General features: G+C 50.2%; 5 protein-coding genes across 5 annotated transcripts in view; 1 reads left to right on the forward strand and 4 right to left on the reverse strand.

Moving 5' to 3' along the window:
* LOC141981248 (ly6/PLAUR domain-containing protein 2-like) overlaps nt 1-1,873 on the forward strand; it is a 10,122-nt gene extending 8,249 nt beyond the window's left edge. Inside the window, exons 2-3 of the mRNA XM_074942928.1 lie at nt 165-284; nt 1,652-1,873. Coding sequence (XP_074799029.1) covers nt 165-284; nt 1,652-1,863 — 332 coding nt within the window. The 3' untranslated portion in view covers nt 1,864-1,873. The remainder of the gene's footprint in view (nt 1-164; nt 285-1,651) is intronic.
* An 11,692-nt stretch (nt 1,874-13,565) lies between these two features.
* Nucleotides 13,566-16,125, reverse strand: LOC141981249 (uncharacterized). The gene is made up of 2 exons (XM_074942929.1): nt 14,871-16,125; nt 13,566-14,167 (listed from the first exon to the last, which is right to left on the reverse strand). The coding sequence occupies exons 1-2, from the start codon at nt 15,271-15,273 to the stop codon at nt 13,617-13,619; spliced, it is 954 nt and encodes a 317-aa protein (XP_074799030.1). The 5' UTR covers nt 15,274-16,125; the 3' UTR covers nt 13,566-13,616.
* A 123-nt stretch (nt 16,126-16,248) lies between these two features.
* On the reverse strand, nt 16,249-29,372 carry THEM6 (thioesterase superfamily member 6). Its single transcript, XM_074943749.1, has 2 exons — nt 28,800-29,372; nt 16,249-24,115 (listed from the first exon to the last, which is right to left on the reverse strand). The coding sequence occupies exons 1-2, from the start codon at nt 29,301-29,303 to the stop codon at nt 24,002-24,004; spliced, it is 618 nt and encodes a 205-aa protein (XP_074799850.1). The 5' UTR covers nt 29,304-29,372; the 3' UTR covers nt 16,249-24,001.
* Nucleotides 29,373-34,048: 4,676 nt separating this feature from the next.
* LOC141981251 (ly6/PLAUR domain-containing protein 2-like) lies at nt 34,049-40,802 on the reverse strand. Its single transcript, XM_074942930.1, has 4 exons — nt 40,703-40,802; nt 40,162-40,338; nt 35,393-35,512; nt 34,049-34,532 (listed from the first exon to the last, which is right to left on the reverse strand). Exons 2-4 carry the CDS (start codon nt 40,211-40,213, stop codon nt 34,327-34,329), a joined length of 378 nt encoding a protein of 125 aa, XP_074799031.1. The 5' UTR covers nt 40,214-40,338; nt 40,703-40,802; the 3' UTR covers nt 34,049-34,326.
* Nucleotides 40,803-57,176: 16,374 nt separating this feature from the next.
* PSCA (prostate stem cell antigen) lies at nt 57,177-66,851 on the reverse strand. Its single transcript, XM_074942931.1, has 3 exons — nt 66,719-66,851; nt 62,107-62,214; nt 57,177-57,884 (listed from the first exon to the last, which is right to left on the reverse strand). Exons 1-3 carry the CDS (start codon nt 66,768-66,770, stop codon nt 57,670-57,672), a joined length of 375 nt encoding a protein of 124 aa, XP_074799032.1. The 5' UTR covers nt 66,771-66,851; the 3' UTR covers nt 57,177-57,669.
* Nucleotides 66,852-69,382: the final 2,531 nt, after the last annotated feature.

Consider the following 69,382-nt stretch of genomic DNA (forward strand, 5'->3'; position numbering starts at 1 on the left):
TCAGACAAGATGTATAGGGAACTGCCGTGTGCTCCGGCAGCGCATTCTGATAACTACCTTAGGGGAGTGGTGCCGTGGCGGTTTCCCTAACAGGGGTGATATGGAAGGGCAGACAGCACCTCTTGATCCCCATGAAGGCAACCCTGGTTTGTTCCTCTTTGCAGCCCACACCTTGCAATGTTACACATGCCAGGAGCCGATGAGCTCCCCTCTGTGCATGACCATCAGCAACTGCTCCACGGATGACATCATGTGCAAGACAGTAATGTACTCCCGAGAGGAAGGTAAGGAAGAGACACCCGGAGGGAGAAGCCTGCACTCAAATTTAGGGAAGGGAGGAACGTCCATCCAGCCCCAACCCCAGGGTTAGAACTGCAGGGGATCAGAGTTCCCCTGTGATTCCTAGCGATGGACCCAGGCTGCAACACGGGTACTTGGGACTCACGTTGGGCGAGTCACTTAGGTCCAGATCCAAAAAGGGACTTAGGTGTCGCTATGCTCAGCATCACGGCGAGTAACTTTTAGGGCCCTGGCAAAGCACAGGAACAGCCCTGGGATCCACGAAGCCTGAGTTAGGGACCTAGGCTCCTGTACAATGAAGGGGGAGAGACGGGGGCCTTAGACTGCAATTCACAAAAGCTGGCACGCTAGGCAGGGACACACCTCTAGCCAATGGGAGAGGCAGATGAAAGGGGGGGTTGCTAAGTCCCGCCCCTTGTGGCAATAGGTGCAGGGAGGCACCTCTCTCTGCTAGTGATTTGCAAACGGGAACCAACCGCAGCTCAGGCATGTAACGAGTTTCTTGCAGGAATGGGTTAGGTGCCTGCTGTGTGCCACACAAAGCAGCAGGAGGTTAGAAGGTTCAATGCCCCTCCCTGCCACCAGGGGAGAAAGGTCTCCCACCTCTCAGATGATGCTCTAACCCCTGAGCTCTGGGGCATCCCGATGGGGGCAGCGTCAGTCTCTCCTGTTGTGGATAAATAACAAAAGAGTGATGGGAGCTACCGGACTGGGGTCTACGTCTCCCACCTCCCTGGTGGGTGCCTGAATCACTGGGCTCCTAGGAGCCTAAACTGGATCCCTTGACTTCAGAGCGTTCTCTGCACCTCTCAGGACGAGGCCTGCATTGGCCAATAGCTGAGCTTTGCCAAGTAAAGAGGCGCTTTTCCAGAGAGAGGAGATGGGGCACTGTCTCTTCACGTGAATCCTCTGGACAGGGGTACCAGCTGAAACTAGGATGAGCAGCGATTAGAGATGGGATGTCATGTCTGCAGGGAGACAGATGACACACAATGCACCCAGATTTAGGTAAAGCCAGGGGCATGTGCCTGCCCTGCTTAGCTTCCAAGCAGAACTGCCTGTATGTTCACCAAGCCAGAGGGAGACACGCAGGAAGGACACAGAGATGGGTCAGCACCCAAAGAGACAGAGATAGACCCCAAGGAATGTATGTACGGGATTCTCTACATAGGAGATCAGCAAAAGGTTTGGTGGTTTAGTTCCCAGCTGGTTCAATCCCTGAAGCTTTTTGGAATTGGAGCTGGAATCCAGTGGGACAGATGTTCAGTGCTCCCTGCAGGGCTGGAGACACCCCACGCCCAAATCCTCCTTTTAATACCCTTTTCTTCTCTCTTGCTTTGAAATGTTGTAGTTTACCCCTTCGTGGGCGACTCAACGGTCGTCAAGTCATGCGCTCAGAAATGCATCCCATCCGACGTGGATGAGATCGGGAGTTCTCGCCCCACCTTCTGCTGTAACTCTGACTTGTGCAACCAGGATGGGGCGGTCAGCATACAAATCAGCTACGTGGCGATGGGGATTTCAGCCAGTTTCCTCTGCGTCCTCCTCAGGACTGGGCTGTGAGGAGCCAGGCAGGTGAAGCCTTTACTCCCAAAGAACCACCCAACAAGAACCAAGCCCCTCTTGGCTGCGCTTGCCATCTGCATTCCCAGTGGGTGGTCTTGGACACTTTTAGGAAGATGCTTCTTCGCTTTCTTAGACACAGTGGCCTCTTGGAAAGATGTTATCTCTGCATTCCTGTCCCTGCTGATAAAGGGACCTGGCTCAGGAATGCCCAGTTGGACAATCTCTCTACCGGCTCCTTGCTAAATTAAATTAAATGCTAATCTGTACTGGAATGTCTTTGTTGTGTCAATTAGTTGTGGAAAATTCCACGGCACACCCAGTTACTCAAGACCTAATGATTTGAATTAAGTGCATAAATTAAGTGCATGACCGTTGTGACCAACACCCCTAGCAAATGGCTATTTCACAAGACCCTGTTCTACAGACATCATTGCTAAATGACCAGTTTGGGGTGAAATTCAGTGAGACAGTGCAACCCCTAGACACCATAACTTTGGTGCTGGACCTTTACACAGAGTAAATTCCATTCTCAGTGCATGATGAGTAAGGGATCTTTGACCTAGCTCTGAAGCACAAGGCAGGAGTCTGGACTTGATGTGCCAATGATCCGATCAAAGTATGTAAAATTCTTCTATTCTTTGGTGTCCCAGCTTAAGAGGAATAATAATGAGCAGGAATTAATTGCTTAATCAACCGTAATAATTAAAGTTATTTATAGTTCAACTTTTCTCTGCTGAAATCTACTCGAGGATTCTTTTTTTGAACTTCAGTTCTGGCTTGAAATGCTATTTGGGCAACAAGTGAAGTGAGTTTAGGCTCAGTTCTAATCTGCGCACTCTGCAGGGCATGCGTTAAGTCTTTGGGGGACGTAAGCAATGTGGTTACATGCTTTGCTGAATCAGGGCTTTATTTCAGAATCTGGTTTGGGAATCCCTGCCATTGTTGTCTGTCTTTCTTTATCTCCCTCTCTGCTCTCTCCCAGTTCCTTAGCTCTGACCTCTTCCGTCCTTTCACGTCATCTCAACAGCGCTGGTGGGATGAGAGCCTTCTCCCCTGCAGCTGATGCCTTCTCCAATAGCTTCCTACCATCTCTCCACCTCCTCCACTCTCCATGTTAATGTCAAGGTCCCTTTCCCTGGCCTCTCCTCCCTCCCCCATTTATTGGGAACAGTTATTTAATTCCTTAGTACCTGGCGAGGAAAGAACAGGCATGAATGACGGGCTTCAAAATAAAGCTGCCTGGCAATGGATTGCATTAACTCATGAAACAGTGGCAGTGCCCTGAAGAGACACTCGTGGGTTGGTTGGTGCACTCCCCTTTCACTCCAGAGATATTCCCTCCAGTTAAGGGAATTGTTGTCATCTTTCCAGTGCAGTGAGTGTGCTCAAGGGCTAGGGGCCACTTGAGTTCTATTGAAGTCTATGGGGGACTCGAGTGGTGGTTAGATATTGTTCGGGCCTCTCTGCATGGGGTGAATTTCCCCCCTGATGAATGCTGCCCTGGGAAGGATGGCACCTATAAATTGTACAGCGCCTAGCACAGTGGGGTCCAGATCTATAATGAGAGCCCCTAGAGGAATAACAATAGTAAATTAATATTATCATCCCCGGGGAGGGGGCTGCACTCCCAGAAAAGATTCAGTAAATAATAGGAGAATTGGGCAGAAGGGATGGAAACAGGCCAGACTGACTGTGAGAATGGACAGATCCAGCCAGGAAATGAGAAGAAGCTCCAGAGATTGAGAAACACCATGCAGAGGGGGGCACTCATTGCTCAGTTGTCATGTGTCTCCCTCGTGAGTCCTAGTGTAAGGTACAAGGAGCTCCCAGGGCATGCTTCCAATTTGTCTAACTTCAATGTTGCTGTCCTTTCAGGTTTCTAGTGCAGCAGAACTTCCATGTGTGGATCATGTGTAAGACATGGGTAGGGGAGAGACAGCAGTATCAAGAGACAGCCTTGGTAGGGTAACCTGAGAGGCAGAAGTCTGGGACTTTTCAGCTTGGAAAAGAGATGACGAAAAGGGGTCATAATAGAGGTCTATAAAACCTTGACTGGTGTGGAGAAAGTGACTAAGGACGTGTTATTTACTCTTTCACCTAGCACAAGAACCAGGGGTCGCCCAATGAAATTAATAGTCAGCAGGTTTAAAACAAAGCAAAGGAAGTACTTCACACAACACAGTCAATCTGTGGAACTCATTGCCAGGGGATGTTGTGAACGCCAAAAGTATAAGTGGGTTCAAAAAAGAACTAGATAAATTAATGGAGAATAGGTCCAGCAATGGCTATTAGCCAGGATGGTCAGGGATGCAGCCCCATGCTCTGGGTGTCTCTAGCCTCTGTTTGCCAGAAGCTGGGAATGGGCGACAGGGGATGGATCATTAGATGATTCCCTGTTCTGTTCATTCCCTCTGAAGCCCCTGGCATTGGCCACTGTCAGAAGACAGGATACTGGGCTAGATGGACCATTGGTCTGACCCAGTGTGGCCGTTCTTATGTTCACAAGAGTTTGAAACAGCAGCAGGATTTATGTCCTCTGAGTCAGGTGTTGCTGTGCAAAAGATCACTTGTGAGAAGAGCCGGTTGGGAATTTCTTGACAAACTTTTTTCACTCCCCAAATGCCGATTTGTTGAAATTGAAACTGTTCACAAAATGGGAACAAAATTTCCAACAATTTTGGAAAAAAAGTTTTGAAATTGTAAAAACATCCTCTTTTGACATTACAGAACTAGAAATTCTGGGCTCGTTGAGTCAAAGCAAATTTTTGTTTAGCTATTTTAATAAATTTAGACTCAAAGAAAAAAATGGTTGCAATCAATATGAAATGTTTTGAAATTATCAACACAAAACATTTTGATTGACTCAAAACAAAAACTTTTTCAGATTTTTGATACATGAAATTTTTTGAGATTTTTGACATTCCTTCCTGATGTAGGACAGGAAGTTTTTTTGATACCTTGAAAAATTTCACATGGTGGGAAAATCATTTCCTGTCCACTTCTACTTATAAGCTTATGAAACATGATAATTTTAGGCAGCATTTCTGAAACTATTAAAAGCTGAGCTCCCTTCAGGAAAATAAAACCAAATTTGTCCCGCTGAAAAAAGGTCAACATTTCTTAATTTTTCTTAACATTTCTACATCTTCTCTGCTCCTTCATCCCCAAGTTTGGGAAATACTGGTGTAGATCTTCATAATCTCATCCTTCCTCTCCTTTCTTACCCGCTTTGATGAGCAGTGAAAGAATTAATAAAATTGGGAGTTAAAATAGCATCTCTGGCATTTAATCGCACCCATCGAAAGCAATGGGGTAGTTCACACCTCGGAGCTCTTGTTTTAGGCACTCTGCAAACTCAGGCAGATGTTGTTGCGTCAGTTAAACTTGTGTCACATTTTGAAGGTTTTTTTCACAGTCATAAGAGCTAGAGGCTAATTTTTTTACTAAAATGAAAACTGACTCTGGAAAACAATAGAGAGGTCTCTCCATACTGCACCCTTGGCAAGAGCTTCAATTTGTTCCCCACACTTTGGGAAATATCAATTTAAAATGAGATATACCAAATAGACCTCCTTTTCTGAGGTGTGCAGGTGAAATGCTCAGTTAAGGGGTCAGGTCTGCAAAACTGTACAGAAAAAAAAAAGAATTATGTTCAGAAATGCACCTGCAGCAGCCAGTGCAAGTGGCAGTTCTCTGCATGTGCTCTTTTGCACACTTAACTTCCCACTTGCACGCCACAGCTCATGCAACACGTTTACATGCAAATCTCGTCCTATTACTTTGCAGCATTAATATATCTCCCGGCTAAGTCCATTTTGTGATCTCAATGCTGTTGATAAAGGTGGGGTTATCATCCACCGTTTTAGAGATGGGCAAACTGAGGCATACAGCAACTTGCCCAAGGTCACTAACAGTCAGGAATAGAACCCAGGCCTCTTGAAGCTGAACCCCACCCCGGCTCTAACCACTACACCCTGCTGCCTCTCCGTAACAGGTATAGGAGCAATTCTATACAGCAGCGCTGTATTCTGTCTGGTGCTTGCTGTTTCTGTACTTTGACATGTCTCCAGAACACCCACCGCTTGTCGTATCTGAGGCTGTTTGACTGCTGTCTTTCACTGGAGTATATGAGCACCTTCTGGGTAAAATCAGTAGCAATGGGGACATTCCTAATGGACTTATTGGAGCCTCTGGGGTCTGGTTCTTGGTTTAGATTTTATTATTTTCCCCCCTTTTATAAAACCCCAAACCTGTTGGACACGTGTCGTCACCCACAGGCCCAGACATGGCTCGGACATCACGGCAGAGGATGCTCTGAGAGTCTGCATGGGTGTGTCCTTATTGCACTCTGCACTGAGCATATTCTACATGCCAGCATGCCCCTCCTCGTGCAAATCGAGCCCTTCAAATGACAGAGGTGACACTGTTACTGCCTCAGGTGCCCCTTCTCCCTCAAGCTAGAATTCCCTGGGCAATCCCCATTGCCAGACCACAGGGAGATTACAGCCCGGCAGAGAATGGAGCAAGGGGCAACAAAGATTGTATCAAGCCGGAAGATCACAGCGAAGGGGTAATGTCTTTGTGGTTGCACAACTGGAGACTCAGAAGGGATCTCATGGAAATTTTCAAAGCTAAAACTGGAACCAATAGTGCAGGCAGGGTTGTAATACAAACGCAAGGGATCCAGGAGCTAAGGGGGAATTCAGGCAAAGGGGAGCAGAAATGATGCAGGAAGGGATTGATAGAGCTTGGATTTTTCAGTCTGCAAAGCAAATTTGGGGCTGACTGCTTTGGGGACTTGGCTGAGACAGGGCTAAACTTGGCTTTCATTAAAGCAAAAGTTCTTAGCTCTTTTCCTTGCAAAATACAACCCAAAGGGCAGGTGCTCAGGTACCAAGGGGATGGATGCAGTGGAAGAACCTGAAGAGAATAGATGGCAAAGGTCGAAAGTTAGTCAGTGAGTTTGCCTCTAAATCCCAGGTTATCCGCAAGAGCCAGCGTTAACGAGACTCACTGAGAGCTCGGGGTGTTTCGCTCAAGACACAATGGCTCCCAGTTGTGATTATTCAGGCTAAGATTTGGTCATGGTTATTTTTAGTAAAAGTCACGGACAGATCATGGGCAATAAACAAAAATTCATAGGAGCCCGTGACCTGTCTGTGACTTTACTAAAAACAACCAGGAGGCAGGGCTAGGTGAGGGGGGAGGAATGACAGCTGAAGTCCTGTGTGTGGGGGAGACTGACAGGCCAAGCCCCCCCCCCACAGTGGGGGGCACACAGCCCCCGCTCTGGAGCTGGATACAGCTGCGGGGCAGGGGCACACAGTCCCGGCTCCAACCCCAGCCACAGGCGCACAGCCCCGGCTGCAGCGGGATGGGGATGCATGGCCCTGGGAAGCCATGAGGGGGGAACATGACGCTCGCTGCAGCCCCGGCCGCGGGACAGGTGCATGTGGCCCCAGCTCCAGCCGCCACTGCAAGCTGCGTGGCAGGGGCGCCCAGTCCTGGTTCCAGCCCCGGCTGCAGGGCGGGGGCGCCCAGTCCTGGTTCCAGCCCCGGCTGCAGGGCGGGGGTGCCCAGTCCTGGTTCCAGCCCCGGCTACAGGGCAGGGGTGCCCAGTCCTGGTTCCAGCCCCAGCTGCAGGGCGGGGGTGCCCAGTCCTGGTTCCAGCCCCAGCTGCAGGGCGGGGGTGCCCAGTCCTGGTTCCAGCCCCAGCTGCAGGGTGGGGGTGCCCAGTCCTGGTTCCAGCCCCGGCTGCAGGGCGGGGGCGCCCAGTCCTGGTTCCAGCCCCAGCTGCAGGGCGGGGGCACCCAGTCCTGGTTCCAGCCCCGGCTGCAGGGCGGGGGTGCCCAGTCCTGGTTCCAGCCCCAGCTGCAGGGCGGGGGTGCCCAGTCCTGGTTCCAGCCCCGGCTGCAGGGCGGGGGCGCCCAGTCCTGGTTCCAGCCCCGGCTACAGGGCAGGGGCGCCCAGTCCTGGTTCCAGCCCCGGCTACAGGGCAGGGGCGCCCAGTCCTGGTTCCAGCCCCAGCTGCAGGGCAGGGGCCCCCAGTCCTGGTTCCAGCCCCGGCTACAGGGCAGGGGCCCCCAGTCCTGGTTCCAGCCCCGGCTGCAGGGCAGGGGCGCCCAGTCCTGGTTCCAGCCCCGGCTGCAGGGCGGGGGCACCCAGTCCTGGTTCCAGCACCGGCTACAGGGCAGGGGCCCCCAGTCCTGGTTCCAGCCCCGGCTGCAGGGCGGGGGTGCCCAGTCCTGGTTCCAGCCCCGGCTACAGGGCGGGGGCACCCAGTCCTGGTTCCAGCACCGGCTACAGGGCAGGGGCGCCCAGTCCTGGTTCCAGCCCCGGCTGCAGGGCGGGGGCGCCCAGTCCTGGTTCCAGCCCCGGCTGCAGGGCGGGGGCGCCCAGTCCTGGTTCCAGCCCCAGCTGCAGGGCGGGGGTGCCCAGTCCTGGTTCCAGCCCCGGCTGCAGGGCGGGGGCGCCCAGTCCTGGTTCCAGCCCCGGCTACAGGGCGGGGGCGCCCAGTCCTGGTTCCAGCCCCGGCTGCAGGGCGGGGGCGCCCAGTCCTGGTTCCAGCCCCAGCTGCAGGGCGGGGGTGCCCAGTCCTGGTTCCAGCCCCGGCTGCAGGGCGGGGGCGCCCAGTCCTGGTTCCAGCCCCAGCTTCAGCCACTGGCAGCTGAAGCCGAAGAAGTCACGGAGGTCCAGTAAAGTCACGGAATCCATGACTGCTGTGACCAAATCATAGCCTTAATGATTATTCACACTGAGTCAAGGTAAAGGCATCAGGCCTGCTCACAATCACTGCCCCATTAATGCCCCCCCTAGGGTTGCCAATTTTGGTCAGCTGTATTCCTGGAGGTTTCATCACCTGACATAATCTTTAATTGAAGATTAATCTTTAATTCCTGGAGACTCCAGGACAATCCTAGAAGGTTGGCAACCCTATCCCCAGCTCTATTTTTCACATCGTAATACTTAGCTCTCCTCAGCCACAGATCTCAAGGACCTTCCTAAGGCAGAGTAATTGCTGATCTCCCCAAGATACAGTTGGAGAAACTGAGGTACACGCACTAGCCTAAGGTCACACAGCTGGTCAGTAGCAGAGGCAGGTCTAGAACCCAAGTCTCCTCAGGCTTCAGCCATGTTGTCGTCTTTCGTAGATGCTTGCAACCAGGTTAAATGCTACACCACAACAAATTCTATAGGCTCACAAGAACAAGGTGAAGGGGTGTGTGTGTGTGCTTGCGCGCAGGGGTATTTCAGTACTTTCTTTTATGACACCTTAGCTAAATACACGTTCACGTTACTTAAAGACAGCTTCTCCACACCTGCCCTCACTATTTTTCAAAGCACAGCGGTATCTCTTCCTGGGATGGATGATTGGCATCACGTTAATTTGTCTTTACCCTGCAGTGGTTGTTACACAAGACAGACACACCCTGGAACATTGTAAATTGACTGTAAATTATAGAATTTAAAAAGCAAATACTTCAGGAGCTGGATTATCATTTTATAAGGTCATTTCACTGCGTTCATTTAAGAACATCACCACAGTCACAGGCATCAATAGGATGAGTTTCTGAGGCTATGGTGGTGTTGGGTTTTGTAAGACAGGATAAGAACCCAAAGCTTTAAATCTAGGAGATGAAGTTATAATGATGCCATCAAAAAAGTCCACAGGGAAATCCATTATCTCAGAATCAAAGGAGCTAGAGGTAGGTAGATACGGTATATCTAGTTTCTTATATCACAACCATCACTGTAGTATCTGAGAATATAACGGGATGTCTCCATCCTGGGGAACAATTCTGAAAACGACTTGGGGGCTCCTGGTGGATAATCAATGGAACATGAGCTCTGAGTGCAATGTTGTGGCCAAAAGGGCCACTGCAATCCTTGGGAAATATTGAGTAGGAGTAAGAGTTTATTTTACCTCTGTGTTTTGCACTGGTGAGACCACTGCTGGACTCCTGTGTCCAGTTCTGGTGTCCACAGTTCAAGAAGGATGTTGATAAACTGGAGATGGTTTAGAGCAGTGGTTCTCAACCAGGAGCGCGTATACCCCTGGGGGCACTCAGAGGTCTTCCATGGCGTGCATCAACTCATCAAGATATTTGCCTAGTTTTACAACAGGCGAAGTCAGTAAAAATTAAAATTTCATACAGACAATGACTTGTTTATACTGGTCTATGTACTATACACTGAAATGTAAGTACAATATTTACATTCCAACTGATTTATAATTATATGGTAAAAAGGAGAAAGGAAGCAATTGTTCAGTACTGGTGGGCTGTGACAATTCTGTATTTTTATGTCTGGTTTTGTAAGCAAGTAGTTTTTACGTGAGATGAAACTTGGGGGTACGCATGACAAGTCAGACTCCTGAAAGGGGGACAGTAGTCTGGAAAGGTTGAAAGCCACTGGTTTAGAGGGAAGAGCCACGAAAATGATTAAAGGATGAGAAAACCTGCCTTACAGTGATAGACCCAAGGAGCTCAATCTAGTTAGGTTAACACAGAGAAGGTTAAAGGGCACAAATTTGAATAGAGGGGATAATAAACCATTGGAACAACCTCCCCAAAGTGGTGGTGGATTCTCCATGACTGGCCATTTTTAAATCAAGATTGGATATTTTTTTTCCAAAAGATCTGCTTTAGTTCAAACAGGAATTAATTCAGAGAAGTCCTATGGTCTGTGTTACACAGGAGGTCAGACTAGATCAGTGGTTCTCAAACTTACTTGATCGCACCCCACGTTTTTTGTATCTGTAGTAATTTATACCCACCACCACACAAGTGCCTATACTGATATGAATACCACTCTGCCTTCAGAGCTGGGCAGCCAGAGAGCGCTGGGTGGCTGCTTCTCATGCCCCCCAGAATACATTCCGCACCCCCCTCAGTTTGAGAACCTCTGGACTAAATCATCACAGCGGTCCCTTGCAGTTTTATAGTCTAAGATTTCTGGTTTAGCCAATCTGTTTTGTCATCCCCTGTTTGATGGACAGAGAGATTAGCTCTGTCTAGAGTTCCCTACTGCACCCATCACTGAGGTATCTGAAAGCCTACCTAGGGTTTATCCTATCTAGCACTCATCATCTAGGTTAGATCTGTCTCTCCCACCCCCTCTGCCAGCGCCGCACTGTTCATTACAATCCATTTCAGGGGATTTAGTCAGTCTACAGTCATTTTTAAAGCTTCAAGTTAAGGGGCTTTTCCCCTCTCCCTTATGGCTGGATCTAAAAAGCTTTGAAGCTCATAGAAATCTCCCAATGACTTCAATGGGCATTGGATCAGGACTATCAGAGACAGCACAGCACAGTTCTCCAGCACAGTTCTTTACATTCTCAGACACCATGGTGATGGGCAAACTTATACGAACCACACTGGACTGATTTAATTCCAGTGTTTCTGTCGATATACCCTTTACTGCAGTAAAATAAGCATTAGATAAGTTCAGGGAAGACAGGTCCATCAATGGCTACTAGCTAAGATGGTCAGGGATGCAACCCCAGGCTCTGAGTGTCCCTAAACCTCCAACTGCCAGAAGCTGGGATGGGATGTCAGGGAATAGATCACTTGAAATTGCCCTGTTCTGTTCATTCCCTTTAAAGCACCTGGCACCAGACAGCATCAGGAGACAGGATGCTGGGCTAGGTAAACCATTGGTATGTCCGTTCTTTCGTTCTTATATTCACTAAATAATTCCAATCCCTCCTTGGTGTTTGCACACTCAAAGACCAGAGGCAATTATAGAATAGCCATTTAGCTGTCACTGCTTTGACAAGCTAGACATAACTAGCTCTTATCTTTCTAATCATTCCATCATAAATGTTTTACTTGCGGGAACTCCCTCCAGTTTGTCAATATCTTTTTGTTATCATTGGTGTTATGGTAGTGCCCAGAGAGCCTGTGACAGGCTGACAGTATCCTGTAATATCCTGAACAAACCTTATGGAATTACAATAAACTTTACTGAATTAAGTTAGACCTTAGTGAATTAGGGTTTACTCCTTTAGAGTTCACTATTACAAATGCAAATATTGGAGTATTGAGATTGCATGGAATTTCTTGAGCAGAATGACAAGAGTCATGCAATCTCTGGAGGTATGAGGCAGTTCAAAGGTCTTTTTGGAACAATACCTGTGAAGTGGATTTCCTTAGGAAATACCTTGAGATGAGGGGAATGCAAATTCTTCCCCTCCAGAGGCAACTCTTTGAAGATATGCCTGGGGGAAAGCGGCCCATTGTGTTCTAATTACCTGCTTCTGGGGACTCCAGATCAAAGACTCCTGATCTGTATAGAAAGGAAACTGAACATACTATGAGCATGCTTATTCTGAACTGAAGCTTTGATGAACTTGTATCCACAAGGATGCCCCTAGGGAGGGTATTAACACACTGCACTGGCCACCACCATAAGACAGGACACTAGGCTAGACGGACCATTGGTCTGACCCAGTATGGCCATTCTTGTGTTCTGTTACACTGGAGCCCATATGAGAGGAGGGATGAACTCTGGATGAGGAAAGCCACATTCATGGGACTGTGTGATGAGCTCGGCCCAGCCCTGAGGCACAAGGACACGAGAATGAGAGCTGCCTTGCCGCTGGAGAAGCACGTGGCAATTGCACCATGGAAGCTGGCTACTCCAGAGAGCTACCGATCAGTTGCTAACCAGTAAAGAGTGGGAAAGTCGACCACTGGACTCGTGTTGATGGAAGCGTGCAGGGCCATTAATTGCATCCTGCTCCGAAAGACCGTGACTCTGAGCAACGTGCGTGAGATTGTGGGTGGCTTTGCACAAATGGGCTTCCCTAACTGCAGATGGGCGATAGATGGCATGCATATTCCAATTCTGGCACCAGACCACCTAGCCACCGAGGACATTAATTTGAAAGGGTATTTCTCTATGGTTCTCCAGGCATGTGTGGATCACCGTGGGTGTTTCAGACATTAAGGCAGGCTGGTCTGGAAAGGTGCATGACGCATGCATCTTTCGGGACACTGGCCTGTTCAGGAAGCTGCAAGCCGGGACTTTCTTCCCGGACCAGAAGATCACCGTAGGGGAAGTCAAAATGCCCATTGTGATCTTGGGAGACCCCACCTACCCCTTAATGCCGTGGCTCATGAAGCCATACACAGGGCACCTTGATAGCAGCAAGGAGCGGTTCGACAACAGGCTGAGCAAGTGCAGAATGACTGTTGAGTGTGCTTTTGTCCGTTTAAAGGCCCGCTGGCACTGCCTATATGGGAGGCTGGACCTGGCCAATGACAATATTCCTATGCTTATAGCTGTGTGCTGTACACTCCATAATATTTGTGAAGGGAAGGGTGAAAGCTTCATGCAGGGCTGGACCCCAGACGCCCAGCACCTAGAGGCTGAATTTGAAGAGCCAGAGACCAGGGCTATTAGAGGGGTGCAGCATGGGGCCATAAGGATCAGGGATGCCTTGAGGCAACAATATGAAGCTGAAAGCCACTAACATGTGTTGCTATGCTCAGGAGTGCAGTGCTTGTCATGCTAGGAGGTGATTGTGATTGGTGCAGAGGATGCACTGTGAAGGTTTGAGACAACTGCCTGTTGCTTTGCAGGGCTCTGTTTGCTTTCAATTAATGGAATAAAGATTTCTTTCAACCCAAAACAATTCTTTTATTAAAAAACAACAACAGGAGGAGACAGACAAACAAAAAATCACATCAGCACGGCGGGGGATGGGGGAAGGGAGGGTCCCAGGAGGAGGTGGGGTCCCGGGACCGTTAAAGATTTGTGTATGTCCAGGAATCATATGCAACCTTGTCCTTTGGAGTACAATGCAGCAGGTACGGTACTTCAGCAGGGCTAAACTGCAGAGGGACGGGTGTTGAGTGCAGTGGGTACTGGGAGTCCGCAGGGCTGGATTGTGTCGGGGCAGGAGTGGAATGCTGCAGGTACACACTAGAGTGTGTTGGCGCTGTGTGTGTGTGGGGGGGGAGGGGGGCGCATGGGAAAGTGTTTTGCGACAGCAGCTGCAGGGGAGGGCGGGCGCGGAGCTGCTCGGTTTGCAGTGCTAGTAACTCCTGGAGCGTGTCCGCTTGGCGCTCCATAACGTTTAAGAGCCACTCCATGGCTTCATTCTGGCGCACCGCGTTCTCCTTTCGGTCCCTCTTCTCGCTGTCCCGCCACTCCTTCAATTCTTGTTTTTTGGCGGCAAAGTGCATCACGACATCACGCAGAAAGTCCTCTTTAGTTCTTCGTGGCCACTTTCTAATTCTGTGCAGCCGTTCAGCTGCCGATAACAAAGAGGGAGGCTGGGCTCCCAAGGTCATCTCTGTGGAGCCAAAATGCAACATTTTACAGAAGCAGTATTGTGTCCAACACACGGACCACTGACTCAGTGGTTTAAAACACAGCCACTATTCACACACCTGTCACTAACTGGCTGACCTCAGGCAAGCACACATGAGCCACAAGACCCACAAAATGGTGAGTAACCACAGGGGCAGGGGAAATCAGTGTTCCAGGACCATACTGGACACTGGGCATGTGGCTCTTGGGGAGAGCCAGTACTGTAGGGGGGGCTTGATAAGCATTACTGTCCCCACATTTTCCACAGGATATGTTCATTATGGAAGATATCTCACTGCTGAGGGTGAGCAGGGAATCAAGGGTGGATCTTCTCCAAGACTGCGGCTTCTGCCCTGGCCCTTTTGTGGCTCGCCTGTGTGCAGCATTGGTCCTGCCGCCTCCCCGTGATGGCAGAGTGGCACGGGAAAGTTACCCTTAATGGGGCAAGAAACAAAGCAGCTCTTCCAAAGAATCTGCGGCAGCGGATTGCCCAGTATCTCCATGAAAGTTTCCTGGAGATCTCTGAGGCAGATTCTCGTGAAGTGAGGGAGTCAATCAACACCCTGTTCTGTCGCTCAGACTAGGCATGTGGTGGTACATGCATCATACAGACACAAGCCTGCTTTCTGCAACCTTCCTGCCCCCAACAACTCGTTTCAGGGATTCCCAAAATCAAAGCCACTTACCAGGGGTCTCCTCTCCTGTTTGCGCTTCGCCAAGCTCCGACAGCTGTGCCTGGCTAGCCTCCTCCTGGGTAGAGAAGAGCTCCTGGCTGCATGCATCTCTGACCTCCGAGTCGTCCTCTGCCTCTGGGTCCCCCTCCCCCTCCACAGCCTCGTCCAAGATTTCCTCCTCCTGGCTCAGTCCGCTCTCGACTGGCAAGCGAACCACTGAAGTATCCACAGTGGCCTTCACAGTGGAGGTGGGGTCGCCACCGAGTATCGTGTCCAGCTCTTTGCAGAACTGACAGCTCGTGGGCGTAGCACCGGAGCGGCGGTTTGCCTCCCGCGCCTTGTGGTAGGCGCTCCACAGCTCCTTCACTTTGACCCTGCACTGCAGTGTGTCCCGGTCATGGCCCCTTTCTGTCATGCTCTGTGAAATCTGTCCGTAGGTATCATAATTCCTACGGCTGGAGCGTAGCTGGGACTGCACAGCCTCCTCTCCCCAAATGCCGATGAGGTCCAGCAGCTCGGCATTGCTCCAAGCGGGGGATCGCCTGGTGCGTGGAGCACGCCTGGCCACCTGGAAAGATGCGCTGAGACCTCTGCATGCGTCACCGAGCAGACAGGAAGGGGACTTTCAAAATTCCCAAGAATTTAAGGGGTGGGGCTCACGGTTGGTCACCTGAAGGCAGGGCAGTAGAGTTCAAACTGATGACCAGAGAGGCGAGAACAGGCATTGTGGGACACCTTCCGGAGGCCAATTGCAGCGCTGTCATCGACCAGGGTGTCTACACTGGCACCGCAGCGCTGTAGCCCTGGTGCAGAAAGCCCTATACCTCTTATAGGGGTGGTTTTTTTAGAGGGCTGTAACGGTGCAGTTTCTGGGCTAGTGGTGTGGCAGTGTGTACACCTTGCTAGAGCAGACAAGGCCTCCGTCTCTGAAGAGAAAGCAAGCAGGTGTCCAGGGTAATTTCTGTGCTGAGAATCACACTATGAAGGCTAAGCAGAAGTGGCTGAGCGATGCCCTGGGCAGCTCAGCTTCCAAGGAAGAAGTTGCATGTTGGTAGGGTGACCAGAGGGCAAGTGTGAAAAATTGGGACAAGGGCTAGGGGGCAATAGGTGCCTATATAAGAAAAAGGCCCCAAAATCGGGACTGTCCCTATAAAATAGGGACATCTGGTCACCTACATGTTGGGAAGGCTTCCCTCAAGTGGAGCCATTATGACGTACCATCCTATTGTCAAAAAGAAAAGGAGTACTTGTGGCACCTTAGAGACTAACCAATTTATTTGAGCATAAGCTTTCGTGAGCTACAGCTCACTTCACTGAATGCATCCAATGAAGTGAGCTGTAGCTCACGAAAGCTCATGCTCAAATAAATTGGTTAGTCTCTAAGGTGCCACAAGTACTCCTTTTCTTTTTGCGAATACAGACTAACAAGGCTGCTACTCTGAAACCCATCCTATTGTCCTGCCTGCACCCAGGGAGGTATCTTTGCTCTGATCTTCTTGACGCTCAGGTTTTTATTTGCACAGCCAAAAGGTAATCTAGGTCAACCCTAGAGATTTTTGCTTTTTGTTTCTTAGCTCCAGCCCTTGTAAGAGTCTAAACAGCGGAGATGAAAAATCTTCATGTCAAATATCTTTATTTCCTTCGTCCAGCATTCAAACCGATGGGACGAGGCCTTCTGCACCTACTTCTCCATGGGTAGCTGGGGCAATTGACAAAACTTTTATCCTACAATGGCCCACTTAATTTTGATAGCCCTGATGGAAGGACAGGGGCTTCCCGTCTGAGTTCACAAGTTCAGAGCAGGCATTTTTATAACTATAAAACAAACCTATATTTTACCATGTAGCATAGAATACTGACATTACAAGTGAGATTAAAGCATGCAGCAATTTACAAGCATTTCATAGTCTAAACACTAAACACATCCGTACAAAGTCCATCACCTATCCTGAACGATACGAACATCAGGTGAGCTGGTCTGGTTTCCAGCTATGAATGTGTCAGTGCTCAGCTGATGCCTAAAGACTTGGCAAGAGTGGGCACCTGGTTTACCAGCATCCCATGGTATACCTCAACCAGTGCATCAAATGCCCCGGTAACAATTATATGGGTGAAATCAGACAATCACCACACTCTCAAATGAACTCACACACTGGTTTTATGTCTCATTAAACAATTTGTAGTACAGCACTGCCTGCTACCCTTAATTGCCCTTTTCAAACCCCTTATGCATAACAATCTAACCTATAACAATCCCCAGAAGAAGAGGCTTGTGTAAGCTCGAAAGCTGGTCTCTCTCACCAACAGAATGTGGTCCAATAAAAGGTATCACCTTACCTACCTTGTCTCTCTCTTTAGACAATTCACTGTTATTTCTCTTATACAATTGGTCACAAAAGTCACATGATAGCTATATTAATACAGCAGCCGGAAGGACTGCCTGGTTATTAATGCAGGTAGGAGAACTGCATTCTATCCTTAGTTCAGACCCTAAAGTGCTTGGTGGGGTCATGTCACCTCCCTCTGCCTCTGCTTCTCTATCTGTAAAATGAGGAAAACATCACTGATGTACTTTGTCAGCATGGGTCATCAGGCTAACTTAGTTGGTGTCTGTAAAGCGCTTTGAAATCTTAAGGTGAAAGTTGTTAGAGGGATGCAAAGTGTTATTTTTACAAATCATATCTAGGATAATAAGTAATTATTTGCACCTCCATAGTGACTTTCATCCAGGCAGCTGAAATGGCTTCACTGCCATTCATGAATTTAGCTTCACCACCCACCTGGGAAGCAGGGAAGTGCTATAATCCTCATTTTACAGAGGGGAAACTGAGGCACAGAGCAGTGTTAAATAACTTGCTCAAGATCATACATAAAATCTGCAGCATAGCTGGGCATTGAACCCAGCTCTCCCGACTCCAAGTCAAGGGGGCTGAAGCACCAGACCATCCTTCCTGTAACTGTAACATTGCACATGTATGGTTAATAAATAAAAAAAAAAGTGTGTTTCTAACTTAGCATTGAAAGTAGAGGGGTAAATGTACACAACATTTTGGAGCCAGGCTGGCTCCACAGACGTGAGCTAGCGGGGCTCTCACCAGAGGTCTAAGAATAGCTGTATAGACAGTGCTCTGCAGTTGCGTCTCAGGCTGGAAAGTTCATGCTCTGAAGCCTAGGGAGGGGGTGGGTTTCAGAGCCTGAGCTGCACCTTCAACACACTGTCTACGCAGCTATTGGCGAGAGCCCCACTAGTCTGCCGACCTGAGCTGGAGGCTTGCTCCTGCTAGATCCAAAAAGCCATGTAGACGTGCCTGAAAAGATTAGAAAAATACAAACACCTAGCAATCAACGTTGCCAAAGTCTGGAGCTGATGATCTCCCAGGGGCCTAAATCACCCAACCAGCTGGCTTTTCAATAATCCATTACTCAGTTATACTGAGTTACCATTACCGTGGTAACTGAGTACAATGTTACCTTTCAGGTTGCTTATTAGAGACAGGCCATGAATTGCAATCAAGGAGGTTCCCTCTGGCTGCTAACACAGCCCTTTAGAGGCAGTGGGAAGGAGTTTACACATATCCCTTCACCTAAGAGGTTAGAACAAACAAGTCCGTCTCTGCGCCAAAGCTACCCCCATTGTTATGGGGAGATGCAGACAGAACCCAGCATCTTGTCATGCAGTTCTAATACAAGCAAACCCCCACACAATTACAATCTGCAGTTCAGCCAATTATAGACAAACAATTGTGTGCACCCAGTTACTGAACTATATTTCCCAGGATTCTTTTCACTTAAGGTGAAGTGGGTCATTTCCCCTCCCCAGATATAAAAGCCAAGTCTGGGGCTGTGTCAATACAGGGAGCTGGAAACTTCTGGGTTTGAAGATCATAGGGGAAGGAGCTCTTTGTTGCCATCCACTGGTGAAATGCAGGAAAAGACAGAATGAGCCAGCCTTTATTTGCATGGCTGACATCCACTATGCCTGGTGAACATTTTGGTTAAAATTCATTTAAGTTTAGGAGGTAGGAGTAATGATAATGCTATAAATAAAATAATACTGTTATTATCCTTATTATGGGACTAATGGGCAACAGAACGGTACTTAATATGCCCTCTGTGAAGGTTCACCATAAACAAAACCTCAATCACATACTGCTGGGGAGTGGGACTGGCCATGAGCCAAACAGAGAAGGGGTAGATATATCTTGTAAGGAGGAGTGAATCTCTGCTAGCAAGGACTGTGCTCGAGGGGCTTACCACATACCGATCCTAGGTGCCCTTACTTCATCCAATACTCTGCTTCCTACTAGCTACTAGGGCTCACCATACACCCCACCCAACTGGCTCCTTCCCCATCTGCTTGGGGTGTGAGGGATAGGCTCCTGCCTCCCCCAAACCTGGCTCACTGCTTAGGGCACCCTGACTGAAAGATCAGGGACTCATTCTCCCTAGTGAAAAATATTACACATGTTGGTGCACAAAACTTGACAACTCTAGGGCCAGGTGTGGGAGAGGGAAAGAATGGCCTAAGCCATTTTAGCAGCATGTAAAGCAGCAGTGGACACAATGGGTGGTGTAGAATAGCCCTCATATACTTGAGAGATGCATGATATTCTAGTGCTTCTGTGAATAGTGGAGAGAAATGAATATTGTGTCTAGCACGTGGGAAGTCTTTATTTTTTGCTTGCATAAACTAAGCAACAATAATTTCCATAATACGATGCTGGGATTGTCGTGTCATGCTGAAGCTTAGAATGTCTGTTGAGTCAGTGTGAAGCGGCAAGAACAGCTATAAGCATGTGAGACAAAATCAGACCTGACAGGATAAGAGTGGAGGAAGACAGGTATATCAGTGCTAGTATGGTGAAGGCCCTTTTTACTATGAACTGAAAAGAGGTTACCTCACCTTAATTAAAGACACCTGACTCCAGTTAAGGGGTTGCCAGTGACATTTCAAAACCCCTCTTCTGCTGAGAGAGCAAGAGGAGGTAGAAGAAATAAGTTGCAGCAGTGAGAAAAGGTTTCTCCAAGGTAGAGGGATGTTCCCCTCCCTCTTGGGGAAACACTGAGTTTACTTCTGTTTGGGGAACAGCTGGGGACCAGAACCCAGCACCAACGTTCTGGTGGGCACAAGGAAATATATTTATTGTGCATTGTGGGTTTTCTTCAGTAAGAGATCAACTCAGAATTGCCTTGTCAATGTTGAAAATAAACAAAGATAAGAACTAAAAACCTCCAGAGTAGGACTGGTTTACTCCTGCCCCCCCGTGGTCCCAAAAGCAGGAGGAAGGCAGAAGCTGATGTGGCAGAAAAGATGCTTTGCCACACACGATGGAGAGCTCTTTTTGTTCCCAGTATCATCAGGCTCAGTTATCACTGGCATTCACAGGCCGTTCCCATATGTGTTGCTGCAGGGAGGCACGCGACTTTCTGAATGACACCAGTGCGACACAAGGGACTTTCAGAGAGTGATTAATAATAAGGGATTGGTGGTAAGTCCACTGTGTAGGACAACTTCGTACATGACAACAGGTCACAGAGTGAGGCTGGGTGGATTAAAAGGACAGTTGGTTAAACATCCAGCATTGCCAAGTCTTGATACTTTATCGCAAGCCTTGCAGCATCGGGTCTCAGGCGGAAAGGCCCAGCTCTCTGGCTCAGCTCAGGACATGTGAATCTCAGATTTCATTTAAAAAAAAAAAAAAAAAAAAAGGTTTCTCACCCATATGATTGTAAAGGAAAGCCCGAAAAAGGGAACCAAGGGCATCCTTAAAATTCAGAACCCCCAAGGTCATTTTAAAGAACCTAAAAGGTATTTTCTTGTAAATTTCATGATTTTTATGCACCCTCCTCACTCTTTGGGACCTGACTCATGATGCTGAATACTTCAGGCTGGCAGAGCCGTCAGCGAGCTATGAAGTTGTTAGCTGCGCTGCTTACAGGCCCTGGTGCAGTGCTTGGTTTCAGGGACAGGCTCATGGCAGAGTGGGGACAGGCAGAGGTACATTCTCAAATTGGACCCCATCGGAGGTAGGGAGCTGGCATTCTGTGCTTTGTCCCTCTCACACAATTCAATGGGGACGCTCATGTGCCTCGAGCTCAGCATGTGCTTAAGTGTTTTGAAGAACCGGGGCCAGAGTTCCCCACAACTTGCAGGATCAAGCCCAAAGGTGAGCTCTCGCCTACCCGTGTACGTTCCAAGATGGGCATCTGCCACCGCAGTGTGACACCTCCACAGTCACAACAGCAGCAGCTCCCCTCTCTTACTTCCCTGCTGGCAAGGGACTGGCTTAGGGTTTTGGTTTTTTGTATTTAAAAGGTGACACCATCAGGTGCAACTGCAGGAAAGACTCGGTGAGATTCTGTCTGCTGCGGCCACCAGTTGCCTTGGCTGGATTGGTTGTTTCACTGCCTGGTGGAGGTCCTCCAACTCTAGGGAGCGGGTGGGATCTCCATCACTGGAAGTTATCAAGAGCAGCTCAGACAAACACCTGCCAGGGATGGGTTAGTTATTACTTAGTCCTGCTTTGTGTGCAGAGGACTGGACTAGATGACCTACTGAGGTCCCTTTCAGTCCTAAACTTCTATGATTCTCTCTCTCTCTCTCTTTCCACCATCTGACAGCGTCTGGTTAATGTTTATACCCCAAAGCCTTGTTCTAGCCAAGTACTTAAGCATATGCTTAATTTTAAGGACACTGAGTAGCCTCCACCTACTTAAAGTTAAGCATATGCCTGACAGCTTTGCTAGATTGCGGTGCAAATGGATCCTTGTTTTTTAAAGGAACGTTGCTCTCGGGATTTCATCTCATTTAGAATCCTTTGATGTCTTCAAGTAAATGAAAGATAGTGTGGCTAAGCAGTTCCAGTAAGAAGTAGTTGCGAGCCAAGAAAACCATTAGAAGAGGCAAATATATATTCAAAGGCAATTCACAGCTATCTCACTGTCTGGGTTCAGACCACCGCAGGAAGCGGTGGTATTTAGATTACAGAACACATGCACAAATTCACAGGTTAGCCACACTTCAAAACATGTTCCCTCAATACAGTTCTGGTGTAAAGTGCTCATTAGAGGAAAACGTTAGCGTAATATACAGCAATCTTCCATTTACAAAGTACATAACAAGAACTGTTCCAAATATAAATAGAATCAAATATCCAACAATCAGAAAGGAAATTGCCCTGTTTGCTTACATGGGCAAAGGGGACCTGAATTCCCTGAGTCCTGCTCTAAAGCAGGTTGCAACACCTGGGTCATGTCTACGCTGGGGCCATTTGTGTTTTTCCTGCTGCTCCAACGGTTTGCACCAATGGAGGGAGATTGTAGCACTGAATGGGCTCCCATGTTTTTACCCCAGCATCCTCTCACCCTGCTCTGAATCCTGTTTACAACTACATTACCAGTGGAGTGTTACAGTCCCGATTTTCCCAAGTGCAGATACTCAAAGGCTTCACCTCGACTAGGATTTCAAGGTGTGTTGTTAGCTAAGACATTATGACATGTTCTAATAGTCTAGTGTAGATATTACCATGTGCCGTATACACCGCTTTGTCTACACTATGACCTTTTAGAAGGCATTAGGAAAGCTCTTAGCTAACACCTTGAACCAGCACTCCTAGGACTTTGTGTAGATCAGGATTTCAAGAAGAGGCACAACCCATTTGCAGCTACTGAGATTTTGCAGCTACAGAGGTAAGAAAAGCAGGGCCAGGGGGTACTTTAGCACATGCGCTGCGCTTTTCCTCTTCAAAGCAGTTCAGAAACATCAGTGAATTACGGTTTCAGAGTAACAGCCGTGTTAGTCTGTATTCGCAAAAAGAAAAGGAGTACTTGTGGTAATAGCCCATTCCAGCAGGAGAGTGAGTTTGTGTGGGGGAGGGCGGAGGGTGAGAAAACCTGGATTTGTGCTGGAAATGGCCCAACTTGATGATCACTTTAGATAAGCTATTACCAGCAGGAGAGTGGGGTGGGAGGGGGTATCGTTTCATGGTCTCTGTGTATATAATGTCTTCTGCAGTTTCCACAGTATGCATCCGATGAAGTGAGCTGTAGCTCACGAAAGCTCATGCTCAAATAAATTGGTTAGTCTCGAAGGTGCCACAAGTACTCCTTTTCTTTCAGTGAATTACGGTAGTTCTCACACCCATCCCTGGGAGGTAGGTAGGTAGCATCTCCATTTCACAGCTGAGTAATTCAGGACACAGAGAGATTGTGTGACCTCGGTCACACAGTAATTCAGTGGTACAGCCATGATGGGAATGCAGGAGGCTCCTAGTCCTAACCTACTGCTCCCAAATACGCTCGGAATAACCCTGGTGATCACATTCATTCTGTCTAAAGACGGAGACAACATATGTATGTTGTGAAGCCTTATTTACTTGCAAACACCATGTTAGCCTCCCCCCCACGGCACTGATGTATTTCCCTTCAGACAAATCCTAGGATAGGATTGTTAATAAACGAATGCGGATGGGGTCAGGGTTTTCTAAATAGTGCTATTGGGCATAAGCCTGGCATACCATGGGGTACCTTTATCTTTTGCAATACACCAGCAGGTTTTTCATTCACGGAGCCTGTTACTGAGCAGGTCCTGGGCTCCCTCTGCTGGCAGTGTTAGTGACTGAAGGCGTGTGGAGGCAGGGCTACTGCAAAGGACTGTGGGTACAGTGGAGGCATCAGCACATCAGCCAGTGGGGGTGGCTGTTTCAAATTCCTGCGGGGGAGGATGTTAGATGTGCTGACGCCCCAGATCCCCTGCAGGTTAGGCTGCACCAAAGTTTTGTTTTCCTGACGTTACCAGCCTCTGGAAATAACTTTTTTGAGTGAAAACTCCCTTCTAAAGACCAAAAGGTGCCACTCCGCACTGTCCTGGGGCTCTAGGTGCTACCCAGCCACCACCGAGCTCAGTGTACCAACTGAGATCAGAGAGGGCTTTCACCAACTTAATGGGGTTTCTGGGGGTCCTTTCCTAGCCAGCCGTTTGTCTAGGAAGCTGATGGCAATCTGGATCAGTCTCTTATCCGCAGCGGCATAAGCAGGGAAGCTGATAAGAAAGAGCACCTGCAGTGAGTACAGGACTTGGGTCTGTTTGGAGCACAAGGCTATTGCAGTCTGGAGAAGGACCGGTGGGGGAAAACAACATCTGGTTACTCATCCTTGGTATTGATTCCCAGGCCGCTTTCAGCTCTTAGCTTTTGGCTGCTGGCTTCGTTGTAGCTGATCCAATGCTGCACCTCCTCTGGAAGTTCTGGGGAGTCCACCTGGAGGAAAGAGAGGCAGGATAGATTGGTTCAGGGTCCAGATTTTACAGATTCCCTGCCAGCGTCACATACAAAATAACTCAGTTGATCTCCAAATCACCCTCAGTTCAGCAACATGCACTACTTCCCTTTCTGTCCATTATGTTTCCCCCAAGATTTTGGATATCATAGAATGGTAGGACTGGAAGGCACCGCGAGAGGTCATCCAGTCCAGTCCCCTGCACTCATGGCAGGACTAAGTATCAAGGACTAAGTATATCAAGACCACTCGGATTAAACCATGGAGCGCACCGTAAGACTGAAATAAGTTCTTTAAAAAAAGAACGCTCCAGGGCTGAAAATCTTACCGATTTTCTACTTGCTGCTTGTGTTTCTTAACTTTCCAACTCCCAAGCGAGGTCTGCTTTCCTCTCCTTACCAGTGATCGCAGCACTAGTTACAACATACAGATGTGCTCTCTGTGTTACACAGCTCCACGGGCTGTGAGCTTCTCCGGAATCCCTTCTTAGCCTGCATCGACTGCTGGGCCTCAAGAAACACAGCTGCAGCTACCACATGGCCTTTTGCCACACCTATTGCAATAGTCCATTCTGGGCACAGTGCCAAAGACAGGAGTGAGTTCAGTAGGCACCTAAGTAGAAGGGGCCTGGTTTGCAGAGATGCTGAGCTCAGACAGCTCCCACTGATGTCCGGGGGGAGCTGCAAAAACCCAGCACCGCGGAGTCAGCTCACTTCTGTTCGAGGGGCTGAATTCAGATTCTAGGGTCTGAGTTGGGGCACCCACGCTTGGCAATTTTGTCCTGTTGTTTCTGTCGGCGCCCCACAGAGCTATCAACATCACCTTCAGCTGGTGGATACTGATGTAGCTCCCCTGACTTCAATGCAGCTAAGCTCATTTACACCAGCTGCAGATCTGGCCCGTCATTATAAAGCAATGTTTCTCTCGCTAGCAGAGTGATACTAACCTTATGCCATTTTTCTATTAACCCATTACTAATAAATCCCATTCATCTACCATTAAAAGCACAAAAAAGGCAATAACTGAAACATTTCTCGTATAGAAAAGTCCTTTGCAATTGAACAGGGATTAGACCAATACAATTCTACAGAAACTGAATGAGCTTATACAGAAATTCACGTAAAAAACAACAGGATTTTATGGAGAACTGTAGCCTATTAACATTGTGAAACTGGCTTACAGAATTTTATAGGGATTCATATCCTTGCTATAGAATTCTATAGACTGATTTAAATTTTTAAGGAAAGATTAGCATTCTCTAAACCAGTGTTTCTCAAATTTTTGTATTGGTGACCCCCTTCACACAGCAAACCTAGGAGTGCGATCCCCCTTTTAAATTAAAAACACTTTTTTTGGGTATTTAACACTATTATAAATGCTGGAGGCAAAGCAGGGTTTGGGAGTGGAAGCTGACAGCTCGTGACCCCCCATGGAATAACCTTGTGACCCCCCTCAGGGGGTCACGATCCCCCGTTTGAGAACCCCTGCTGTAAACCTCTACAATTTTCTGTAAGGGTGAAATTTAATTTTTCTTTAACAGGAATGTTGTCAGATTGAAAAAACGAAACAGAACAAAAAGTCCTGCACCCCCAAGCTTTCCCCCTCTCTGCTATGGTTGCCAAGCCTGTATTTGGTAAGCTTCTGCTTCAGCATTGCGCGCTGCCCAAGGGCAGGGGGTGGGGTTAGCACGACAGCTCCTCACAGAGGGCAACAAGGCGAAAACTGGGGGCACCCCCTCCAAGGAAGTGGAGAGTGTAAAGAAACTGGTGCAGAAAATCAGGCAATTTCCCCCACAGATACAGAATAACTTCTCCCATTGCCTTTCTAAAACTGTTCAGTCTTTCCGGAGCGATGGAAACCCGTGGTGGTGCTTGGAATGACAGCCTGAAACAGGCCCAGGCCATCGGGAGCGGAGAAGCGTCCAGGGAATGTTTAAGGTCTTCACTAGGGAGCTAGACAATTTCAGACACCACCCAATCAGCCTGTGGAACTCATTGCCACAATATATCATTAGCAAGATTTCAAAGAGAGCTAACCGATGAGAAAATGCAGCATTATAACAGTAAATGTTTTTTAAATCCTAGCAGTTCTTTGGCAGGGATATAAGCCAACCTCTACCTACTGGTGATTAGAAGAAGGCTTTCCTGGGGATAGGTTATTTCGTAACTCCCTGCTGCAAGGAAGGCTTGCACCTTCCTCTGAAGCACCGGTCCTGAGCTTTGTCAGAGACTAGACAGGAACTGCCACACTGGATCAGAGCACTGGTCCTGCATTGTCCTGGAAGAAGAGATGTTCTTGCTCTTGGTGCTCAAAGGCCAAAGTACCTGCTGATCTTGTGTCAAAATCCTTACTCACAGAAGTACTGCCAAGGGAACAGATTTGGTTCACAGCTACAACATAGAAAACTAGAATAAGTGGCCTGGGAGCCTTCCTCACACTGTGTAACTGCGCGGATGCAAACCCCTAATGTTGACGCTGGCTTTTGCAAATCACAATTTACATTGTGTAACGTGTCTATGCTAGGAGTCCACACCCAAGAAAGGCCTGGTTCTCTATTGCCATGCGCCCTGATTTGTCATTTACTACCGTGCAAAGCAAGTGCAAAAAGGCTACTAATCGGTCACACTGGAAGGCGCATTGTGTATCCAACCTGTACACATGCAAGAAACTAAGCTAGTCTCAAGGTAACAGGCTTCACACCAGTCTGACTGGAGAGCAGCTGGACACACCTGCTCATCTGAATAACAGCTTGGCAGGATGGGGCCTTTAAACTGCATGCCTCTGAGGCATGGCCCTGGGTCTCTAAAGCACCATGAGCACCTACCAGACTATAATCAATCTCAGATAACAAATGATCATTGCTCAGAATAATAAAACCCAAGGAAGGAGGTTCCAACTGATAATGCAGCAGTGCTAGCGGGGACTGGCAGGCAACATCCTGCAGAAGCAAAATGCACAAGGGCTACAAACCATGGGCATTATTTCTACAGGGGAGGATTATTTTTAACAGGTTTTTCTGAATGAACAGGCCAGGCCATGAGTGGATTGCAGACTCGTTGCAGCTGGGGCTGCTCTTTTGTCTGGTTGTGCAGCGCCTCACGCAAGGGGTCCTGGTAGACAACTAGGAGTCTTAGGTGCCACTGCACTGCAAATAATAAATAAGGTAAGCCCCTTGGGGTTTGGGGAGCATGGCCCGTTTAAAACCTTGTCCTGAGGCAGGGGAAGGGCTGGCTGTTCCAGGGATGTCGAGAGCAAGAGGACAGGGTGTGTGTGATTGTAGCTCCAAACATGAGGGCTACAGCAAACAGTCCCTCACGTAGTGAAGCAGCCGAAAACCAGCCTGAAGCCTGGGAGGGACAGAGCAGCAGGAGCCAGGAGGAGTCCCTCACCAGGGAGGAATCACCTGAGAAGACCAAACTGGAGCCGGACCCAGTATCACTGTTGCCCAGAGCTGTCTGGGGCTTGTGACCTTGCATTGGGAATAAGGAGAGAGGCTGTGGCTGGCTAAGTGGGGCAGTGGGGGCTCTGTGTGGGCGTGCAGAGAGAGGCCGAAGGGGGCGCCAGAGGGGTTTGTTGTGGGAAGTCCATGGGCATCGAAAAGGGCAAGGAGCACCAAGACTCAGCGCCAGAGTGGAACCCTGCCCAGGACTCCAGAACTGTGTGTAGACGCATTGCTCAGTGTCTGCCCTGTCAGACTGTGGTACCGCTGGGCCTGGAGGGCCATGTGCAGGCTGCACCCTGGCTGTTTCTCTCCAGCCGTCCCTCTGTAACTAAATATTTCCCTTTCCCATACTCAGTGCTCTATTCCGGGGTGGGGGGGGTGGGGCAGGGTGTTCGCTGCGGGGGGGAATGTGTGGAACAGGTGCCCCTGGGGCAGAAGGGGCTTTTCCCTGGCGTCCCTGTGCCCACCTTTTCTTAGAATAGAATCATAGAAGATTAGGGTTAGAAGGGACCTCAGGAGGTCATCTAGTCCAAACCCCGGCTCAAAGCAGGACCAACCCCAACTAAATCATCCCAGCCAGGACTTTGTCAAGCCGGGCCTTAAAAACCTCTAAGGATGGAGATTCCATCACCTCCCTAGGTAACCCATTCCAGTGCTTCACCGCCCTCCTAGTGAAATAGTGTTTCCTAATATCCAACCTAGATCTCCCCCACTGCAACTTGAGACCATTGCTTCTTGTTCCGTCATCTGCCACCACTGAGAACAGCCGAGCTCCATCCTCTTTGGAACCCCCCTTCAGGTAGTTGAAGGCTGCTATCAAATCCCCCCTCATTCTTCTCTTCTGCAGACTAAATAAGCCCAGTTCCCTCAGCTTCTCCTCGTAAGTCATGTGCCCCAGCCCCCTGATCATTTTCGTTGCCCTCCGCTGGACTCTTTCCAATTTGTCCACATCCCTTCCGTAGCGGGGGGACCAAATCTGGATGCAATACCGCCGCTGTGGCCTCACCACTGCCCAATAGAGGGGAATGATCGCTTCCCTCCATCTGCTGGCCCTGCTCCTACTCATACCAATCCCCGGCCGCAGCTGCTCTCTTGCCAGCGTCCTTGCCGGGCGGTTGTGCCGCCCCGGTGCCCGCTTCACCAGGGCCGCACTGAGGATGCTCCTGCGCTCACAGCCCCTGCCATGGACGGGCCAGGCGCGGCACGCCCCCCCCCGGCCTCACCTGTCTCTGGTACAGGTGCTGCACCAGGCGCCCGGGGCTGCTGCCCGCCACGTGCAGGCGGCAGAGCAGCAGGGCGCAGACGAAGCCGTCGCGGGGGCTCAGGAACCGCTGCTCCAGGTAGAAGGCGCGGGCGTCCCAGCCCAGCAGGCGGGTGCGCACGGCGAAGCGCTCGAAGAGGCGCAGCGGGCGGCGGTGGCGGGCGCAGGAGGCGGCCAGCGCGAGGCTGCCCCCCAGGGCGCGCAGGGCGCTGAAGATGCCGCAGCGCGCCAGGTGGGCGCAGCGCGCCAGGTCGGCCTCGCGCAGGTAGCGGGCGTTGTTCATGTGCAGCAGGCAGTCCAGGTCCGAGGGCAGCACCAGGCCCGGCCAGCTCTGCTCCTGCAGCACGTCCCGCAGCCGGGGCTGCAGCCAGCGGGCGTGCAGCACGGCCAGGGGCAGGCGCAGCAGGTACCAGGCGTCCAGCAGGCCGAACAGCGCGGCCCCCGCGCCCAGCAGCACTAGCAGCATGGCCGCAGGGAAGGAAGGGGGGATGCCCGGGCGCCGCAGCCTCCCGCCTGCCGGCAGCGTCCAGGGAGCCGGGAAGGGGCGGGACCCAGCAGCGGCTGCTTCCTCCCCTTCCTGCTCCGCAAGGCCCCGTTCAGTCCGCCCCTTTGCACCGCCTGGGGAGCCGGGTGCGCGGCGCCTTCGGCTGCGCCGGCCAGCGAGATGGCCCCGCACTGCGGCAGGCGTCTCTCCCCGCCCGCTGCCTTCCCCCCCGGCTGCTGCCGGCAGCCCGAGCTCCTCGGTCCACGAGGACTATCACAAGCCCCGCTGTCCCCTCCCTGGCGGTCGGACTTCCTGCAGCGCTGGTCTCCTGGCACCCCCCCCCCGCCCCAGTGTGTGCGGCCTTGGCACCCTCCCACCCCCGCTCCTCTCTGGTGATTGCAACCCTGGCTCCCTCCCCAGTCCTCTCCCAGCCTCGCTCAGACGCCGAGGTGCCGGGGAGTTCTGCCGGAGCCGCTCCCTTTTTCCATCCCAGGCCCTGCGGAGGGTCTCCGGAGGCAGCTTGAGGGCTAGAGCCAACCCCCCTGGGTACGTGATTGAGCTGGGGTCCTTAGGGCATGTCTACACTTGCCATTTAAAGAGGAAAAAGTCCCTTTTTTGGGGCGCAAACCTCGTGGGAGCGTCTACACTTGCCAATGACTTTTTGCGGTGAAACTCAGAAGTTTCCCCACAGAAGGAAAGCCCCCTCCACCAGAGGCGTGCAGCTCTTACCGGGGATGCTCTTGCGGCCATGTGCGAGGGAAGACAGGCTCTCCTCCGCAGGCTATCCCACAGTGCCTAGGCGACCAGTCTGGCCAGCGGCTCTGCTGCTCTGACGCCAGGTAAACAGACATCCACCCTGTAAAGCCCCGGGAACTTTGAAACTCCCCTTCCTGTTTTCTTGGCAAGTGCTCAGGTACCATCTGGCCGGCTGACAATGGCTGCTCCAGGGAGCAAAGGATCCCCTGCTGGAGCAGTGCTGAGCTCCTGGGACTGATCAGTGTTTGGAGAGAGGAGGCTGTGCAGGGAGGCAGGCTGCCCCACAAACACCCCCCCGCCCCCTTCCCACAAGAGCCATCCTCAAAATGGAGAGAGCTGCACTGTGGGATAGCTGCCCTAGAGCATCCGGGATGGAAATGCTGCAAATGTAGGAAGTAAGTGAGTACCCAAACCAGCGCTTTACTTTCACCGGTTCCCTATCACCGGTGAAACTGACAGCGCAAAAGCTCTGCAAGTGTAGACAGAGCCTTAGACGAAGTCACCTTTCCAGGGCTTGCCCCGTGACTTGAGCTTCCTGAGCCAGGCTCCCTCTGCAGATGGGCTGGCTGAGATTATGAAGCCAGAAGAGAGCCCTGGGATGGAGTCTGATCTGCTGTATTCGTTTAGATGGAATGTTTGGGCCAAAAAGGTCTTAACAGAACCCAACCGTATTCAGCAAGGTTTGGGGTTTGGTACACAGAGACCTCAGCTTGCTTAGTACCATGGCAAACCCACCACTGAATTTTTGTTTAACCTTTTTATTAAAGATACAGAAAAGAAGGAAAAAGTTCAAGCATTTGACATGGAAAGCGCTTGAGCATAAGTCAGGCTTTTAACTACATCCTTTTTTCCTTTAGCGGGAGAGAGTTTTTAGAAGGAACCCACCCCTTGTCTGACAGTCTTTTAGATGCTATTCAAGACATGCTTTTGGGGGGAAAGTGATGGGCTGGGAGCTGTTAAAATCCAGTCTCATTTCCTAGAAGACAAAACAAGACAAACACGCAAAAGGGCAGAGAAAAGAACAGCAAAGAGAGACATTTATCAGGGGGTAGCCGTGTTAGTCTGTACCACAAAAACAACAAGGAGTCCGGTGGCACCTTAAAGACTAACAGATTTATTTGAGCATAAGCTTTCGTGGGTAAGCTGGGGTGGGGTTTTTACCCATGAAAGCTTATGCTCAAATAAATCTGTTAGTCTTTAAGGTGCCAAAGAGAGACACTGTAGCCTCTGTCTCTGGTGGTAACTCTCACATGCAACCTCAGAGCTGACAAAGAGGCCGGCACAGGGGCTGATCAGCTGCTCTGAGGCCTGGCAAACTCATGCCAGCATTGGGCTGTTTAGGGCAGTGCTTTTAGTCGCTTCTTTCTGGTCACAGGCTTACAGAAGTGCTGCAAAATATGCCATCTTGGCTAGCTAAACTAGACTTTTATTATACAGATGGGAAAAAAGAGAAGGAGAGAAACAAGAAGAAACATGGCATTCTATTGGTCGGCCTTTTTGTTTGGACGAATTCAGTCTTTTTGTGCCTTTTCTCAGCAACATTTGTTGTTGTTGTTGTGACATCTTAGAAACTTTCACTTACTTTTTACAGCAGAGCTCACAATCAGGGTGAATTTGTAGGCCCGTTGATTACAACAGACTTCCTGCCTAACACAGGCCATAGGACTTCCCTGAATGTTTGAACTAAAGCAGATTTTTCAGAAAAAAAAAAAAAATCCAATCTTGATTGAAAAATTGCCAGTGATTCAGAATCAAGCACGACTTTTGGTAAATTGTTCCAATTTGCCTCTGTAATTACCCTCCCTATTAAAAATTTGCACCTTATTGCCAAGTCTGAATTTGTCTAGCTTCAACTCCCAGCCATTGGATCTTGTTTGATTTTTGTCTGCTAGATTGAAATGCCCATTATCAAATTTTAGTTCCCTATGGTCAGATTGTTGTTCCCCATTGGAGGGGGGCAGCTGGTCCCTGGGCAATGGTTTGGAACTGTACAGGAAGAGATTGCAGAGCTGTTGAATGTGACTTTGCTTGTTGGATCCTTCCGCAGACCTGCCAGCCTGAAGAAGAGCCCCAGTGGGAGTTCAGGGCCCCTGCCAGCTTCCCCCTTGTACAGACCATGGCAAATAATTTGACATGTTCAGACAATACAACGTGGAGAATTCAGCTCAGCTCATGTCACCACTTCTGGCTTGGGATCTGCATCCAAAGGCCAGAGAGATAATGCTGAACTCCAGTCTTTACAGTGTAGAATGGGAAGGGGGAATCGGGACCTTCTTTTAAAAAGGATAATGGTGAGGTTGGTCTGCTCTGGCGTTTAGAGTTCAGACTCTCTGAGGTATGGGGAGGAAGGGGGTTACCAGTCTGAAATGGAGGGGAAGCAGTAACTGGAGGAGGAGACCTTTCTCTGCCCGAGGCAGTGTGCCCCCTTTAATGGTGGTAATCAACATTTTTCACCCCTAGATCTCAAAGCACTTTACAAAGCTGTGCCAGCGAAGCTGTGTCCGTGTTACAGCTGGGAAAACTGAGGCACGGAGCAATGACCCCATGACTTGAACAGGGTCGCACACGGAGTCAGTGGCAGAGCCATGATGAGAGGGCAGGTCCTCTGCCCTTGCCACAAGCTCGTGCTGTGCCCCCTTGTGGGACTCCGAACATACAGGCCCAATGCAAGGACCAGCCAGAGGCAGTGTGCAGCAGAGGACAGAGCAGACATCTTGCCCATCAGGTTTCTGATCAGTTTCCATGTGCCAGAGTTCATGGGAGTGACGCTGGACCTTACCCCGGATGGGAAGGTGACACAGAGGAAAGGCTGGTCAAAGTGAAACATTTATAACTGGAATTCAGGGCCTGCTGCCCAGATTCCCTTCCCTCATTTACGTGAGTCATCTGTTGATTTCAGCGGGGCGGCTCGCATGCCAAAGTCTTTGTCATGGGAATGAGAGTGGTGCAAAGTCCAAATTCTCCCTCCTAGATGGGACAGAGCTAGGCATCCCTGGCAAGCCATTTCTGAACTGGATCCGGTTACGCTGGATCTAGTTTTACTGCAGAGGTGCGACAAATGTGCCTTGAAAACATTCTCAAGGGTCGGGGGGGAGAGGGGGGGCAGATCCTCAGCTGGGTCAGATCCTCAGCAGAGGACGTGCTCCATGAAGACTGGATCTGGCCCAGTAATACATTTCCCCTTTATTTTTGGGGGGGAGGGGAGACAGGGGGGCGCGGAGGCAGGTGTCTGAAGCCAACTGGGAACTTGTCTGGGTTTTAGTGCAATTGAAAGTAAAGAACTGAGACCACTAGTTCACATCTGGCAAAGGGCAGGCAGGTTCCATACTAGCTGGACCTGCATTTCTGATATGCACAACCCCCTTGCCCTTCCAACTCTGGGCCTCTCTCTTGAACTGTGCAGCGGGATTTGCAACCTAGAGAAACTCTCAGATGAGCCCTCAAACTCGTTTCGCTCATTGTCCTAAGCAGCATTTGAAAACCAACCTCTTGGGGTTCAAGCGTGCTGAGAAAATGGGAGGTGGAAATTGACATCCCCAGAGAACAAGAAAAGAAGGACTTGTGGCACCTTAGAGACTAACAAGTTTATTTGCGCATAAGCTTTCCTGAGCTACAGCTCACTTCATCGGATGCATTCAGAACAGGGAATCACTATGTTAAGCTATTTATTGTACAGAAAGATGGGGGACTGCAGTGCTTGGGAGCTGCTAAGAAGAAATCAAATGTGGCATGATTGGGGTTAAATGCTGGATCCCCTGCACAAGAAAACAGGCTTTAGGTGAGAATTGGGGGGCACCCCGCATTTTCCCCTGACACCAGCCCTGCATGGCCCTACATGGATGGATTGGCTGGTGAGTTTCTGTAGTTCTTTGACCTGCCTGCCATGGCTCTGTCTTGCTCCTCCCCCTCCCCCCAGTACAGAAGAGTGCCCACCCCCACACGGTCCCTGTCACCCTACCCTTCCTGCTATGCAGAACGGCCATGTCTCTTCCACGTCCCCATCCCTGGAGGGCTGCAGCGGCAGGATGTAGTCAATGCTGAAGAAACATGTCCCCTTGATTAGCAGCTGGGAGCAGAGCGCTGCCCAGGGTTTCAAAGCTGGGTGGGTTTGATCTCCAAAGGTCCATTAAATATCCGGCATCGATTGAAGAAGCCACAGTTAACTGAAGAAATATCTTCCTCAAGCATCTAACAGTGCCACGCATTAGGCAGCGTGGCCAGGAGGACTTCTGTCTGAGACCCTGCAGTGCTATAGCATGACCCTCAGGAGGGTCCAGAGAGTGGCAGCTGTGATCGCCACGGCACTGGCTCTCAGCCCTGGCACTCCCCCGGCATTGCACAGGTCGCTGTAACAGCACGAGATGGGGTGGGACTCCCCAATTCCATCCGGGTCGGAGGGCATGCACGTTTCAGCGCAGGATTTGGAGACGGTGATGTTCCTGAAAAAGGGGTAACCTGTAACGGATAGATTAGGAAAAAAAGGGGAGAGAGAAATGGTGAAGGGAGGTTTATAGATTTAGGGCCTGGTTCTCCTTTATGCTAAGGCTACTTTACACTGTCTTGGAAGTAGAAAGGGGCCTTAGAAGGGTAAGCAAACTATATCCAAAGGAGCCTGAGTGCAGGTGAGAAAAAAGCTCATTGGCTTTAGTTAGTATCTGTAATCCAGTGGTACCCACAGTGTGCCAGGTGCTGTGTACGTGCATGTGAAGACACAGTCCCGGTGCCAAAGTTGCATGGAATTCAGACCCAGGCACCAGCCGGTATTTCCGTCCTCTCCAGGGGCCTGATTCTGAACGGATGCCAGTGTCAATTAAGGGTAAAGTCACTGCATCTTATGACGGGGCACAGCCATATGAGCAGTACAGTAGCTTCTCCGATAATCACACAGTGCAGGCGGTCAGTTCAGAGTGTGCAGAAGATGCTCCTGTAAAATTAGCACTGGCATGTTGTTGTTCTCCTTTGTAAACGACCAGCGCCAGCCAAAGCTTCTGTGAAGCAAAGTGAACAAAGGGAGTCCAGGTCCCCACAAGTTAGAGAGGTAAGATTGCCTGATACATAGATGAAGCAAAGTAAGCAGAGAGAGCCCAGATCCTGATGATTTACCACTAGGGTAGAGTTAAATAGACTATTCTCCTTCTTATGTAAATTTGGATTTGGACTTCTCCATTTGGGTTCCTCAGAGACAGTGTAGGGGACAATCCCACACTGGCTGGGGAAGCGGGTAGAAGGAAAAAAGGGAAGAGGGTGCGTGAGAAGTTATAACCGAGATGCATTTCCTTTGCCATGTTTATTTGCAGTGATTGGCTGAGACTTACCCGAGTCTACAGAATGCAAAGTTGTCTTGCACACAGTGTCGTTCTTAGAGCAGTTGCTGATTGTGGTGCACGCAGAGAGATCTGTCGGTTCTTTGCAGGTGTAGCATCGCAAGGACTGGGCTGTCAAGAGGAACAAAATGGCATGCCTCTGAATAGATCTTAGCAGGTGCTGAGTGTGGCTCTGCTTTTTTGTCAGCTTTGGAGAACCTGCAATTGTGCTAAATGGCTGTTTAGAACACCAGATTCCCTCCCCCCCGCAGGGTACGTTGCGATTGTAAGTCACAGGTTCAAGTACCTTGATAACCAGCCATGTGCAATGGCATTTGAACCCAGAACTTCAGAGCTAAAAGCATGAATCTCTACCACTTGAGCTAAAAGACCAAGCTGTAGCTGGCTCATTAATTATTATTCTTTTATTTTGGAAGGACCTAAGATCCAGTGTCCCCTAGTTTGGGTTCCGCAACTTGAAAAGTGAAGGGATCTAGTATGAATCACCTGCCTGGCGATCCTCATTACTTCCTTATAGGATTGCTACCTCTGAGGTTATACCAGGTGCCTGCGTATAAGGTGCCTGCGTTTTGCCAAGCAGTAGACACTTGTTCCTGTCACGCCTGTTTATATACATGAGAGCCAGTGCTGGGAGCTGTTGTGTGTCCATGCACAAAGAGCAAGTTCCAGCCACCTGAAATGACTTTGCTTTTAGATTAAGAAAAGCAACAAAGAGCAAAAGAGATGTTTCCTCGTGAGTGTGTGTGCATGCTGTAGTAAGATGAGGCCCTGAAACATAAACCCTTGTATCAGAGGCCCGGTATGAGGCCTAAGGCCTGAGCTAAAGTAATGGTCAAGACTTTGCTGACATAAAGCAAAGTTAAGCTGCGAGCCAGAGGCAGACCCTGCTCACAGATGCTGGCAAGGAAAGGGCTGATGTTGCAAAAATACACATCCCTAAAGTATGACAGGTTTCAGAGTAGCAGCCGTGTTAGTCTGTATTCGCAAAAAGAAAAGGAGGACTTGTGGCACCTTAGAGACTAACCAATTTATCTGAACATAAGCATCTGATGAAGTGAGCTGTAGCTCACGAAAGCTTATGCTCAAATAAATTGATTAGTCTCTAAGGTGCCACAAGTCCTCCTGTTCTTTTTACATCCCTAAAAGGTACTGGACACTCGAGATACCAGAACACTCTGAGACTTGCACATTCCGCACACATAACAAGGAACAGGTGGACCCATCCTAAGGACAGGAGCAAAGGGGCAGTATGGTGGATGGCGTTGTTTTGTTCGAACCAACATGTACAAGGGGAGAGGCGGCACCTTGCTACGTAGAGGGGTTGCACCTCAGTACATCAGGAGTGATGTGTAACTTGTTTGTACTTGTGTATAAGAATGCATCTCTGGGGCGGTGTGTCTGTCCAGCCTAGGGAGCAGTGGAGTGTCCGGCCACTGACTGAGCTGCGTCCATTGTCAGAGAGCACATATGTACTAGCAGAACTGTAGACATCTGATGCGGGGAGCTAGAAGACTGTGTTTCGTTTGACCATAAACCTGGCCGGGTGCCTTCGTACCTTATCGGAGTCTGTGGTCATTGGGGGTTCTCTCGAGGTCGGCTGTGTCAGCGATCTGCGCAGAGCCGGGGCAGCACGCAGAGGGAACACACGCACGCAGCCGACTGTTATCAGCATTGGACAGAGCAGAGCACCACACTGGTGGCGTCTGACAGCACGTGTGTGTGTATTCTGGACCAAACTGCAGCGGCATCAAGGGCAAAGTGGTTGCTGTCATTTCAAGGTGCTGTTCACATGAAACAAAACGGGTCTCCGTTATACCCCTACCATAGCAGCCACTATCACTGAGCTCCAGCTTCCACTCCAAGGCCCCCTCGCACTTGCTCAGAGGGTTCTCAAAACAAATTCCTTTCAGGATGAATTTTTCTATGCACGTTCTCTCAGCTCAGAAGAGAGTTTTATGTAGTTAGTTATTTTTTAGACTAACTTGGTTCAGCCACCATCTGAGTTGTGTGTGTGTGTGTCAGTCGCACTGATGTAACTGAGATCAGAATATGGGCCAGTGAATTTCAGATTTACCCCAGAGTTACTGAGGGCAGAGTGAAGACAATGCACTCCTTAAGGTATGCTATTGCTGTATAAAACCACTGATGATGTTACAGTTGTTTTGTAATATGCTAAGAGCAGCTGTTTGCACAGTCAAGACCTTTGACGTATTTCTTCTTTCCTGTGTGTCCTTTTTATAAACGTGATCAGTCTAGTAGTAGTTAAAAAAATGCAAGAAACGTTTCTACTGCCACCGCCTGGCGAAAATGTAGAAAGAAATGAATTTTGTTTCTAAGAATATATTACTTGGATCCAGGTGCTCTGTATGGACAATTCTCCATAGCCTCATACCTAGGGTAGTCATTTTGGCTGGAATTTTCAAAGGATGCTAAGGCAATTAGCTATCCAGTTCCTATTGAATTTCAAGGGGAGTTGAGCATGTAGCTCCTTTGAAAATGACAGCCTCAAACTGTGCAGAGGGAGGGCAGAGTGTGCAATGCTCCCATTTTGATTTGCAGATGCTCTCCACCTACTTTGCACAGGTCGGAATGACAATATAAGGTGGAAGGCTGTGGTAAATTAGGCTCAATGGGCCAGATCCCACCTCACAGGGTCCTAGAGTCCAGGCTCTAGCCCGAGCCGGAATGTCTACACCACAGTTAAACAGCCCCATAGCCTGAGCCCTGTGAGCCCAAGGCAGCTGGCATGGGCCAGTGGCAGATTTTTAAGTGCGGTGTAGACATATCCTTGTGGTACGGGGCTAAAACCAGCAGTGTAGATGTTCTCCCTTGGGCTGGATCTCAGGCTCTGAGACCCACACCCTTCTCTGGGTTTTGCAGCCTGAGCTCCAACCCAAGCGGGAACGTCTACACTGATCATTTTAGCCCCGGATGTGAGTCCTGTGAGCCTGAGTCAGTTGGCCCAGGCTCTGAGACTCACTGATGTGCTATTTTTTTTTTTTTTTGCATAAAGGTGGTTGTTAACATGTGGGATCAGAACTTCAGCAAGTATAAATCATGGCCCGGCCAGCGAATTTTGGTTGGGCCTGATTCTGACCTCACAACAGTTTTCCACTAGGGTAACTCCATTGTCTTCAGTGGAGTTACTTCTGATTTACACCAGCTTAAAGGAGAAGAGAATCAGGCCCCCACAGTCCTTGGCAAATCAACCCTTCCCAGAGGAGCAAAAGGCCATTATTGCCATGGAGAGGGGGCCATGGAAGGGACAAAAGAAGCACAGGGGAGAGGTTACAAAACTAAGGAACAATCCAATGGTGAGGAAAGCGTCCACGGAGAAGCAGAACAAGGGCATACAAAGGGCTGTGCAATGCTCTGGCCTGCACACCTGAGAGTGATTCAAGGGATCCCTGCTCTGTGCCCAGCCATGCCCCGTCTCACTGCAGGATCTAGGGCAAGTCACTTTCCCCTCTCTGTGCCTCAATCTTTCCATTTGTAAAATAGGTCAGTGTCATGTCCCCCACCTATGGTATTTTAATATTAAGCAATGTTATGATACCCCAGAGGGAAATAACTAAGTATGTGGAATAGGTTACCTGGAAGGGGGCTGAAACAAGAATATGGGGCAGACCCTCAGCTGGGGTTAAATCGGTGCAGGTCTGGTGAAGTAAATGGAGCTCTGCTCATTTAACCCAGCAGAGGAGCTGGCCCGTGGTATATAAATAAGTCCGCAGATGGAGAGGATCGAGGAGTAGGAAGGAAAGGCAGGACAGCGCGAATCAGGAAAACCCCCAAGCGGTTAACTCTTGAAAGGCTCCCGGGGTACACCTAAAGTCACAGCAGAGATGTCAAGAGAAACCCCCCAGCAGGCTGTTAAATCTCAGCACTGCCAGGGATGCTCACTGCAAGGATATATAAAAGGAACACAAGGATCACAACAAGACTGGATCACACCCAAGCTTCACCGGGGCCAGGGTCTGTCCCTGACTGTAGCCAGAACCGGATGCTTCAGGGGAAGGTGCAGGAAACGCTATAGGAGGCATGTGTAGGATCATCTCCCCCATGAAGGTCTCATTCCAACACCACTAGCTAGAGATGGGCTTAAATGCTGACTCCCATGGGTTACCACCTTTTCCAAAATTGGTGTTAGCATTAACTATCTGAGTTCTGGACATCCCTCCCCATCGTCTGGCCAGCGCTGATGTATAGACTGCCACCATAGTCCCATAGCAGGGGGGGCGCAACCCATCCTGCACCTAAGGGACCAAACTGGTGGGCTAGGTGGAGCACGTGTCAGGTCCGATCCCTGCCTGCAGTTCCACGGCCTCCTTCCTGTCCTTTCACCCTCCCTGTTCCGCTGTGGGTCATGGATCTGGAGCAGAGAGGAGGATCCCTCGGTTCCCATTCTCCCTTGCCCTGTCACCTTGCTAGTTCTTTACACCAGCGTAGAGGGGATGTGAGATGTGACCACACTGAGGCAATCGCATTACACACGTGTGGATGCCTGCACCAAGTGCAATGCAGGACAGAAGGAGAGCCTCCCTCTTCCGCTGTCAGTAACTGCCCGGCCGGGAACATCCCCCCCATTTCCCTCCCCCAAAACCTTCCTTTCATTTTGCCTGATTATTTTGTCAAATAGATAACAACACTCCTTCCCTCTCTCTGGGCTGTCCAGACCTTTGTCCAGCGCAGCCGCACACTGGGAATGTCACAGATAAATCACTGCAGTCCGGGGAATCCAGGTGAAGCCCCTGCAATCTTACCTAGCTCCACGCACACAAGGCCAGCCAGCAGAAAAGCCAGAAGCACCTTCATCCTGAGCAGACCCTCAGCCTGGACGGCCAAGAAGAGCAAGAGCTGCTCACAGGTAGCTTTCTACTCTTCCCCTCTGCAGGTGACTTCCCGTCCTCCGCTGGTTCTGATTAGAGCCTTCCCCAGACCTGTAGTGGAACAAGTTCCTTGAGTGATCTTATCGCAGCAGGGCCCCGCCCTCTTCCTCCCCCACCCCTGCACATCCTGAAGCTCTCCAGGGCTGAAAATAGCAGTACAGAGGGGTTATGTTCAGGGACCTTTGCATTGGTCGGGGTGGGGTGGGGTTGTACCCTCCCCATCAGACAAGAGCAGAGGGGTTCATACAGCTCATCCCCCTGCACCGGAGTGACTCTTCGTGCCAGCTCCTTGTGCCACACTGATGCCCCTCATTGACCCTCTTTGTTTTCGCAGGCAGCTGGGGCCCCCTGAGAGATAATAGCTCTGGATGAAACGGTCTTTAGAAGCTCTGGGCGGCAGGGAGTGAAGTGGCACCAGGGAAGTGAAGCAAGTCCGACAGCATGGACAGTCCTGCAGTCAGACTGCTAGGCTGGGACTTGGGCGACCTGCGCTGCACTCTGCCACAGACTTCCTGTGTGACCTTGGGTGGGTCACTTAGCCTCTCTGTGTCTCAGGGGACACTGCTGCTCCTTGCTCCCTCCCCTGTCTTGTTTACTCAGATTGGGAGCTCTTTGAGGCCAGGCTGCCTGCCACTTTGTGTTTGTACCGCCCTGAGCAATGGCAGGTGCTCCTGGAATGCAAGTTACAATATTCTTTGCTCTCTCTTTCCCTGTTTCTGTACACTGGCCTCCGTTACTCCAATCCTAGCAGCGACAGGTTAGCAACTCCTCTTCCCCTCAGCAGCCTCCAGGCCTGGAAGATTTTATTTGCCCGTTCTGCCCTTCTCTAGGCCCCACTGCTCTCAGACTAGGCCAGCCCTCCTCTCCAGGACTGTCTAGGTCCTGATATGGCCCCTCCTCAACACTCACATGCTACACAGCAGGAACTGAGGCATGGTCAACAAAGGGACTCACCTGAGCATTAAGCTCAAGTCACCTGATTCCCAATCCTGGGCCTTGACCACTGGCCTATCCTTCCTCCCTTGAGGAAGCATTATCAGGAAACAAACCCCTCCCCGTCTCCACCCTTGCCTGGTGCAAGCGCTCATGTGATAGGGCACAGCTGGCTCACCCTGCTCTGAGCAAGCCTAGATGATAATCATAGAGGTCGTGATGGTGAGGAAAAGCCAAGGACAGTCCACATTAGCTCTCTGACTAGTGCTACCCACTGGTGGAGCTGCATCAATGCAACAGCCAGAGGTGGGGAATCTGCTTGGGATCCATCTGGGGAGGGTCTTCTGGGATTTGCTGAGCGGTGGGGGATGTGCTGGGATTCTGGCCTCTTTACCCAGAAGTGGTACCATGGAGGAGCTGCACCGTGGCCCAGAATCTTCCTGGCTATTCAAAGTCCGAGGGAACACGAGAGTTTTTAAAGACGACGTTATTGATAGTGATCGCAGTGATAGAAAACGGTTGTGGAATGGGTCGATGGGGTCTCAGCAGCCAACAGTTTAGGAGCTACCAGCCTCGGGCTCCAGCCTCGTAGGTAATCAGCCCTATTGCACAGTGCATCTTTAATAACAAGGAAAGAAGCATTAAAACTCTGCTCTCCTGGGCTTCGTTGCAGTGACCGGGAGCAAACCTGTGGTTGCCGTGGGAGGCGGAGCTTCAGAACATCTTGGCGTGTCGTGTTGGGACTTGGTGTTCTCCACCCTCCCTTCCCGCTCAGTGAGGAAGCTTTCACATGAGCGAGCAAAAGCTAGGTGTGTGGGACACACGGCTCAGCTGGGTGGGAGGCCTTTGTCATCACAATGTGTTGTGCCGTCCCTGCCCGCTGGCTAATGGACCAGATAGCAGAGTGTGCCAGCTTTAATTACAACTGGGGTATCGTCCTGGGGCACGGCTGCGCCCCGCTGTTCTCTCAGAGGACGAGACAATGGCTTCTCTGTCTTGTGTGCATGGGCTCTCCGCTCATCCCCCTGTCACTGATCTGGACCCAAGATGAACCCGCACCAAAGGAGCTTGACCAACAATCCTGAGCCACCTTCCGTGGGTTTCCACTCTGGGCTCCCCAATTCCACCCCCTCCGACTGCCAGAGATGAGGTGCCACCGCACAGCTTGTTCTGCTACCATCCAGCTCCCTCCTGCCACCCTATTCTGGACCTTCATCCCATGCCCTGACAGCCTGCTAGGCATCCACACAAAGCATTAGTAACTGACTCTCCCATTGCTGGGCCCAGGTGCCTGCTCCTTTAGGGCCGGATTCTCAGCTGGAAATCAATGTCGCTCCCTTTACTTTAGCAGACCCATGCAGATTCACAGCTGCTGAGGATCAGGCCCTTACTTTCTGTGTGTTCAACGGAGCTGCACCAAGCCAGAAAGGTATGGCTTTAGGTGAGATGAGTTTGGTGGGTCTCTCCCCTTGGTACCTGTCGGACGTTTCTCCATATTAGTTTCTTCAGCCCAATAGTTTCATTGGGGGAGATGCCTGAAGCTACAGCAGCAGGTGGGAGTGGAGATCAGAAGGTGGGTGACTGGCAAAGAGAGAGGAAGGATGGTCCAGTGGTTAGGGATCAAGTCCCTGCTCTAACACTATGATTCTATGACTCTATGAACTCCAGTATAATCCGGGCCATAGAACTTCCCCAAAAGAATTCCTAGCACAGATCTTTAAAAAAACCATCCAATCTTGATTTTAAAATTGCCAGTGAATGAGAATCCATCATGATCCTTCACAAATTGTTCCAATGGTTAATTACTCTCGCTGTCAAAAATGTACGCCTTATTTCCAGTCTGAATTTGTCTCGCTTCGACTTCCAGCCATTGGATAATGTCAACTCCTTTCTCTGCTAGATTAAAGAGTGCATTATTAAATATTTATTCCCCATATAGACACTCACAAACCGTTTCTTTGTTAAGCTAAGTAGATTGAACTCTTTGGGTCTATCACTATAAGGCATGAGTCTCTGGATTAAGTTTAGAAGTGTGAGCAACAAGGGTGATGTCATGGTGGGAATCTGCTATAGACCACCAGACCAGGGGGACGAGGCTTTCTTCTGGCCACTAACAGAAGTTATGAGATCGCAGGCCCTGGTTCTCATGGGGGACTTCAATCACCCTGATATCTGCTGGAAGAGCAATATAGCGGTGCACAGACAATCCAGGAAGTTTTTGGAAAGTGTGGGGGACAATTTCCTGGTGCAAGTGCTGGAGGAACCAACTAGGGGCAGAGCTCTTCTTGACCTGCTGCTCACAAACAGGGAAGAATTAGTAGGGGAAGCAAAAGTGGATGGGAACCTGGGAGGCGTGATCATGAGATGGTCGAGTTCAGGATCCTGACACAAGGAAGCAGAATATGGACCCTGGACTTCAGAAAAGCAGAGTTCGATTCCCTCAGGGAATTGATGGGCAGGATGCCCTGGGAGAATAACATGAGGGGGAAAGGAGTCCGGGCGAGCTGGGTGTATTTTAAAGAATCCTTATTGAGGTTGCAGGAACAAACCATCCCGATGTGTAGAAAAAATAGTAAATATGGCAGGTGACCAGCTTGGCTTAACAGTGAAATCCTTACTGATCTTAAATACAAAGCTTGTGAAGCTTACAAGAAGTGGAAGCTTGGACAAATGACCAGGGAGGAGTATAAAAATATTGCTCAGGTATGCAGAAGTGAAATCAGGAAGGCCAAATCACACCTGGAGTTGCAGCTAACAAGAGATGTTAAGAGCAACAAGAAGGGTTTCTTCAGGTATGTTAGCAACAAGAAGAAAGTCAAGGAAAGTGTGGGCCCCTTACTGAATGAGGGAGGCAACCTAGTGACAGAGGATGTGGAAAAAGTTAATGTACTCAATGCTTTTTTTGCCTCTGTCTTCACGAACAAGGTCGGCTCCCAGACTGCTGCTCTGGACAGCACAGCATGGGGAGGAGGTGACCAGCCCTCTGTGGAGAAAGAAGTGGTTCAGGACTATTTAGAAAAGCTGGATGAGCACAAGTTCATGGGGCCGGATGCGCTGCATCTGAGGGAGCTAAAGGAGTTGGCGGATGTGATTGCAGAGCCATTGGCCATTATCTTTGAAAACTCATTGCGATCGGGGGAAGTTCCGGATGACTGGAAAAAGGCTAATGTAGTGCCCATCTTTAAAAAAGGGAAGAAGGAGGATCCGGGGAACTACAGGCCAGTCAGCCTCACCTCAGTCCCTGGAAAAATCATGGAGCAGGTCCTCAAGGAATCAATTCTGAAGCACTTAGAGGAGAGGAAAGTGATCAGGAGCAGTCAGCATGTATTCACCAAGGGCAAGTCATGCCTGACTAACCTAATTGCCTTCTATGACGAGATAACTGGCTCTTTGGATGAGGGGAAAGCGGTGGACGTGTTGTTCCTTGACTTTAGCAAAGCTTTTGACATGGTCTCCCACAGTATTCTTGCCAGCAAGTTAATGAAGTATGGTCTGGATGAATGGACTATAAGGTGGATAGAAAGCTGGCTAGATTGTCGGGCTTAACGGGTAATGATCAATGGCTCCATGTCTAGTTGGCAGCCGGTATCAAGCGGAGTGCCCCAAGGGTCGGTCCTGGGGCCGGTTTTGTTCAATATCTTCATTAATGATCTGGAGGATGGCGATGGATTGCACCCTCAGCAAATTTGCAGATGACACTAAACTGGGAGGAGAGGTAGATACGCTGGAGGGTAGGGATAGAATATAGAAGGACCTAGACAGTTTAGAGGATTGGGCCTGTCATAAATATAAAGGGAAGAGTAAACCCCTTTAAAATCCCTCCTGGCCAGAGGAAAAATCCTCTCACCTGTAAAGGGTTAAGAAGCTAAAGGTAACCTCGCTGGCACCTGACCAAAATGACCAATGAGGAGACAAGATACTTTCAAAAGCTGGGAGGAGGGAGAGAAACAAAGGGTCTGTGTCTGTCTATATGCTGCTTTTGTCGGGGATAGAACAGGAATGGAGTCTTAGAACTTTTCGTAAGTAATCTAGCTAGGTATGCATTAGATTATGATTTCTTTAAATGGCTGAGAAAAGAATTGTGCTGAATAGAATAACTATTCCTGTCTGTGTATCTTTTTTGTAACTTAAGGTTTTGCCTAGAGGGGTTCTCTATGTTTTGAATCTAATTACCCTGTAAGGTATCTACCATCCTGATTTTACAGAGGGGATTTCTTTACTTCTATTTACTCCTATTTCTATTAAAAGTCTTCTTGTAAGAAAACTGAATGCTCTTTCATTGTTCTCAGATCCAAGGGTTTGGGTCTGTGGTCACCTATGCAAATTGGTGAGGTTTTTTATCCAACATTTCCCAGGAAAGGGGGGGTGCAAGTGTTGGGAGGATTGTTCATTGTTCTTAAGATCCCAGGGTCTGGGCCTGTAGTCACCTAGGCAAATTGGTGAGGCTTTTTACCAAACCTTGTCCAGGAAGTGGGGTGTAAGGTTTTGGGAAGTATTTGGGGGGAAAGACGTTTCCAAACAGCTCTTCCCCAGTAACCAGTATTTGTTTGGTGGTGGTAGCGGCCAATCCAAGGACAAAGGGTGGAATATTTTGTACCTTGGGGAAGTTTTGACCTAAGCTGGTAAAGATAAGCTTAGGAGGTTTTCATGCAGGTCCCCACATCTGTACCCTAGCGTTCAGAGTGGGGGAGGAACCTTGACAGGGCCAAAAGAAATCTGATGAGGTTCAACAAGGACAAGTGCAGAGTCCTGCACTTAGGACGGAAGAATCCCATGCACTGCTACAGACTAGGGACCGAATGGCTAGACAGCAGTTCTGCAGAAAAGGACCTAGGGGTTACAGTGGACGAGAAGCTGGATATGAGTCAACAGTGTGCCCTTGTTGCCAAGAAGGCTAACGGCATTTTGGACTGTATAAGTAGGAGCATTGCCAGTAGATTGAGGGACGTGATCATTTCCCTCTATTCCGCATTGGTGAGGCCTCATCTGGAGTACTGTGTCCAGTTTTGGGCACCAGACTACAAGAAGGATGTGGAAAAATTGGAAAAAGTCCAGCAGAAGGCAAAAAAAATGATTAGGGGACTGGAGCATATGATTTATGAGGAGAGGCTGAGGGAACTGGGATTATTTAGTCTGCAGAAGAGAAGAGTGTAGGGGGATTTGATAGCTGCTTTCAACTACCTGAAAGGGAGTTCCAAAGAGGATGGATCTAGACTGTTCTCAGTGGTACCAGATGACAGAACAAGTAGTAATGGTCTCAAGTTGCAGTGGGGGAGGTTTAGGTTGGATATTCGGAAAACCTTTTTCACTGGGAGGGTGGTGAAGCACTGGAATAGTTTACATAGAGAGGTGGTGGAATCTCCTTCCTTAGAGGTTTTTAAGATCAGGCTTGACAAAGCCCTGGCTGGGATGATTTAGTTGGGGTTGGTCCTGCTTTGAGCAGGGGGTTGGACTAGATGACCTCCTGAGGTCCCTTCCAACCCTGATATTCTATGATTGTATGTGTTCTAATCCTTTAATCATTCTCATGGCTATTCTCTGAACCTGCTGCAATTTATGAAATCCTTTTTAATTGTGGGCATCAGAACTGGACACAGGATTCCAGTATTCCAGCGGTCACACCAGTGCCAAATACAGAGTTAAAATAGCTTCTCTACTCTTACTTGTAATTCCCTTGTTGCTGCATCCAAGGATTGCATTAGTTCCCTTGGCCACAACTGATTATCCTTCACAACCTCCAAATCCTTTTTCAGGGGTAGAGTCCCCCATCCTGTAAGTATGGCTGATATTCTTTGTTCCTCGACATATGCGATTACAGTTCGCCATATTGAAACTCATAGTCAACAGGATTTCTGCAAGCCACTCTCAGCCCATTGTAGCACCATGAAACTCACCGAACAGGCTTGGTGGGCAGTTTTAGAAGAACTGCTAGCATAACGAAGGCGATAATTCCCTGCGGGCCAAGGTACCACTTAAGCCATGTTTAAAGCCATGGTAGGTTGCACACAGGATTTTATTCAAGCCTGCACAGAGGTAATTTACCCTCAGGGCCCCATTCACACACAGCTCATGGTTAGAAGTGTTTGTATCCGAAAATGGATTGTTGTTGATCAGGCGGCTAGGACAACCCAGCGATGGCACAATGTTAGGGAATCCTGTTCCATGTGCACCATGCACTGCGGCAGTTAGTTACAGCAAGGACAGTCCCGATAGCTAGGGTCTTGCTTTCTGTTTCTTGGTTCAGAAAAAACAACAAGGAGTACTTGTGGCACCTTAGAGACTAACAAATTTATGTGGGCATAAGCTTTGGCCGGCTCCGCAGCTCCCATTGGCCGGGAACCGTGACCAATGGGAGCTGCGGGGGCGGTGCCTGCGGGCATGAGGGCAGGCGCAGAGCCTCCCTGGCTGCCCATGCACCTAGGGGCTGCAGGGACCTGGCGGCTGCTTCCGGGAGCCATGGTAAGCGCCGCCGGAACCCTGCAGCCCTCCCACACCCCAAACCCCTGTCCCACCCTGGAGCCCCCTCCTGCACCCCAAACCCCTCATCCCTGGCCCCACTCCAGAGCCTGCACCCCCAGCTGGAGCCCTCACCCCCCTCCAACACCCCAATTCCCTGCCCCAGGCCGGTGAAAGTGAGTGAGGGTGGGGGAGAGTGAGTGATGGAGGGAGGGGGGATGGAGCGAGTGGGGATAGGGCCTCGGAGAAGGGGTGGGGGCTTGGAGAAGGGGTGGGGCAGGCAATGGGCAGTGGTGTTTGGTTTTGTGGCATTAGAAAGTTGGCAACCCTACAGCTGTGGGGAGCTGTGGATCCTACACCTGCCCGGGGCGGAGAGGCTGGGGGGTGGGGACATGGGTCGGGGGCTGCTCTCCTTTGAAATCTGGGGGTCCCCTGGAGCTTGCTGCCGTTGGGGAAGCTTTAGGAGGTAGGAGTGGTCAGGGCGCTCCCTCAGGCAGTCACTCCCTGCCCTCCTTTTCTTCCTAACTGGCTGGGATGTCACAACCAGAGCCCGAGGCTGCCTGGGTGACACAAGGGTTTCAGGGCCTGGGCCTGTGTGAGGATCACCCAGCTGGGATGTTTACGGCTCTTTTCGGGAGAGCGTTGCGATCAGCTCAGGTGTCTTGGCTGAGTTCCAGCTAGACCTTTGCGTTCCTTTCCAGCTCGATGCACAGGGACAGCCTTAGGGGAAATGAGGCCATGGGCCAATTTGTATTGTGGCACCCGGGTGTCCCACCTTGCCCCCTCCATCGCCCCTGGCCCCCCACCCATTCCCCCATCACCCCAGGCCCCCACCACCTCCCTATCCATCCCATCATCACTCCTCCCCACTGCCTCCTCTGCCCCCCCCATTCCCCCATCACCCCTGCCCCCCCCACCTCCTTATCCATCCCCCCATCGCTCTTGGCCCCCACTGCCTCCTCTGGCCCTCCACCCATTCCCCCATCACCCCTGGCCTCCACCACCTCCCTATCCATCCCCCCATTGCTCCTGGCCCCCGCTGCCTCCTCTGGCCCCCCACCCATTCCCCCATCACCCCTGGCCTCCACCACCTCCCTATCCAACCCCCCATTGCTCCTGGCCCCCACTGCCTCCTCTGGCCCTCCACCCATTCCCCCATCATCCCTGGCCCCCACCACCTTCCTATCCATCCCCCCATCGGTCCTGGCCCCTGCTGCCTCCTCTGGCCCCACACCCATTCCCTCATCACCCTGGGCACCCTCTGCCTCCCCATCCATTCCCCCCATCACCCTGGTCTCCACTGCCTCCCCAGGCCACCCAACCATCCCCCCATTGCCCCTGGCTTCTGCTGCCTCCCCCAGGTTCTCAACCATCCCCCCATCCCTCCAAGCCCCTGCTGCTTCCCTATCCATCCCCCATCGGCCCTGGATCATGCTGCTTTCCCTGGCCCCTCACCCATTCCCCCTGGTCCCCGCTGCCTCCCCGGGCTGCCCATCTTCCCCACCGCCGCCGAACCCCACTGCCTTCCCCCCATTTCCCCAAGCTCCCTTCCATGGCCTCACACCCCACCCTGCTCCTTGACTCTTGACCACGGCGCCCCCCTGACCACAACACCCACCTGTGAGGCTGGCCCTGTCGACGCAGAACATAGGGCCTGCTGTTTCTCATTGATGGGTGTGGTGACTGGAGAATGCGATGGCCCGGGTGGGTGATTCAGCCTGAGACAAGGTGAACCTCAGGTTCATACTGTGATTCACAGGCCAGATGGGACCATTGTGATCATTCAGCCTGATCCCCTGCATGGCACAGGCCAGAGAAATTCTCCCAGCCATCCTTGCATCAAGTCCAACAGCACGTGGCGGGGATAGACAAGTAAAGCTTCACTCTGTCTCAGGGAATAGGCTCCCACAAAGCCTGTAGATGATTCAGGCTGGCTCCTAAGAAGGCCTGGTTTGCACCGAGTTCAGTATAAGATGGCCAGTTTTCAGAGCGGAAAGAGGTAAATATCAGGGTCCCCCAGGAGCCTGTACTGGGACCAGAACTCTTCAACATATTCATAAATGATCTGGAAAAAGGGGTAAACAGTGAGGTGGCAAAGTTTGCAGATGATACAAAATTACTCAAGATAGTTAAGTCCAAGGCAGACTGTTAAGAGTTACAAAGGGATCTCTCAAAACTGGGTGACTGGGCAAGAAAATGGCAGATGAAATTCAGTGCTGGTAAGGGCAAAGTAATGCACATTGGAAAACATAATCCCAACTAGACATACAAAATGATGGGGTCTAAATTAGCTCTTGCCACTCTAAAAAGAGAACTTGGAGTCACTGTAGATAGTTCTCTGAAAACATCTACTCAATGTGCAGCAGCAGTCAAAAAAGGAAGCAGAATATAAGGACCCAGTAGGAAAGGGATAGATAATAAGACAGAAAATATCATAATGCCTCTATGTAAATCCATGGTACACCCACACCTTGAATACCATGTGCAGTTGTGGTTGCCCATCTCAAAAAAGAGATATTAGAAATGGAAAAAGTACAGAGAAGGGCAACAAAAATGATTAGGGGTATGGAACAGCTTCTGCATGAGGAGAGATTACAAAGACTGGGACTGTTCAGCGTGAAAAAGAGAGGACTGAGGGGGGATATGAGAGGGGTTGATAAAATCATGACTGGTGTAGAGACAGTGACTAAGAGAATGTTATATACCCCGTCACATAACACTAGAAGTAGGGGTCATCCAATGAAATTAATGGGCAGCAGGTTTAAAACAAACAGAAGGAAGTATTTCTTCATACACTGCACAGTCAACCTATGGGACTCATTGCCAGGGGATGTTGTGAAGGCCAAAAGTATAACTGGGTTCAGAAAAGAATTAGAGAGGTTCACCGAAGATAGGTCCATCCATGGCTATTAGCCAAGATGGTCAGGGACACAACACCATGCTCTGGATGTCCCTAAGACTGACTGGCAGAAGCTGGAAGTGGATGACAGGGGATGGATCACTTGATGATTGCTCTGTTCTGTTCATTCTCTTTGAAGCATCTGCCTTTGGCCACTGAGGGAAGACAGGATACTGGGCTGGATGGTCCATTGGGCTGACCTGGTATGGCCATTCTTATGAGATGGTTTCTGGGGATTCCAGTAGCCCACATGCTCCCTCCCCCACAATATTTGGGGGCAGATTCCTTCCTATCTTTTTGGGGCAGGCAGCAGGCTTGCTCCCCACACTGGCCATCTCTAGGGGGTACCTGTAAAGGCCCGCTGCCCGCTACATCCTTAAAGAGCTTCAGGGGAGTGGGTGACCTGTTTCCTTCCCACCCGCCTTCAGCAGCGGTGAAGCAGCACTGGGTGCGTCTACACAGTGCGTGGCGGCCCATGGCAGCAAGTCTCAGGCTTGCGGTACAGCGTTAAGGATAACTTGGGGCTATCCCCAAAGGACGCTGGGGCTCAGGCCAGAACTCAGGCTCTGAAGTCTAGGGAGGTGGGTGGATTTCAGAGCCCGAGCTCCACCTGAACGTCCACATAGCCGCTTTTAGCACCATAGTGCGAGCCCCGCAAGCCTGTTGGCCCGGCCTCTGTGACTGTCTGCTGTGGGCGATACAGAGGTCTGCCTTTCCCCGGGCCCTAGAGTTCAGCTGTAAGGGAAACACAAGGGTAGTGTCTCTCTCGTCTGAAGCATGCAGAAGCAGATACCAGGTAAAGTGAGCTTGGGCATTCTCCTAGATTTGGGGGTGAGGGAGCTGGAAGTTTGACGCAGCTCATTGCAGAGGTGCGGGCCTGCCATGTGAGGTCCTCCTAGTGGTCAGGGAGACTAGGCTATGGCATTGGGGTGCGGTTTGGGCATTGTCCCTCATTGGAGTACACCGAGCAGAGGGGAATGTGAAAGATGCGGCTTCCCCAGAGGCTGAACTTCCGTGACTCACAAGCTGATTACAGTCACCTTAATTAAAAACACACAGTTTGAGAAATGTCACTAACCCACCTCTACTGTAAACCACTAAGAACATAAGAATGGCCATACTGGGTCAGACCAAAGATCCATCCAATCCAGTATCCTGTCTGCCGACAGTGGCCAATGCCAGGTGCCCCAGAGGGGTGAACTTAACAGGTAATGATCAAGTGATCTCTCTCCTGCCATCCATCTCCACCCTCTGACAAACAGAGGCTAGGGACACCATTCCTTACCCATCCTGGCTAATAGCCATTAATGGAGTTAGCCTCCATGAATTTATCCAGTTCTCTTTTAAACCCTGTTATAGTCCTAGCCTTCACAACCTCCTCAGGCAAGGAGTTCCACAGGTTGACTGTGCACTGAGTGAAGAAGAACTTCCTTTTATTTGTTTTAAACCTGCTGCCCATTAATTTCATTTGGTGGCTCCTCGTTCTTATATTATGGGAACAAGTAAATAACTTTTCCTTATTCATTTTCTCCACACCACTCAAGATTTTATAGATCTCTATCCTATCCCCCCTTAGTCTCCTCTTTTCCAAGCTGAAAAGTCCCAGCCTCTTTAATCTCTCCTCATATGGGACCCGTTCCAAACCCCTAATCATTTTAGTTGCCCTTTTCTGAACCTTTTCTAATGCCAGTATATCTTTTTTGAGATGAGGGGACCACATCTGTACGTAGTATTCAAGGTGTGGGCATACCATGGATTTATATGAGGACAATAAGAGATTCTCTGTCTTATTCTCTATCCCTTTCTTAATGATTCCTAACATCCTGTTTGCTTTTTGACTGCCCCTGCACACTGCGTGGATGTCTTCAGGGAAGTATCCACGATGACTCCAAGTTGTTTCTCCTGATTAGTTGTAGCTAAATTAGCCCCCATCATATTGTATGTATTGTTGGGGTTATTTTTTCCAATGTGCATTACTTTACATTTATCCACATTAAATTTCATTTGCCATTTTGTTGCCCAATCACTTAGTTTTGTGAGATCTTTTTGAAGTTCTTCACAGTCTGCTTTGGTCTTAACTATCTTGAGCAAACTTTGCCACCTCACTGCAGCATCAGCATCTGCAAACTTTGCCACCTCACTGTTTACCCCTTTCTCCAGATCATTTATGAATAAGTTGAATAGGATTGGTCCTAGGACTGACCCTTGGGGAACACCACTAGTTACCCCTCTCCATTCTGAAAATTTACCTTTTATTCCTACCCTTTGTTCCCTGTCTTTTAACCAGTTCTCAGTCCATGAAAGGATCTTCCCTCTTATCCCATGATAACTTAATTTACCTAAGAGCCTTTGATGAGGGACCTTGTCAAAGGCTTTCTGGAAATCTAAGTACACTATGTCCACCGGATCCCCCTTATCCACATGTTTGTTGACCCCCTCAAAGAACTCTAATAGATTAGTAAGACATGATCTCCCTTTACAGAAACCATGTTGACTTTTGCACAACACTTTATGTCCCTCTATGTGTCTGACAATTTTATTCTTTACTATTGTTTCAACTAATTTGCCTGGTACTGACGTTAGACTTACTGGTCTGTAATTGCCAGGAACACCTCTAGAGCCCTTCTTACATATTGGCGTTACATCTTCCAGTCATTGGGTACAGTAGCTGATTTAAAGGACAGGTTACAAACCATAGTTAATAGTTCCGCAGTTTCACATTTGAGTTCTTTCAGAACTCTTGGGTGAATGCCATCTGGTCCCGGTGACCCGTTACTGTTAAGTTTCTCAATTAATTCCAAAACCTCCTCTAGTGACACTTCAATCTGTGACAATTCCTCAGATTTGTCCCCTACAAAAGACAGCTCAGGTTTGGGAATCTCCAGCTTTGTGAACATCCCCAAGTCCATGAATTTCCATGAACGGCTCTGCCATTTTGCCACTGGTGTTGAGGCAAATGGTCTCAGTCCAAAGACAGCAAAGAGTGCATGTACTGTAAGGGTTCTGTGCAGGATCTCTTTTTACCTGGGGATCTGCTTTTTTCCCCTCTTCTCTCCGATCTGTGAAGAAGGCCTGAGAGGGTTGGTGGTTTGTTTGTATTTAAGCACTGGTTATCACTGCTTGCATTTACATTTAGGCATGTCATGCCTTTCCCTCCCTGTTTTTGCTAGAAGCCCCTTTATGTGTGTAAAGGGAAAGAAAAGATCAGTGGTCCTTGAGTGCTCACAACCTAACTGAAGGGTTGAATCTTTAACCAAGCCTTCCTTTCTCCAAAATGTTCATTAGGCATCGGAGTTAAATGCAAGCCACAAAAGGAAACAGAGCCAAACAAAAGGGCCTTGTCGTCACTACAAAATTACCATATATTATAGCTCAGGCTCATGTCTGCCCAGGGTGCCCAGAAAGGACAGACAAGTTCTCTCACAATACACTGCAAAAGTGGGGAAGCTTATTGTACAGCTACAAGCCATGTCACGTGTCCTCAGAAGTCTGCACAACACACCAGCTGGTAAAATGCCAGTGTGGACCCAGGGCATTATGACAAAGGGTCTGTTATTCTGTAGTGTGGCCAGGACCCTTCGCGACAGGGTAATGATGGAAGTAACTCCAGGGTAGATCACTCAAATTAACGCAGTCGAGACATTGTACTAAAAAAAACCTGTTCCTCTCTCAGTTGTTCCACCTTCATTCTCTTGACTTTTGTGATGACAAGTTCTCTGAAGACTCTTCCAGGGCAGACAAGATTTTAACTTCTAATAAAAAGAATAAGCATAGGGGGAAAATGAAACTCTTTTGGGGGGCAAAATCTATTCCAGCCTCCTTTATTGATCATAAAAAGCCAAAAAAAAAAAATGGCAGGAGCCCATTTTTTAAATCAAATTCTATTGCAGGTCACCTTTAAATCAACTGCTGATTTAAATCTTTAAACCTTTAAATCAGTTGCCCCCCACCCACTAAAAGGCAACTTCCTGGAAATACTTAGAGTGCAAACAAACCCCCATCAGCTTCAGAGCTCTGTGCTGAGTGCCCAGCGAGAAGGCAGGCTGGGAGATGCCGGTCCATACTTTAATTCTCTCTCCAGTCCTACAACCTAAGCCGTGGCTGACTAGTACTAGGACAGAAGAACATCTAGGAACTACAGGAGGTAGTAGGGTCCCATTGGGCTCAGCCCCAGGGCTCAGAGACCAGCTGGGGTCCCACTGGGCTCAGCCCCAGGGCTCAGAGACCAGCTGGGGGCCCACTGGGCTCAGCCTAACTGAAACCTCTGCTGACCAACCACCTATGTATCATAGAATCATAGAATATCAGGGTTGGAAGGGACCTCAGGAGGTCATCTAGTCCAACCCCCTGCTCAAAGCAGGACCAATCCCCAATTTTTGCCCCAGATCCCTAAATGGCCCCCTCAAGGATTGAACTCACAACCCTGGGTTTAGCTTCCAGCAGCTCCCATTGGCCTGGAGCAGCGAACCGCGGCCACTGGGAGCCGTGATAGGCTGAACCTGCGAATGCGGCAGATAAACAAACCAGCCAGGCCCGCAAGGGGCTTTCCCTGCACAAGCGCTGGAACAAGTTTGGGAACCACTTGTCTGAGTGCGTAGAGTTAGGTTTTTAGAACTCAGCAATGTCTGCTTCCAATGAGACATAAGAACATAAGAATGGATGTCGTCCAGCTAGCCCAGTATCTTGTCTTCTGACAGTGGCTGGTGCCAGATGCATCAGAGGAAATGAATAGAACAGGGCAATTTATTGAGTGATCCATCCCCTGTTGTCCAGTGCCAGCTCCTGGTAATCAGAGGCAGCACCCAGAGCATGGGGTTGCATTCCTGACCCTCTTGGGTACTAGCCACTGAATCATTTTGTAGGTCTCATTGGGATTACCTTATTCATTGTGCATTACTTTGCATTTATCAACACTGAATTTCATCTGCCATTTTCATGCCCGGTCACCCCGTTTTGTGAGATCCCTTTGTAACTCTTCTGAATCAGCTTTGGACTTAAGTATCTTGAGTAATTGTATATAGTCTATTAATTGTATATAGTTATAGCCCATGAAACCTTATGCCCAAATAAATTTGTTAGTCTCCAAAGTGCCACAAGTATTGATTGTTGTTTTTGCTGATTCGGCTACCCCCCTGAAACCTGTATATAGTCTGCAAACTTTGCCCCCTCACCGTTTACCCCTTTTTCCAGATCATTTATGAATATGTTGAACAGCACAGGTCCCAGAACAGATCCTTGGGGGAACCCAAAGTTCACCCCCTTGCATATACCAATTTGCTACTCAATTGCCTGCCTTAACCAGGGTCTTCTAATACAAGCAGATGAGTCGCTGGGACCCCCTCATCACACCTACGTAACGAGGCTAACCTTGCTCCTAAATGCACTGCTCAAACCAGTCACAATCCTCTGAGCTAGCTGCCTGTGTACTCTGGTAGGTGTGGGCAGGCAAACAGGTTGTGTCAGAGAGGATGGACTCCTATGCCAGAGATAGCCTTGAGCCGCTCCCTATGGAGGAAGTTGCCACTTAAACTCAGAGGGATGTTAGATAGTAGAAAGAAAAGGAGGACTTGTGGCACCTTAGAGACTAACCAATTTATTTGAGCATAAGCTGTAGCTCACGAAAGCTTATGCTCAAATAAATTGGTTAGTCTCTAAGGTGCCACAAGTACTCCTTTTCTTTTTGTGAATACAGACTAACACGGCTGCTACTCTGAAACCTTAGATAGTAGAGAGTCTTAAACATGTGAGGGAAGGAGAGAGCCACCAGGGCCTGAATGGGGACTCCCAGGCAGCAAGGAGGTGGCATGGATATGCTTGGGAGGTAGGGTAAATTCCCAATATTCCCGGGAAGGAGGGAGGAATCTAGGTGGGTTCTCCCATGGGCTATTCTGCATAGGGCCCCAGAAATCCCAGGGCCAGTCCTGAGAGGAGGAAATATTGTTATGATCCTAGACAGGATCCCGTCTTCGCTCCTGAGTGACATTGAGAACATCTCCCTGAGGCAGAGTCAGTCCAGACAAGTCTCTTTATCTTCCCTGCTCTGGATTCTGTTGATTTTCTACCACTGGCTTCCCCCCCTGGAGCTCGCCTATGGTGTTGGGTGTGCGCATGCACGTCTCAGAAATCAAGCAGCTGGGATGGGAAATATGCACTTGCTTGTTTATTCTCTCCACTCTTCCTTGTACAGTGCATAACCCTGGAGCTGCTCCAAGGGAAACACCTCATCAGCCATGCAGCAAAGCTTGTTCTGGTCTCCGCCATCAGACATGTACCAGGGAGTAGCCTGGAGGATACACAGCGAGAGAGAACCAAAGACCAGAAGGGAGGGCGGCTTCAGAGGGTGCTACTACCACTCAGAACAGCAGTTGAGGGGAACAACTGCAAACGATCCTAACGTTGGGGTAACTCTAGGTGAAAATGTCTCCAGGGGCCAGGCCCGGGTCGGGGAAGGAGAGCAGCCTGGAAGGAGTTAACAAGAAATCAAGCAGCTGGCGGGCTGTTGAGAAGCTTAGGACTTTCCTTCCCTGGTGTGACAGCTGAGAAGCTAATTAGACATTGGGTGCATGGTACCAGGCCCCGAAAACACGCCAAGGCTTCCCTTCCTTTATTGTTTTCATTTATTATTTGTACAGCAGTCGCACCTAGGTGCCAGAGTCACAGCCCAGGGCTCCAACTGTTTTGTACGTACAATTCATGCCTTCTGCTTTGCTATACAACAGTAAAGGGTATCTCACATAGCACGCATGACAACGGCAACAGTGACAAAGCATGCGTGTCTGCCAAAATCTGTGTCTCTGGCACACAAACACACACGCCCGGATGTGCACTTGACGGAGTGACAAATGCGTCAGCCAAGCGGCGCGTCCTTCTCAGAGGCACACCACACACACACACACACACACGCGCACACACATACACACAGAGTTTCTTATTCTTGATGAACAGCAGGAACGAAGCTCTTGCCAGGGAGGCATCTGCAGCCAGCTATAAGCGTGCGAGAGAGCTGAGCGTGAAGCCGGGGCCTGTGGTGAGCATCCTAGCCGCAGCGGGGAGGCGCCAGGATTCTGTCAGGCCGAAGGGCTCCTCCCCACGCCTCACAGCCCGTTCCTCAGAAGGGCGCAGAGGACGCTGGCTGTAAGCCCCGCGGCCGTGGCGGCGTAGCTGCTGCCCACGCTGCCCGCCCCGTTGTGGTTGCAGAGGTCGGTACTGCAGCAGGAAACGTTCTGCTTTCCCACGGTGAAGTCCTGGTAGTTCGGCTGGCACGACGCAGCGCACTCCTTGTTGATGACATTGAAAAAGCCCACGACGTCTGGAAGGAAGACAACATGGTTTCATTTTGGGCGGGGAGGGGGTGCGGAAAGGGTCTATGTGGGTTGCCTGTCACTGCCCCTGCCCCCCACATCAATCCCTGTCCCGTGCATATCCCAGAAGCACTCCCTCCCGTCAGGGTCACCCAGAAGGAGGTGGGGGCAAAAAGGGTAGCTTGCCCTGGGCCCCCTACCTGAGAGGCCCCTGAACCCGAGTGGTGGTGTGACCTGGTGCCCGGCGTTACACCACTACTCGGTGCATATGAACCCAGCCGTCTCCTCTATTATGATGGAGGAGGCACCGGGCCAAATCTGAGCGAGTGACGCTGCGACCTGGTGCATGGGGCCGCAGCACCACTTAGGTTTGGGGGCCCGCTGACAGAGGGGTGGCTGGGCCAAACCAGACTGGGTCGGCAACCCCCATGCACCAGGTTGCAACGCCTGGAGCGAGAAGCCAGGCTTAGCCCCCAGGACAGGAGCTGCTGCAGCAGGGTGTGTGGGGGGCAGGATCACACTCTCTTCCAGGCAGAGCGGACTATGGAACTTGGGGGCCTGGCCCAGGAGGGGAGCTGGGATGGAGACGGGGCGCTCTTCTCGCCTTGACGGAGGGGAAGACTGGGATTGAGGGGCCCCCTTGCTGGGAGAGGGAGCTGTGGCGGGTGCTGTTCAGTTAGCCCCTCCCCTCGCCCACGGACATAAACGGATCTTGAAGAGGGCGAGGCTAATTCTCTCCCAGGACAGAAACAGCCTGGAGGGCTGTTCTGTTTCCTTGTAGCCTGTCTTCCACTCTCACTTAAGGCCTGAAGGCCTCTAACTACAGGGGTGTGGCAGGAGCCCTGCTACAGGTCTCTATTCACAAGAGGCACAGGTGCTGGAACTAGGGGTGCGGGGGGGCTGCCGCACCCCCTGGCTTGACCCGGTTTCCATCATATGCAGGGCTCTCAGCACCCCCACAATACAAGTTGTTCCAGCACCTCTGACAAGAGGGGGCAGGGCTGGGAGACGGAGAGCAAGAGGGCTGGGGGGAGCCGAGCAGGGGGCTTGGGGAGCCGGGCTGGACTAGGGAGGGGAAGGGAAGCGGCAGCAGGGGGCTGAGGAGGGGTGCTAGCAGTGTGGAAATCACTTGATGTTGTGTTTCTTTTTTTTCTTTCATGTTTGAATTTAAAAAAAAATTAAAACATAGTAAAGAGTTTACACACATGCACAGTGTGTGTGTGTGTGTGTGTGTGTGTGTGTGTAATGGTAGGTTCCCCAAAAGCAGGGTGACCAGAAAGCAAATGTGAAAAATCGGGACGGGGGGTGGGGGTAATAGGTGCCCATATAAGAAAAAGCCCTGACTATCGGGACTGTCCCTATAAAATTGGGACATCTGGTCACCCTACCCAAAAGAGAGACCATTTAGTCAAAAAGAAAAGGAGTACTTGTGGCACCTTAGAGACTAACCAATTTATCTGAGCATAAGCTTTCGTGAGCTACAGCTCACTTCATCGGATGCATACTGTGGAAAGTATAGAAGATCTTTTTATACACCCAAAGCATGAAAAAATGGGTGTTTACCACTACAAAAGGTTTTCTCTCCCCCCACCCCACTCTCCAGCTGGTAATAGCTTATCTAAAGTGATCACTCTCCTTATAATGTGTATGATAATCAAGTTGGGCCATTTCCAGCACCTGGATTTGTGCTGGAAATGGCCCAGCTTGATTATCATACACATTATAAGGAGAGTGATCACTTTAGATAAGCTATTACCAGCAGGAGAGTGGGGTGGAGGGATAGAAAACCTTTTGTAGTGGTAAACACCCATTTTTTCATGCTTTGGGTGTATAAAAAGATCTTCTATACTTTCCACAGTATGCATCCGATGCAGTGAGCTGTAGCTCACGAAAGCTTATGCTCAAATAAATTGGTTAGTCTCTAAGGTGCCACAAGTCCTCCTTTTCTTTTTGCGAATACAGACTAACACGACTGTTACTCTGAAACCTGTCATTTAGTCAAAAGTTTGGGAACCACTGCGTGGGGGATTCTAAAACACGACCACGGCCAAGTCTCACTGAATTGAATCAGCCGAGGCAGTTCCAATGAAGTGAGCTGGCGCTCATGAAAGCTTATGCTCAAATACATTTGTTAGTCTCTAAGGTGCCACAAGTCCTCCTTGTTCTTTTTGCGAATACAGACTGACCCGGCTGCTACTCTGAAACCGACCACTAGAAGGAGTCTCGGCAAAGGAGTGACAAAGAGAAGGGAAAGAACATAAAGCAGGTTGCATTTCTTGGGGGAACCAGCTTGTAAAAAAAATCCAGTTTAATTGAGCGTGTTTGCTTGACTTGTAGTATAACAAACCCTTTGCCTTTCTATAGCACACTTAGCCAAGAATTTCAAAGCATTATTATTATAACTCCAGAGACCCCATACAGGGATCGGGGCCCCACTGTAGCAAGCATTGTACAATCACAGAGCCTGAGACAGTCCTGCACCTCTGTTATAAACAAGTCTAGCCTCCCAACATCGCTGTGAGTGAGTTAATGGAGTATTGGTATCCCCATTTTACAGATGGGAGAGTGGAGTAATACAGGGGCTAAGCAATTTGCCCAGAGACACACAGGGGATCCAGTTCAGAGCTGAACACTATTAGCTGGTGTAACAAATGTTTTCTTGGCCCTTCAGTGTGTATGTTACAGCAGCTCAGACTTCCTTACACATAGGTGCATTAGTGAAAGTAGGGCTAAGCTCTCTGAAAGGAGAGAGCTCTCCTGTCGGTTTAATGACTCCACCCCGCTCGAGAGGCGGTAGCTACGTTGGCGTGAGAAGCTCTCCTGCCGACACAGCTCTGCTTACATCGCTCAGGGATGTGGATTATTTACACCCCTGAACGACATACATTATACCAAAGTAAGTTCTAGGGTAGACCAGGTGACAGTGTAGACATTACCTCCACCGACAGGATGAATTCGTCTGTCACTGTATTTAATCTACCTCCTGAGAGGTGGTGGCTAGGTTGATGGAAGGATTGTTCCATCGGCCTAGCGCTCTCTGCACCAGGGCTTAGGTTGGTATAGCTACGTCTCTCAGAGGCACTGGACCACTTTTTATAGTGGGGTGCTGAAAGCCAGCTAACGAAACTGTAAACCATATTTCAGAGTAGCCGTGTTAGTCTGTATTCGCAAAAAGAAAAGGAGGACTTGTGGCACCTTAGAGACTAACAAACTTATTTGAGCATAAGCTTTCGTGAGCTAATAAATTGGTTAGTCTCTAAGGTGCCACAAGTCCTCCTTTTCTTTTTGTAAACCATGCGTCTTCAAAAGTAATGTGGAAAAGCGCAATTCCCGCTCACAGCACACGGATGCAGCACAGCTCCGGCAGTCTCAAGAATCATGAGATGATGCTAGCGTCCTTCAGACAGCACCAGCAGACTTTTCACAGTGACACCTGGGGATGACTTTTCACAGGATGACACCTGCCGCACCCCTAATTCCCGCGCCTATGCTCAGAGGCCTGGCGTTTTCACGCCCTCAAGAGCCGTAGCTAGGCCGATGTAAGCTTCCACTGTAGACCAGCTCTAAATTAATTCCTCACTACCAAATCTGGCCTGGTGAGTTAATGGAAGAGCCAGCAATACAGAACTTATGACTCCTGGCTCCCAGTGTCCCTGTTCTAACCACTGAACCATACAGCCTTCCTGTCTAACCCAGGGAAGTTTTGTGTGAAAGAAAGATTTAACAGAGGATATTAGTGTTCCTCCAACAGGTAATTTCTAAAACTAGAATTGCTTTCAGTGTCCCTGGGCTTCCTACACATTGACATCAATGGAGCAGTACTGATTTACACCAGCTGAGGATCTGGCCCAGAGACTTCCAGACAGGCAGAGATGGGTACACCCTAATGGGTTGGGTTTTACAATATAAATATAACACCCCCCCTCTTCTTCTGGGCCCTGGGGAATTCTGCAGAGAGGCTCCTGCGGGAAAGCAGTGTACGCCAGAAGCACTAAGCATCAGTGTTAGCCTTCTGCCTTTCCTGAATAAAGCGAAAGTCAAGCTGAAGGCCTTTTGCCCCCACTCATTCCCAGTCAGCATGTCTCCTCCTGTAGCAAGAGACCCGGCAGTGGCACCCAGATAGGGATCTCTGAAAGGCTGCAATGGAAGGGGATCTGTTCACACATCCTAGAGGGATGTCTCTGTGTTAGCCCCTTCGGTGTCTGATACCAAACTGGGACTTTGCCTTACTGATCACATCCGTCTTGCATGCTTGAGAGTCGTTGCCACACAGCTTCTGTGTCTGACAGTTGGAGTTGCTGAGCTGCATCTTGCACGTGTAACATTTCAAAGAACCACCTGCAGGAGAGGAAGAGGGTTAGAAGGGAATGCAATACAGGGAGTCTCATGCACACTACCAAACAGACAGGGCAATTGCAATGTAAACCGTGGCTTAAAAGACCCTCCCTCCATCTTTACCGTGGGTCACACCCCAGAGAGTCATGTGTAGGAAGGGGGAGGGAGATAGGCAATTTTTGGAGGGCTTGGAGCATGTTCCCTCTAAATAGTTTCAAGAATAAGGACTATCAAGGAGAGAACAGTTTATTAACGATGATGATGATTATTGGTAAATGAGAACATGGACCATTTCTTCCAAAACATTTGATAACACCGAGCACCATGGCGTTCCGCTCCTGATTGGAGCCCCCGGGAGCTTTGGCAGTAAATAACAATCGGACATCAATGTTAAATTAACCAGGATGGATGGAGGGAGGCCTAAAAGGTGTGGATTGATCTAATGTTGTGACTTGTGACACCGGCTTTCTGGCAACCCCCTCGAGCACAGAGTCTATGCACACCCTTCATCTCCCTCTGGAAATGAATCCCAGTGGGTAGAGTGGTCCTGGGTGAATTTAAACGGGTCATACACCTGGGCGTGCGTGAAGGCCCTAGGGCAGCGTGTCGCAATACTGTACATTTCCACAGCACCGTGAAGTGCACTGAACAAAGGCAATGATGCAAGTGCAGACAATCGCAGTTTAAAGCCCAGATCCTCAGTAGTGCTTCGGTACCTATCGATACCAATCCACTTGCATTGTCCCTGGATGTTCAGCACTACACTGGCTGGAATCGCTTACCTACCTTCCAGAAGTGTTGGGAGGAGATGTGCCTGTCTGGGCAGGGCTTTTGAAAACGTCATGCACTATCCTGGGGCTAAGCATTATTATTCTGATTCTCCCAGCACCACCTGAGGCGTGTCTTGCTCTCATGCAGCTGAAATGTCCAACAGCACCCCAGGTGTGTTCAACATGAGGACTTTCAATTAACGTACCTGCCTTACCCTCTATGGGGAGCGAGAAGGCTGGAGCTTCCACCTTACTGGGGCCGGCCATATCCCTCCACCATTTATTAAACTTTTGAATAGTTATTTTTTTGAGCATTAGTAGCCCATCTCACTGACTGACTGGCAACGTCCCGCCCCTTATATACCCGTGAGGGTGTGGTGACAACAGTCTAGGAGGTTTGGGGAAAGTCTGGAAGGTTCCACAAGATTTTACAAAGGTCCAGAACATTCTAGGAGGTTAGTGAAAAATGAAGCCACATACGAAATACCTGAAACATTTTACTTCAAACGTTCTATTTTCCCCTTTGTCGCTAACAACAAAAACAGCCCCGCGAGCCTGGAGCCCCCCGAGCCCAGCACCCCAGGTGGTCGCCTGCCCCTCAATCTGGCCCTGCTTAAGTTCATTTGCACAAATTCTTGTGGGTTTAGCTCACTGTCCCCATCTTGATCTAGCTCAGGCACTTATCTGGCCCCCACTAGCACAGGATCTGAGCACCTCATCACCTTTGATACACTTACCCTGACAGCACCCCATTATCTCCCTTTTACAGATGGGGAGCAGAGGCACAGAGAGGCCAAGTGATGTGCTCCAGGATGCCTGTAGCAGAGCAAAAAATTGAACCCAGGTCTAGCACCTTCACCACCAGACCATCTTTCCTTTCCGAGTGCAGAATTATGCGGCTTCCCCTCCCAATCTTGACTTTGATTCCCCAGCACAACCACCAGTGGAGGGGAATCCCAGTGGCACAAAGTTCTTCCTGCTCCCAGGCGAGGCTGGCTAGCACGGGTGTACCAAGGGTGCCTGGGGAGATACATTGATTCAGCCAGCTCCTTTGGTGGGATTCCCATGTGGCCTTCCCTGGAGGGTCCATACCCCTTTGGGTGCAGCTGTCCCCATGGGATCTGAGAAGGGAATTCATTCCCCCTCCCTGCCCATGCCAAGTGGGTTTCTCAAGCTCCATAACCTGTAATGGTTCTTCTGTGTGTGTGTGGGGGGGGAAAGGGTGTCAATTATACCCAGGACTAAGGAGATGACCTGCCGATAAAATGAATCCAGGAAGCCGATCTAATCTCATGCTAACTTTACACTGGTCCCCTTGGTTCACAGGCTCGGATCAATGGGATCAGAGTTCCCAGATCTAGGGCTACATCCAGGCCTGACATTGTACAGTGGAGAGTGGGTGCCTTCGGCAGGGTTCGTGGGATGATGATGATTATTAATAACAACGTGGCCAGAGCGTAGACTGGCTCCTGTCTGGATCAGAGCACCAGTGCGCTAGCAGCTGTATAAACCAGTAAACCAAAGACGGCCCCAGCGTGCTCAGACTCCCATGTCTCTCCCAGCAATAACTCAGGCTCCAGAGCGCAGAGCTGTAGACGCTATTGAAGGAATTGCACACGCTCTGTTAGACTGCCCAGTTCATCACCGAGAATGGCAGGATGGTTCCCAGTGAGCATTTTCTCGTGTATTATCCCAAACTCTTATAAAAGACCCAAATAATTTGCCTAACACCCATTTCCTTGGGAGGCTGTTCCATAGCCCAGGAAGTCTGGCAGGATGCTTTTTGCAGCTCTTCAGCCTAAATTTTCCCTTTCTTATTCCATCTCAGTATTCTTAGCCATACCCTCTTGTGCCACCTGAAACCATTCCTCTCCCACCCATCTCTGTAGGCACGTCACCTGCCCCCTTTGGTTATGACTTAGAGAATATAGACGGTCTAGTTTTTCCTCCACGTTCATTCTGTTGCTCTTCTCTAAACTCCCTCTGTCAATAAGCCCCGAGGCATCTCACTGGTTTCCAAAGTAACCCCCCTCCAAGCAGTAAGAAAACCTGCCAGTAAACGGAAACCTCCTGTTGTATGAGGCAGGGGAAAGGCATAAAAGGAAAGATTAGAAAGGTAGTGGGGGATTCAGGTACCAGCGTAACGGAGGGAGTGTGGATAGATAGATAGACAGGGATGGCCGGTTTGTAGAACTTTTGGTGGTGCCCAGAACCCGCCCCCCCCCAAACTCCGTCCCGCACCTTCCTAAGGCTCTGGGAGGGAGTTTGGGTGGGGGAAGGAGGTCTGGGGTGCAGGCCCCGGGCTGGGGCAAGGGATTGGGGTTCAGGAGGGGTGCAGGGTGCAGGCTCTTGGAGGGAGTTTGGGGGCAGGAGAGGGTGTGTGGAAAGGGGGTGGGGGTGCAGGCTCTGGGACGGAGTTTGGGTGCAGGCTCCAGGCTGGGGCAGGGGGTGGGTGTGCAGGAGTGGGAGAGGGGTACAGGCTCTGGGAAGGAGTTTGGGGATGGGAGGGGGTGCGGAGGGAGGGGGTGCAGTGGTGAGGGTTCTTGGGTGTGGCTGGGGATGAGGGGTTCATGATGCAGGAGGGGGCTCAGGGCTGGGACAGAGGGTCAAGGTGCAGGTGGATGAGGGCTCTGGCTGGGGATGAGGGGTTTGGGAGGGGCTCAGGGCTGGGGCAGAGGGTAGGGGTGCGGGGGGGGTGAGGGCTCTGGCTGGGGATGAGGGGTTTGGGGTGTTGGAGAGGCTCAGGGCTGGGGCAGAGGGTTGGGGTGTGGGGGGGTGAGGGCTGTGGTTGGGGGGGTGGGCTCTGGAGTGGGGCAGGGCTGGGGATGAGTTTGGGGTGCAGGCAGGCTGCCCCGGGGCTGGGGCCAGAGAGGAGGACTCCCCCCAGCCCTCTCCCCGCCAGCAGCAGCAAGCTCCGGGAGAGGGAACCCCTCCTTCCCCCCTCCCCCCCCCAGCATGGGGCAGGTGTGGTGACTGTGGGCGGGGGGGGGTCCCCTTCTGCTGGTGAAGGGTCCCGCCTGAAGAGGGAAGGGTCCGAGGAGGAAGGGCAGGGTCAGCCTGGCCTGCCACTGGCGGTGGGGGGCGCTAGGACCCTGTGGTGGCAGTTGATGCCGAGCAGAGTGAGCGTGAAGCTGCAGGGGAGAGGCAGGGACACTCCAGGACACGGGGGAGGCGCACGAGGGCAGCAAGTGGGGGCTGGGGGACACTCGGGGGAGGTGCGGGGGGGTGGCAGGTGGGGCCGGGGGAGAGACCCGGCCCCGAACATTGGTGGAGCCAGGCCCCCAAGCCTTGAAGATTGCTGGAGCCCATACAACTCACCGCCCCAGTAGATAGATAGTTTCTAGAAATGAGCACTCATTTCAAATCCCAAGCACATAAACTCTCATCAGGAATGCAGAAGACCATCTTTATCCTTATATGGACCAGTCTGCTGTCCATAAGAACGGCCACACTGGGTCAGACCAATGGTCCATCTAGCCCAGTATCCTGTCTTCTGACAGTGGCCAGTGCTGGGTGCTTCAGAGGGAATGACCAGAACAGGTAACCGTCAAGTGATCAACCACCAAGTGGTCCAGGAGAATGCCAATACACTATATTTGGAGCTGGAGCCAGTGACTTCAGAAGTTATTTCTTTGCTGCAAACACACTCTAAGGATCTCTCCAGCCACTCCCAGAGCCGTTTATCTTGGTGGTAAGGAGATGGGTTGGGGTACGGAGGAATCTCCTGGATGTCTTACCTGGCTCTGTGCACAGGACGGCAGCCAGCAGGATGACCAGAAAAGCCTTCATCTTCGGAGGATGAGCCAAGCACAGAGAATACGGGACACCTCCTCCTGGGGTGCTTTATAGCCCGTTTCAGTTATCTCATCAATCGCAGTGGGCTGGGAGGTGTCACCGGTAAATCGCTCATTTCAGGACCAGCTGGTTCTGTGAGTCATGGCACTGATATTTGTGATAAATGCCCCTCCTCTGTGGACCTGTGCCCATCAACTGTGCTCTCAGATACTTCCCTCCCCATCACTGCTCATTTCCTCATTGTCCAGCGTGCTTGGGAGAATGGTTCACATCTCAGTGGAGAAAAACAAAGCACCTAAAATCAAGGATGGCCTTCTCTTTGTGACCCTTCCCTGGGTTGGGGAGATTTTTGCTGCTCAGGTGTGACTAATCTTCTGTGAGTGCTACACCCATCGTAACCAGGGGCACCAGCTTTAAATTAAACACAGGCTCATTCTTTAACGAATTTTCCAGGTGTCTCCACAGTAGCTCAGAGTCACGCCTCTCTAAGCCCAAGTGCATGATGTAAGCTGTTTCTCAGGCTCTTTGCGGAACATTGGAGGGGAATGAAATTCCATTCACGTTTCCTAAAGGGCAATTCCCAAAGTCTCTAGTTTCGCCACATGTGGCCGATGCCCAGTCTCAGAGAATAGGCGACCTCCGTGTATGGCGGCAAGGCCATTGGGAAGAAAGACAGGAGAACTTCTAGGCCCCTGAATACTAAACGGGGGACTCTGCTGAGAGGAGGATATGGTTCTCAGGACACTCGGCCAATTAAACCCCTAACCTCACCAGCAGCCAATAGGAAGGAAGGATAAAATCCCTGCTGTTGAAGGAGAGGGGAAGGGAGGGTAGAGACCCCGTCTGAGCAGCCCGAAAGGGGAAAGATCTGAAGAAGGGAGGGCTGTTCTGAAGTCACAATGGCAGACCGATCTCTGAGCCTCCTAGCACACTGCGCTTGCTCCGTCTGTGTCCCGGGCACGTTGCTGTGCATTTGGGTTCCTTGCCTGTTAGCCAGGACGCAGAGCTTGCGTATTAACTCAAATAGCCAAGCGAGACCCGCAATGCAGAATCAGAGAGATGCTGGAGGAGGACAGGATGTGTAGGAGCCCCTGAGCATGCACAGATCAGGGGCTGGTTAGAGGGTGGAGACGGTTGTAAGTGCACCTTCTTGTGGCTAGGTCTGAGCATTAGCTCTCACCCCATCTGGCACCCTGCTGTGCCCCCCTCCCGTCTTGCTCATGACCCAGGGTGTGCCCTCTTCATGACTCAGCCCTCTGGCCAGGTCACTATATAGTCCTCTCCTTCCTGGGTTACAAAGTCCCACCAGACAAGCTGACCAGATGCCATCTCAGGCTGTCTTCTCTTCCAAGTCTAGGTCCTGTGCCACTTTCCCAGTGGCTGGGAGGGGAAGCTGGGCCCCGCTGCAACTCCAGGTTCCAGCCCAGGGACCCTCTGACTAGCAATCCAGGTCTGCTCCGTCTCAGAGCCTGTTGCTGTTTCCCTGGGTTCCTTCCTACCCCTCCTCTCTATCGCCTTTCTCTGGGTTTAGCCACTGTAGATCCCTCTGCTCCCCAGGGCTTACTTCCCACTGTGTCTTCTCCTTCCCCTATCCAAGTCCCTTTCCCTCTAGGCAGTGATTGCAGACCTTCTCCCTGCAGGCCCCCCTCCTGCTCTCACTTCCTGGCTTATTCGCCTATCCCAGCTCCTCCCCGAGCTGGGATTCCTCTGCTATTAGGCCCTGTCAGTCCCTGGTTGGCTTCCAGGTGCAGCATCTGAGGTTAACTGGCCCCTCCTGGCCCACATTAACCTGCTGAGGGCTTGTGTGGGTGAACACCCCATCCCGGGAGGACAGGTTGTCATCAGGGACAGGTTGCGCCTGCGGAGATGCACAAACACCAGCCCGGGGTCCGGATCCTTTTTGCTCTGTGTAAGGAGGACACCATAGAAAGTGAGACTCACACTCATGTATTACAGGCAGGAGCTGAGTCCAGGAGGGATGGACCAGGACATCATCATCAGGAGTGAGACCAAGAGGGTCCACAGGAAGGGACGTTGGCGGGTACTGGGGGACACACGAGCAAGCTGTCAGGAACGGACAGGATCAATTCTCACTTGATACCCAGAACAGGCTTTAATTGTCCTCAATGCTCTAGCTGGAGCTCTCTCTACAGTCACAGAAATAGCCACCGCATCACCAAGGGACTGATCGTCAGCAACCAAGGCGCCCCCAGGAGAGGGAAGAAGGGACACGTGGGGGGCACCGTGGAATCTTTTAGAAGGGCCCCAAAGAAAGGGATTAAACATCCCCTACAATCCCAGGACCTGGTGCAACCGTAGACACTTACTGGGGACACTTACACCTGGTTAAAGGGCCCTTTCCCTCTCCTAAGCTCCTCCTGCAGTGAAGTCCCATGTCTGAGTTTGTGCTGTCACACAGCCTCATCAATACAGCATCATGGGCCCTCAGTTCGTTATGCTGAGCCGCCCAGCGATTTTGATGGGCATTTCTCTGTGTGGATGGCAAAATACGGCCTGATACCTTCCTGGGGGGAAGCAGGGCCATGAGAGAGGAAGCCCTTATTTAACACTAGAAATGAGCAACAGTATTAGGAATAAATATACCA

Source organism: Natator depressus, chromosome 2 (genome assembly GCF_965152275.1).
Source record: "Natator depressus isolate rNatDep1 chromosome 2, rNatDep2.hap1, whole genome shotgun sequence".
In the NCBI taxonomy this organism is placed as follows: domain Eukaryota; kingdom Metazoa; phylum Chordata; order Testudines; family Cheloniidae; genus Natator; species Natator depressus.

Excerpts from the sequence above, each read along its gene's own strand:
- LOC141981249 (XM_074942929.1), bottom strand. The coding sequence starts at position 15,273 with ATGACAGAAAGGGGCCATGACCGGGACACACTGCAGTGCAGGGTCAAA. Across the intron at positions 14,168-14,870 it reads AACAGGAGAGGAGACCCCTG|AGATGACCTTGGGAGCCCAG; the intron begins GTAAGTGGCTTT and ends TTGGCTCCACAG.
- THEM6 (XM_074943749.1), bottom strand. The coding sequence starts at position 29,303 with ATGCTGCTAGTGCTGCTGGGCGCGGGGGCCGCGCTGTTCGGCCTGCTG. Across the intron at positions 24,116-28,799 it reads AGCACCTGTACCAGAGACAG|GTGGACTCCCCAGAACTTCC; the intron begins GTGAGGCCGGGG and ends TCTTTCCTCCAG.
- LOC141981251 (XM_074942930.1), bottom strand. The coding sequence starts at position 40,213 with ATGAAGGTGCTTCTGGCTTTTCTGCTGGCTGGCCTTGTGTGCGTGGAG. Across the intron at positions 35,513-40,161 it reads CCTTGTGTGCGTGGAGCTAG|CCCAGTCCTTGCGATGCTAC; the intron begins GTAAGATTGCAG and ends TCCTCTTGACAG. Across the intron at positions 34,533-35,392 it reads TTTGCATTCTGTAGACTCGG|GTTACCCCTTTTTCAGGAAC; the intron begins GTAAGTCTCAGC and ends TATCCGTTACAG.
- PSCA (XM_074942931.1), bottom strand. The coding sequence starts at position 66,770 with ATGAAGGCTTTTCTGGTCATCCTGCTGGCTGCCGTCCTGTGCACAGAG. Across the intron at positions 62,215-66,718 it reads CGTCCTGTGCACAGAGCCAG|GTGGTTCTTTGAAATGTTAC; the intron begins GTAAGACATCCA and ends CCTCTCCTGCAG. Across the intron at positions 57,885-62,106 it reads ATGCAAGACGGATGTGATCA|ACGTCGTGGGCTTTTTCAAT; the intron begins GTAAGGCAAAGT and ends TCTTCCTTCCAG.